Genomic DNA, 72,089 nt, shown 5'->3' on the forward strand with positions numbered 1-72,089 from the left:
TGACAGCAAGGCTCCATGAGGGGATGCTTCCCCAATGTGGCCTAAAGATGGCAATTGGCTGCTCTAGCCTTCCACCAGCAGGTTACTCCAAGGGGGACTGACAAAACAAACCAGCAGTCCACCCGCAACCCCAAGGCTACTTATATTGCAAGCTCAAAGATGGGAATCAGGTGCCTATGATTAACTCAAACAAGGGACAGCTGGAAGACCCGGAGTCCTGAGTCTACAGACTGGACCATGAACCGGAATGCAGACTTCACGGACCGGACGATGACAAATAGAGAGCCCCCCAGTACATTGACAATGTGGAATATGACAATGCAAATACCATGGAACATCAGGGAGGGGTTAATTCTCTATCTTTGGAATTGGTCATCACATAGCACTTAAATAACCAATAGTGTAAGCTAAATAAGGTTCCTTGGAGCAAGGTTTGTTTAAGTGGTATAGTGAAATTGATGGAGGTATTGTTGACTCATATCTCTAGTTTGATCCTGATGATCCAGTACTGTTTGTGTGGAAATTACACATTTTCCTTGTAATATTATAGGTTTCCCCAGTAGTTTGGTTTCCATCCACATCCCAACAATGAGCTGGTAGATGCTGTAAATGATCTCTCGATTAGGTGGGTGCAGAAACATCAGGGGTAGCCGATGGGTAAGTGAGAAAATAGATTACCAAGAAGTCAGTGCGGGAATAGGATTGAGAGGATTGCTTTGAGACCCTGCATAGACCTGAAGGGTGGAAAGTTCTCTTTCAAAATTGTAAGAAAATCGAAGAACTATTAGTGGCAGAAGTATTTTGAGATACTTCTTCTGTTTCCTGAATTAGCTAGCAACATGAATTATGAAAACTAAAAAAAGACACTGAGTATCTGCAGAGGGAGAAACAGTTAAATGTTTCAGGTCCAGGATCCTTCATAAGAACTGGGAAAGAGAAAAGTTTTAGATGACAGAGAAGATGGGGGAGTGGAAGGTAAAAAGAAGGAAATATATCAGATGAGGATGAGGTCCTACAAGGTGAATTTAGGGAGTTAGGAGATAAACTAAAAAGTAGGACCACAAAGGTAATAATCTCTGGATTACTACCAGTGCCACGTGCTAGTCAGAGTAGAAATAGGAGGCTATTTCAGATGAATACGTGGCTTGAAAAATGGTGCAAGGGGGAGGGATTCAAATTTTTGGGACATTGGAACCAGTTCTGGAGGAGGTAGGACCGGTATAAACAGGACGGTTTGCACCTGGGCTGGACTGGAACCAATGTCCTAGGGGGAGCATTTGCTACTGTTGTTCAGGAGGATTTAAACTAATGTGGCAGGGGGATGGGAACAAGTGCAGAGAGACAGAGGGGTGTAAAATGAGGGTAGAAGCAAAAAGTAGTAAGGTGAAAAGTAAAAGTGGCAGGCCGGCAAATCCAGGGCAAAAAATCAAAAAGGGACACTTTTCAACATGATTGTATAAGGGCTAAGAGTGTTGTAAAAGCAAGCCTGAAGGCTTTGTATGTTAATGCAAGGAGCATTCGTAACAAGGTGGATGAATTGAATATGCAGATAGTTATTAACGAATATGATATAGTTGGGATCACAGAGACATGGCTCCAGGGTGACCAAGGACGGGAGTTCAACATTCAGGGATATTCAATATTCAGGAGGGATAAACATGAAAGAAAAGGAGGTGGGGTGGCATTACTGGTTAGAGAGGAGATTAACGCAATAGAAAGGAAGGACATTAGCCAGGAAGATGTGGAATCGATATGGGTAGAGCTGCATAACACTAAGGGTCAGAAAACGCTGGTGGGAGTTGTGTACAGGCCACCTAACAGTAGTAGTGAGATTGGGAATGGCATTAAACAGGAAATTAGAAATGCGTGCAATAAAGGGACAGCAGTTATAATGGGTGACTTCAATCTACATATAGATTGGATGAACCAAATCGGTAAAGGTGCTGAGGAAGAGGATTTCTTGGAATGTATGCAGGATAGTTTTCTGAACCAACATGTCGAGAAACCAACTAGAGAGCAGGCCATTCTGGACTAGGTATTGAGCAATGAGGAAGGGTTAGTTAGCAATCTTGTCGTGCGAGGCCCTTTGGGTAAGAGTGACCATAATATGGTGGAATTCTTCATTAAGATGGAGAGTGACATAGTTAATTCAGTAACAAAGTTTCTGAACTTAAAGAAGTGTAACTTTGAAGGTATGAGACGTGAATAAGCTAAGATAGACTGGCAAATGATACTTAAAGGGTTGACGGTGGATATGCAATAGCAAACATTTAAAGATCGCATGGACGAACTGCAACAATTGTTCATCCCAGTTTGGCAAAAGAATAAACCAGGGAAGGTACCCATTGCTGACAAGGGATATTAGGGATAGTATCAATTCCAAAGAAGAAACATACAAATTAGCCAGAAAAAGCGGCACACCTGAGGACTGGGAGAGATTCAGAGTCCAGCAGAGGAGGACAAAGAGCTTAGTTAGGAAAGGGAAAAAGATTATGAGAGAAAGCTGGCAGGGAACATAAAAACTGACTGTAAATGCTTTCATAGATATGTGAAAAGAAAAAGATTGGTTAAGACAAATGTAGGTCCCTTACAGTCAGAAACAGGTGAATTGATCATGGGGAACAAGGACATGGCAGACCAATTGAATAACTACTTTGGTTCTGTCTTCACTAAGGCAGACATAAATAATCTTCTGGAAATAGTAGGGGACCGAGGGTCTAGTGAGACGGAGGAACTGAGGGAAATACATGTTAGTAGGGAAGTGGTGTTAGGTAAACTGAAGGGATTGAAGGCAGATAAATTCCCAGGGCCAGATGGTCTGCATCCCAGAGTGCTTAAGGAAGTAGCACAAGAAATAGTGGATGCATTAGTATAATTTTTCAAAACTCTTTAGATTCTGGATTAGTTCCTGAGGATTGGGGGGTGGCTAACGTCACCCCGCTTTTTAAAAAAGGAGGGAGAGAGAAACCGGGGAATTATAGACCAGTAAGCCTGACATCGGGTGGGGAAAATGCTAGAGTCAGTTATCAAAGATGTGATAACAGCACATTTGGAAAGCGGTGAAATCATCAGACGAAGTCAGCATGGATTTGTGAAAGGAAAATCATGTCTGACGAATCTCATAGAATTTTTTGAGGATGTAACTAGTAGAGTGGATAGGGGAGAACCAGTGGATGTGGTATATTTGGATTTTCAAAAGGCTTTTGACAAGGTCCCACACAGGAGATTAGTGTGCAAACTTAAAGCACACGGTATTGGGGGTATTGTATTGATGTGGATAGAGAATTAGTTTGGCAGACAGGAAGCAAAGAGTGGGAAAGAATGGCAGGCAGTGACTAGTGGGGTACCGCAAGGCTCAGTGCTGGGACCCCAGTTGTTTACAATATATATTAATGACTTAGACGAGGGAATTAAATGCAGTATCTCCAAGTTTGCGGATGACGTGAAGCTGGGCGGCAGTGTTAGCTGTGAGGAGGATGCTAAGAGGATGCAGAGTGACTTTGATCAGTTTGGTGAGTGGGCAAATTCATGGTAGATGCAATTTAATGTGGATAAATGTGAGGTTATCCACTTTGGTGGCAAGAACAGGAAAACAGATTATTATCTGAATGGTGGCTGATTAGGAAAAGGGGAGGTGCAACGAGACCTGGGTGTCATTATACACCAGTCATTGAAAGTGGGCATGCAGGTACAGCAGGTGGTGAAAAAGGCGAATGGTATGCTGGCATTTATAGCAAGAGGATTCGAGTACAAGAGCAGGGAGGTACTACTGCAGTTGTACAAGGCCTTGGTGAGACCACACCTAGAGTATTGTGTGCAGTTTTGTTCCCCTAATCTGAGGAAAGACATTCTTGCCATAGAGGGGGTACAAAGAAGGTTCACCAGATTGATTCCTGGGATGGCAGGACTTTCATATGATGAAAGACTGGATCGGCTAGGCTTATACTCTCTGGAATTTAGAAGACTGAGGGGGGATCTTATTGAAACGTATAAAATTCTAAAGGGATTGGACAGGCTAGATGTAGGAAGATTGTTCCTGATGTTGGGGAAGTCCAGAATGATGGGTCACAGTTTGAGGATAAAGGGGAAGCCTTTTAGGACCGAGATGAGGAAAAACTTCTTCACACAGAGAGTGGTGAATCTGTGGAATTCTCTGCCACAGGAAACAGTTGAGGCCAGTTCATTGGCTATATTTAAGAGGGAGTTAGATAAGGCCCTTGTGGCTAAAAGGATCAGGGGGTATGGATTTTCTATGTTTCTATGTTTCTATGTTAGATAGGGTGAGATAACTGGCTTCAAATCAGATTAAACTTCTTTATCTAGTTAATGTGTTGCAATGCTATGGGAAATGCCCCAGAGCTAGATTGTAGAAAAATTGGACTAATTGACTCAAAATGATGATAGGTAGAAATGAACATTTCTGATACAGATTAAAAGAAAGAGTGAGTTAGTAATATTGAGCAAAAATGTCACATCTTCCATTTGTATCAGGAGTCAATATGGAATTCCCCAATTTTAGGTAACAGAAACAGCTTCCTAGCACACCACAGGGCAGTCCAGGCAGAGGTCTCTCTAAAAGGGGTGGTTCCAATTTGTGACTAGACTGGAGAACCAAGAATGCTGTTTAAAAATCAGCATTCTGTGGGGTGGCACCAAGCAGGAGTACCAGAGTATATTTATCACTCTATTTAATTTATTAGCAAAATGGCATCGAGTTTTTATTATGCTGCAGCAATTAACCTGAAATTATCCCAACTAGAACAAATGACAGTGGAAATGGATGTGCAAGTTATTTTCATTTTATATTAATTTTCTATGTCTCTAAAACACCTTTGCATTAGAAACTGGTCCAGCTCTCAATCTCTTTTCATTACCTTGCCTTTTGAATGAACAATATGTCTTAATTGAATCTAATATTGTAGTTCTGTCTGCACGTAGCTATGCTTGTACAGAGGTGGAGATCGGGCGAAGAAGCCAATGTTGTTTTTCCTCTCCATGCCTTGTTGTGCATTGGGCAGCAACCTTGCTGTTTCTTTAGCATTCGCTGTTTTTTTTTTAATAAGGCTGACTGGCTAGCTCGACACTCAACCCGGCATGGACAGAAAGTGTGCAGGGAGCCGGCTGGATTTGAACCTGAGACCAGTCTGGTGCAGATGCCACTAGACCACCGACGGGCTATGTAGCCATTGTGCCAAAGACTTAATCTGTGATTTCCACCCTACCACTCCACTAAATGTGTGTTTCTGTTGGGATCAGGGCTCCTGAGAACTCAATAATCAATTGGTGTTCACCACAAAGTTTATTCTAACAGAAATTTGTCACGGCAAAGTGATTTATCATTTCTGGTTTGGAGTAAGAATGGTTTGTGAATTTAAGTGGAGTGCATGCAATATGCTAATCCCCAAACTGCACCTAAGTTGATCTGACCAGCATTGTTGAATTCTCAATGACAGTTTCAATTAACACACAAAACATTTCAAAAAATGGATTAACAGTAACAGGAACATAAGCACACGTTGTAGGATGATTCGATCCTCAAGGTCATTGTAGTACAGTATGTCTTGACACAAAGTATACATTACAGTGTATTTTGGAAATGACTCATGTAAAAGAACTCTTAGTATAGTTTCCCTGACAATTATGTTTTTCCTGGTCAAGTTGAACAGCAAATACTCAGAAATAAGACCTTCTTCTCTCAGGTTTCTGGCAATGAAAAGTAATGACTGCAAGCAAGATAACAATGATTTGAATGATTTCCACCACCAGCTACGTGAATGCTAATAAAATTATAGATTTATATGATCTGTTGTATCACAACAGGTGACATTTAACCCATCAAGATCCTGCCATGTTTGTCTAAGAACAATCCAGTTAGTCCTCTATTCCGACTCTGTATCTCAGCCCTGCAGGTTTTTCTTCCCTTTAAAAACTCATACATCTTCTTCTAAGATTGAATTTGATTTTTTCTGCTCTTTCAAGAAGAGTATTCCAAACTTGCTGTCCTAATTGTTCCTCTTTAAATTACCTTTAACTCTTTTGCCATTTCCTTAAATTTATAAATACAAGAAATTCTGCAGATGCTGGAAATCCACAGCAACATACACAGAATGCTTAAGGAACTCAGCTGATCAGATAACTTTCACGGAAATCAACAAACAGTTGACGTTTCAGGCCAAGAACCTTCTTCAGGACTGGAAAAGAAGGGAGAAGACGCCAATATAAAAAAAGTGGGGGAGGGGAAGGAGGATGGCTGGAAGCCGGGTGGATAGGAAAGGTAAATGGCTGGAGAGGATGAAATCTGATAGAAGAGGAGAGTGGACCACAGGAGAAAAAGAAGGAGGAGGGACACAGGGGGAGGTGACAGGCAGGCAAGAAGAGATAAGAGGCCAGAGCAGGGAATAAAAGAAGAGGGGAGTGGAAAACTCGATATTAAGAGTCAGTCCTATTAAAATGATCTCTTTAGTAGCCTATAGTTAATGTAGTAAGGAGGAGATTAGGAAAAAGGGCTGGGGCAAAGGAACTTACAAATAGTGAGGACAGGAGAGGAAAGAGGAGTTGAGCCTTCACTAGGAGACATTCTGAACATAGAGCAGGCTAGGTACTTCCTGTGGCTATGGTAGCTTGAATCCCTGAGATCAGTAGCAGTACTAGGTTACAGACTGAGTCATCAAAAAAGCATGGCTAGCACGGAATGCCTCGATCTATGCTAAAGTAAGCCAGAAACAAGTAGCAGGAGACAGCCAGCTTAAAATAATGAGGCTTAAGAAGATATGTCCTTTAATGTGGGGAAGTAAGCATTTCAAGGGAACTTCCAGAGCTGTTTATCATGGTGGAAGGTCCAGTCTGTGGATCACAGGCAGTTTGTTTCATTTAAGATTGGTGCAGTTAGAAGGAACATGGTTTTATGTTGGGTAAGGGGAGAAATAAGTTAGATTTCAGGTAGTAGTACACAGATGGTACTCTGCTGATAGAACCAGCTTGTGTAGGGAATGTTGATAAACTGCATACCTTCGAAAGGACTTGAAACAGATCCTGGTTTAAGTCAGGTTTATGGCTCTCAAATATCAGGTGCCTTGATACATTAAAAAAAACGTTATGCTCAATCTAGCAGGATTAGTTTTGATTACCAATGAAGGAGTTAGAAAGGAGCATTACAGCCTTCATTACTCCCTACATGAACTGCAGAGAGACTTAGATTTTCTTTGCATCTCCCAATTGAGTACTTAGCTACCGGTAACTATCATAAATCATTATGTTGTGACTTCATCAGCAGACTTCATAGACCAGTAAGCTTTCACTTGTATTTATTTTTTAAGTTCAGAGTTTGAGTCTAAATCTATAGTAGTTATAGATTTCAAGAAGAGCAACACAGAAAGACATTACAGTCCTGCTATTTATTTTTCACCAGTGAGCATTGAAGTGGATAATGAAGAAAGCAATGATGAAGAACAAAATGAAGAAACAGGTGAGATCTTATCATATACACATTTATGCATGTGTTTTATCTTATCCAATATATGCATGTAGTGGTCACTTTATTAAGTAACACCTGTACCTCCTGACCTGGAGTTACACGCTGACTTTGGTTCTTTGTGGGAATGGAACTCACTCTTGGAATTTCATGACTGGTCGTCATTTGACAAGCCAAGGATGCAGCCTAAGGGCTTAGCTCGCCTTCGGAGGTCCAAGATCTCGTGGCTCTGGAGACGGGCGGATCAAAGGTCGGTGTCCTGACAGGAGATCAGTTTGTCGTGGGAGTCGAAAGATCTGTGTCTGTGTGCCCAGAGACCTGAGATCTTTGGGCACAGAGCTCAAAAAAAGTGATGCAACGGACTTTTAATATCATAAACTAGTGAGATGTTTGTTATGCCTCTCCTCTCACTGTGAAATGGAGACATCTCTTTCTCCCTTATTGGTGGGGGGGGGGAAGAGAGAGAGAGAGAGAGAGAGAGAGAGAGAGAGAGAGAGAGAGAGCCTGTGTATGTCAAATACCGGGTGAACAAGTAGTCTTTGGGGTACTGCAAGTCTGTGTCTTTGCTGTTGCTTTGCTGCATGCTTGAGTGCTTGGTGGTGGGTGACAATACTTCTTTTTTCCTGCTTGGGGGAAGGGGGATCATTTACACACGGGAGGGAGTGGAGCTGGAGGGGACTTTGGGGTTCTAATATTTAACTGTCATTCATTCTTTGGGGACACTCCTCTGTTTTCGTGGATGGTTGTGAAGAAAAAGCATTTCAGGGTGTATATTGTATTCATTCCTCTGACATTAAATGTACCTTTGGAAACCTTTGAAACCTTTGAATGTATGTTTGTGGTCTTCTGCTGTTGTAGCCCATCCACTTCAAGGTCCGACATGCTGTGCATTCAGAAACGCTCTTCTGCACTCCACTATTGAAACACCTGGTTACCTGAGTTACTGTTGTCTTTCTGTCAGCTTAAACCAGTCTGGTCATTCTCCTCACATCTCTTTCATTAACAAGGCATTTTCACCTACAGAACTGCTGCTCACTGTATGTTTGTTTTCGTTTTTCACACCATTTTCTGTAAACTCAAGAGACTGCTGTGTGTTAAAATTCCAGATCAACAAGTTTCTGAGATATTCAAACCAACCTGCCTGGCACCAACAATCAATCCACTGTCAAAGTCACTTAGATCACATTTGTTCCCTATTCTGGTGTTTGGTCTGAATAATGTCTGAACCTCTTAATCATGTCTGCATATTTTTATGCATTGAATTGCTACTACATGATTGACTAATTAGACATCTGCGTTCATGAGCAGGTGTACTGGTGTACCTAATAAAGTGGCCACTGAGTTTATGCCAGCAAGCGTACTACAAATGTAGTCTTCATGGAGAACTGACCTTTAATATAATGTGTAATGTTTTTTAACCATGTTTCTACAGAGGAAAATTTCCCTGGAGTTATGCTTGCTACCACTACTGGCCAAACCCACTCCATTCCACTGTCCTAATTCCCACACTCAGCCACCTACCTGTTTTTAAGCAGCACACCATTAAGAAGTTTTAATGATAAGACATATGCTGCTGGATTTTTGCTCACTACAGCTTTTGACAGAAAGAAGAAATTCTTTCTGAGAGGGAACACTCCTAATGAGATGGTAATGATGTGATGATATCGCCTATTTCATTTCCTATCTGATGCAGTTAAAGGGATTTTCTTAGTCATTTTTTTACGATGTCATTTGTTCTGTATCATTTAATGAAGGGCAGCCATTTCTCCTTTCTTCTTGTTACAGATATTTGCGCTTCCTTTGGGAATTCTTCCCAATATTGCCTCTGGGAAGAATTGGAGCTAATCTAAAGCTTTTTCTTCAAACAGCACTGCGATCTGAAGCACTGGAACATACAAACTGAGTTATCACTAACACTGAGGGACTGCACGTCCAACAGTTTGAATGTTTGTTAGCTGATTAAAAGCTGTGATTTATCTTTTAAGTTGTTTATTTTGTAATCTTCCACCATTTGCATTTTCAAACGTAAAATTATAAATTTGTTTTGTATTATCATCAAGTTCTAAACAACTTTATTTACCATTGTGGAATAGCGGAAAATTAGCCACCTTACATCAGGAAAATGGTAAATCTCTCAGTGTTCATTTCACAGCATGAAGTATCTTAATATATGAAACAGGGAGTTTTGTTCTGTCCACTTTTCTTCATTGATTAGTTTCATGTCTGAGATTTGAGCTGCTGATTCACTTCATAATGTTGCTTATTCTTTGTTAAGATACCGATGACTCAAATGTGGAATTACCAAACACCATGAAAACAGGACAATATAAAAGGAAAGAAAATGGAAGGAAGAAGACTAAACAAGAATCTGAGGAGGGGTCTGATGATTCAGAAGATGAGGAAAAGGGGAAAAGTAGAAAGAAAAATGTGAAAAGAAAGAACAAAGTAAAAGAAAGTAATGAAGAAGAATCAGAAAAAGAATCAACTAAACATCGGAAGAATGGTAGAAATACAAAATATCAGAAGAAATATTCGGATAGTGATAACAATGCCGAAGAAGCAGCGGACAAAAAAAGGAAAGGAAAAAGAACCAAAAAACAAGTGGACAGTGGCAGTGAAGAGGAGGATAACAGGGTAAAGGATAAGAAAAAGGTTAAGAATACTAAAGTAAATGAAGGCAAAAAAGACAGAGGCAAGCAAAAGAAAGTGGAAGAGAAAGCTAGTTCAAGGTAGGTCACTTAGTTTTGTAGAAGTCGGAACAAGATGGATATAAAAAGGAGAATTACTGCAACCTTAAGAAAATTAGTGTATGTAGCCTGTGTTTCTATTACATATAAAGAAATGATGCATGAAGGTTATTTTGCATGTTTTAACATGACTCTCAGCAAACTCCTGAGCGAGCTGGCAAGGAGGTGTGAATTAACAGGTTCCAGCTCAGCCGTTTTCCTCTCTAAGTCTCACAGTGCTCATCAACATCATCTGTAGCACTGATATGTTACGAATTCCTCTGAAATATGAGGACTTGTCTCATAGTGGTGTGTGGTCACTCAACATGTGAGGATCATCTTGAGGGTAGGGTGAGGTCACGTGGCAACGTACATTGAAGATGTGTGTCCTCTGTCCCATGTTTTCCTTCACCTCTGGCAGCCTTTAATGCTACTGTACTGTGTCTAACACGTATGGAATTCTTCAAGGTGTGACATGTTTACCAACATCTGGTATGGCAATGGCATGGCACACTGCAGCAATCTGAAAATTATCCTAACTACTTCTTTAAAAGTAGTGTGTACCATACTTGAAGTTCCACTTGCAATACTCCATCATTGAATATGTTCTTCTGATGGCCTCATAAGGGGGACTAGCAGCAGAGGCCAGATCATTGGCATCACAACTGGCTCTGTTACACAGTGGGGAATGTCAAAGGCCAAGTAAGTAGTAGTGGTAATTGACTTCATAACCAGGAGCATGACACGAGATTCTATGGCCATGAGAAAGACTCCAGGCTGGTGTATTACCTCCATGGTGCCTGGATCAACCATTTTACTGAGCAGATATGGACATTCTGAAAAGGGAGAGTGAAGAGAGACCATGGTTCTGAGGAATTAGGTAGAAAACTAAAAAGCAGAATATTTTTAGCTGTAATCCCAAGTGCTACTTGCTTGTGAGGCCATTAAATGGAAAACAGTACATGTGAAGGCACAACTAAAGAACTGGTGTTGGAGGTAGGGCTTCAGATAGCTGGATCATTGGGATCTCTTTCAGGGCAAATGGTACCTATAAAAGAGAAGCAGTCTGCACACCTAAACTCAGGGGGACTAATATTCCTGCAGGAAGATTTAAACACATGTGGCAGTGAGAGTGAGAACCGAAACAGTAGGTCAGCAAGTGGAGTGATTAAGGGTAGGTCAGAAGTTAAGTCAGATAACTCTAACAGCAAAAACAGGCTGTACCAAGATAATAAACACAGCAGGAATGATGACCTGAAGTGTAAAATGAGCTTAGAGCCTTGATTAGTACGTGGAACTACAACTATGATATTGTACCCATAATAGCAAAATGGATGAAAGAAGGGCCAAGTATAAATGTTTCTGACGTGACAGCAAGAGGTGTAATTGAGTTTGGGGAAATTGAAAAATGCTCCATCTATACTGAGAGAGGCTGTTAACTAGCCTATTCATATGCTCATATAGTTAGAGCTAATGTCCCACACCAAGACATCGGAGCAACTCATCTGAGAGCTACTCTTCACCGACGATGCTGCCCTTGTTGCCCACACGGAGACAGCCCTGCAGCGTATAACATCCTGCTTCTCAGAGGCTGCCAAGCTCTTCGGACTGGAAGTCAGCTTGAAGAAGACAGAAGTTCTCCATCAGCCCACACCTCAGGAAGATTACCACCCTCCCCACATCACCATCGGTGAGGTAGAGCTGAAGACAGTCCACCAGTTCAGCTACCTGGGGTGCACCGTCTCGTCAGATGCCAAGATCGACAAAGAGATTGACAACAGACTGGCAAAGGCAAACAGCGCATTCAGCAGGCTGTACAAGAGAGTCTGGCACAACAAGCATTTGAAGAAAGGCACAAAGATCAGCATGTACAGAGCCATTGTACTGACCACCCTCCTGTACGGCTCCGAGTTGTGGGTCACCTACCGTCACCACCTACGACTCCTTGAGCGTTTCCACCAGCGCTGCCTCCACACCATCCTCAACATCCACTGGAGTGACTTCGTCACGAACATCGAGGTCCTCGAACAGGCGGAGGTCACCAGCATCGAGGCCGTGCTGTTGAAGACGCAGCTGCGCTGGGCAGGGCACGTCTCCAGGATGGAGGATCATCGCCTGCCCAAGATTGTGCTGTACGGCGAACTCTCCACTGGTCACCGTGACAGAAGGGCACCGAAGAAGAGGTACAAGGACTCTCTGAAGAAATCCCTTGGTGCCTGTCACATTGACCATGGCCAGTGGTCTAATCTAGCCTCCGATCGTGAGGCCTGGCGACACACCATTCACCAGTTTGTCTCCTCCTTCGAGAACGCACGCAGGGCTGGCATTGAGGACAAAAGGCGAAGGAGGAAGAACTGTGACACAGCAGCACCAAACCCAGAACAGAATTTCCCTTGCAGCCGCTGTGGCCACACCTGCCTGTCCCGTATCAGCTTTGTCAGCCACCAGCGAGCCTGCAGCAGACGTGGGCAGCCTTCTTCCTAAATCTTTGTTTGCAAAGCCAAGCCATGATGATGATAGTTAGAACTCAGGAATTAGAAAAGTGCAGTTATTATGATGGGGTTATCATATAGTCCTCCCTATAGCCAGAGAGAGCATGAGGAAATATTGTCAATATTGAGTGGGACTCAGTAATGCTAGGGGCTTAGAGGGATAGAATCCATTTGACGCATTCAAGGAAGTTTGTGTAGTGAACTGGATTTGATTAGGGAGCTTAAGGTAAAGCTACCCTTAGGAGACAGTCATCGTAATCTGATAGAGTTCACTCTGAAATTTGAGAGTGAGAAGATCAAATCAGATGTGTCAGTATTACAGTGGGGTAAAGGGGATTATAGAGGCATCAGAGAGGAGCTATGCAAAGTTGATTGCAAGGGGACACTAGCAGGGATGACCACAAAGCAGCAATGGCTGGAGCTTCTGGGAGAAATTTGGAAGGAAAGATATATCCCAAAGATGAATAAGTACTTAAGACGTTGGAAAAGATTTGTAGCTCAGGTTGAGGATGTTGTTGAGTGGCTCACTGAGCTGGCTTGCTAACTTACAGAGATCTCATTACCCAGGTAGGCAACATCATCAGTGCAACTATGAATAAAATGTTGGTGATCTTCATTGTTCGCCTTTTATGTGCCCTGTGATTAGTCCGTTTGATTGTGTGTGTGTGTGTGTGTGTGCCATTTCTATCGGTTACCGATTATGTAATCTGCGATTAGTTCATTAAAATCTGATTAGCTGATAATTGTTGTCCGGGCTGTATTAGCCGACCATTATGTAGGAATAATGTCATCCTGATAGACTGACGCATGTAATCAGGTGTGAATTGGCTCTTGGCTCTGGACTGATGACTGGACGCTAAAGGCTGATTTATACTTCTGCGTCAACTCGACGCCATAGGTACGGCTTAGCTGCGAACCCTACGCAGAGCCTACGCGGATCCCTATGCCGTAGCCTGACACGCACCTCTCCCAAAACGTAACTAAACTACGCGTCGCAGCAACGCAGACCGCAACAACTGTGATTGGTCCGCCTGGTAGCATCGCATTTCTTCCTATGCTGAAATAGCTTCCCACTGGCCAAATGAAGGGCAGGGAAGGAACTCGGGCTGCAATGCTTTCCATAAAGCTTTACAGACCTCCAAAATTATGAAGGATGTATTTCGCTTTTGCGAAAAAAGACATTCACTTTAAACTTGTTTACCCCGAGAAAGACTACCATGACCATGAAGCCTTGCGCGGGCAGGTGTGTGCACATGCGCGACGTGCCCAAATTGCAGGGCGACGCAGACACAGCAACACACAAGTATAAATGCTCACAAAGCGCATAGGCCACTTGCGTAGGTTACCGCGTCGAGTTGACGCACAAGTATAAATCAGCCTTAAAGTGGGATGTAAACTGGGTTCATTTCTACGCGCTTGATGATAGAATTCTGAGTGGAGAACAAAGCCTCTAAGAATTCTTGGGCTTGTCGTTGACGAGCTTGGCCAAGGATAATGACATTGTTCCAGTCGAATTAATGTGCTTCGCTGTCACAATGTATAGATATAAGGATTATAAGCATTATATTGGACAAGCTGGTAGGAAGCTCTCAACAAGTGTACATGAACACCAACTGGCTGTAAACCGTCATGATCAACTTACCCCTATATCTATACATTGTGACAGCAAAGCACAACAATTTGACTGGACCAATATCATTAGGCCAAGAGATCTCAATGATCTTGCTATCTGAAGCCCTACCTCCAAAGACTGGACCAATTCAACTAGGCCAAGCTCGTCAACGACAAGAGAATTCTATCAACAAGCACGTAGAAATGAACCTGGTTTACATCCCACTTCAGCGTAAAGTCATCAGTCCAGAGCCAAGAGCCAATTCACACCTGATTACATGCGTCAATCTATCAGGACGACATTATTCCTATATAATGGTCGACTAACACAGCCCCAACAACAATTATCACCTAATCGGATTTTAACAAACCAATCACGATTACATAATCAGTAACCAATAGAAATGGCACGCGCGCGCACACACACACACACACACAAATGGACCTGTCACAGGACACATAAAAGATGAACATTGTAGATCACCAACATTTCATTCATAGTTGCACTGATGATGTTGCCTAGCTGGGTAACGAAACATCTGCAAGTTAACAAGCCAACTCAGTGAGCCACTCACAACAACATGAAGAAGTATTTGAAATAGAAGATGACACAACCATGGCTAATAAGGGAAACCAAAAACAACATAAAATTAGGAGGGGCTTCTTCGCAAAGAGAGTGGTGGGAGTGTGGAATTAGCTGCCAGATGAAGTGGTAAATGTGGGCTCACTTTTAACATTTAAGAAAAACTTGGACAGGTACATGGATGGGAGGTGTATGGAGGGATATGGTCCAGGTGCAGGTCAGTGGGACTAGGCAGAAAAATAGTTCGGCACAGCCAAGAAGGGCCAAAAGGCCTGTTTCTGTGCTGTGATGTTCTATGGTTTTATAAAAGTAAAGGAGCAAAAATTAGTGGAAATTAGAGCATTTGGAAACTAGTAAAAACCTACAGCAGGCAACTAAAAAGCCATAAGGAGGGAAAAGATGAAATATGAAGGTAAGCTAGCCAATAATATCAAAGAAGGATACCAAAAACTTTTACAGATATATTAAATGTAAAAGAGAGATGAGAGTGGACATCGGGCCACTGGAAAATGATGTAACAATGGGGGAGAAGGAACTGATGGATGAATTAAATAAGTATTTTGCATTTTCCTTAACTGTGGAAAACACTAGCAGTATGCTGGAGGTTTGAGAGTGTCAGGGGGCAGAAGAGAGCGCAATTGTTATTACTAGGGAGGAAGTGCTTGGGAAACTGAAAGATCTGAAGGTAGAAAAGCCATCCGGACCAGATGAACTACACTCCAGGGTTGTGAAAGAGGTAACTACAGAGACTGTGTAGGCATTAATAATGATCTTTCAAGATCACCAGATCCTGGCATGGTTCTGGAGGATTGACAATTTGCAAATGTCACTCCTCTCTTCAAGAAGGGAGGGAGGCAGAAGAAAGGGAATAATAGGTCAGTTACCCTGACCTCAGTGTTTGGGAAGATGTTGGAGTTGATTGTTAAGGATGAGGTCTCAGGATACTTGGAGGCACACGATAAAATAAGCCACAGTCAGAATGGTTACCCTAAGGGACAAATCTTGCCTGACAAACCTGTTGGAATTCTCCGAGGTAATAACAAGCAGGATACACAGAGGAGAATTGGTGGATATTGTGTACTTGAATTTTCAAAAGGCCTTTGACAAGGTTTTGCACATGAGGCTGCTATTATAAGGAAGTTACTGGCATGATTGGCAGGAGGTAAAGAGTGGGAATAAAGGGTGCTCTTTCCGGTGACTAGTAGTGTCCCACAGGGGATTGTGCTGGGGCCACTACTTTTTATGTTTTAAGTCAATGATTTGGATGATGGAATTGATGGCTTTGTGGGCAATTCGAAGTTCGGCGGAGGGACAGGTTTTGCTGAGGAAGCAGGGAGGCTGCAGAAGGACTTGGACAGATTAGGAGAATGGATAAAGAAATGGTAGATGGAATACAGTGCCAGGAAGTGTATGGTCATGCACTTTCATAAAAGGAGCAAAAGCAAAGATTATTTTCTAAATGTGCAATGAATTCACATTCTGAAGTGCAAAGGGACTTGGGAGTCTTCATGTAGGATTCCCTAATAGTTAACTTGCTGGATGAGTCAGTGATGAGAAAGGCAAATAGAATGTCAGCATTCATTTCGAGAGGACTAGAATATAAGAGCAAGGATATAATGCTGAAACTTTAAAGGCACTCGTGAGGCTTCACTTGAAGTATTGTAAGCTGTTTTGGGCACCTTATCTAAGAAAGGGTGTGTTGACGTTGGAGAGGGTTCAGAGGAACTTCACGAGAATGACTCCGAGATTGAAAGGTTTATAGTATGAGGAACATTTGATGGCTCTGGGCCTGTATTCACTGGAATTTTGTAGAATGAGGGGGGGATCTCATTGAAATCTATCGAATATTGAAAGGTGAAGTGGAGAGAATATTTTCTATAGTGGGGGTAGTCTAGGACCAGAGGGCAGAGCCCCAGAATAGAGGTACGTCCAGTTAGAAGGAACTTCTTTAGTCAGAGTGTGGTGAATTTGAGGAATTTGTTGCCACAGGTGGCTAAGGAGGCCAGGTCATTGAGTGTGTTTAAAGTGGTAGTTGATAGGTTCTTGATTACTCAGGGCATAGAAGGTTGCAGGATGAAAGTAGGAGAATGAGGTTCAGAGGGAAAACAAATCAACCATGATGAAATTGTAGACAAGACTTGATGGGCCAAATGGCTTAATTCTGCTGCTATCTCTTGTGGTCTTATGGAGTTTCTTGAAATAATATGTAGGTGGAGCTGTAATGGACCATGAAATGTCCTTGGCAAATCGGATTAAAGAGAATCCAGATGCATTTTACAGATGTATTAGGAACCTATGTTGGAGTAATTGAAAATTTAAACACCTGTTTTGGGGATAATTAAAGTTAAGAGTTTATTTGATATAAATAGTATAGTTTAATTTTTTTTGAAGAATTACAATGGCTTACTGTTTTAAATTGACTGAAGATGAATGATCTATGATGTGAGACAGCAGCAATAATGAAAAGACTGATACTAAGAAATAAAGTAAAGTTGTAACATATCAGGCCAGTGGTTGATGAGTTGATGGAGAAGATCCCGAGAGGCAGGATTTATGAACATTTGGAGAGGCATAATATGATTAGGAATAGTCAGCATGGTTTTGTAAATGGTAGGCCGTGCTTTACAAGCCTGACTGAATTTTTTGAAAATGTGTCTAAACACATTGATGAAGGTAGAGCAGTAAATGTAGTGTATATGGATTTCAGCAAGGCATTTGACAAGGTACCCCATGCAAAGCTTATTGAGAAAGTAAGGAGGCATGGGATCCAAGGGGACATTGTTTGTGGATCCAGAACTGGCTTGCAGCTGGCAAAGACTGGTTGTAGATGGGTCATATTCTGCATGGATATCGGTGACCAAAGGTGTGCCTCAGGGATCTGTTCTGGGACCCCTACTCTTCGTGATTTTTATAAATGACCTGGATGAGGAAGTGGAGGGAAGAGTTAGTAAATTTGCTGATAACACAAAGGTTGGGGGTGTTGTGGATAGTGTGGAGGGCTGTCAGAGGTTACAGCGGGACATTGATAGGATGCAAAACTGGGCTGAGAAGTGGCAGATGGAGTTCGACCCAGATAAGTGTGAGGTGGTTCATTTTAGTAGGTCAGATATGATGACAGAATATAGTATTAATGGTAAGACTCTTGGCAGTGTGGAGGATCAGAGGGATCTTGGGGTCCGAGTCCATAAGACACTCAAAGCTGCTACGCAGGTTGACTCTGTGGATAAGAGAGCATACGGTGCATTGGCCTTCATCAATTGTGGGATTGAGTTTAAGAGCTGAGAGGTAACATTGCAGCTATATAGGACCCTGGTCAGGCCCTACTTGGAGTACTGTGCTCAGTTCTGGTCGCCTCACTATAGGAAGGATGTGGAAACCATAGAAAGGGTGCAGAGGAGATTTACAAGGATGTTGCCTGGATTGGGGAGCACGCCTTATGAGAATAGGTTGAGTGAACTCGGCCTTTTCTCCTTGGAGTGACGGAGGATGAAAGGTGACCTGATAGAGGTGTATAAGATGATGAGAGGCATTGATCGTGTGGATAATCAGAGGCTTTTTTCCCAGGGCTGAAATGGCTGGCACAAGAGGGCACAGCTTTAAGGTGCTTGGAAGCAGGTACAGAGGAGATGTCAGGTGTAAGTTTTTTACGCAGAGAGTGGTGAGTGCGTGGAATGGGCTGCCGGCGACGGCGGTGGAGGCAGATACGATAGGGTCTTTTAAGAGATTCCTGGACAGGTACATGGAGCTCAGAAAAATAGAGGGCTATGGGTAACCCTTGGTAATTTCTAATGTATGGACATGTTTGGCGCAACTTTGTGGGCCGAAGGGCCTGTATTGTGCTGAAGGTTTCTATGTTTCTATCGTTTGCTCTTTTCTATTTGAGGTATGTTACCATCAGAACAATATCTTGTTAAATGTTTTGCTTTTGATTTTAGCTCTGAAGAAAAACCTGATGAAGAAGAAGTCATTACAGAAGAAAATATAGCTAAACTGAAGGATGAAGTGGAAGAAAAGAAGAAACTCATTGCTACTTTACGAAATAAGCCCTGGCCTATGAAGCAGAAGTTGCAACTACTGAAGTAAATGTTTCTGTTTCATAATTGATTGCAGTTGTGTTATAAAGTCTTAATAAGACATAAGTAACAAATTCACTGTGAGCTGTGGGCAGGTAGGAAAGAGTGGAAGGTGACTGGTGGTAGTTTCAGCCTTGCGCATCTGAAATCCCAGGCCTCATTTAAATTCCAGGTTACGATTGGCTAATATTTGGCTACCTGGTAGATACAGGTGAAAGGCAAGGAGGTGTTGTCAGGATGGTGATGTGGAAGTGATGAGGAAGGGAGATGGAGCTTACCTACCCAGAAGGTGCTCTTCTCCCTTCAGGCAAGTATCGGGTATGTAGTGGTTAGCACATCACTTTACAGTACGAGCAGCCTGGGTTCAATCCCACTGCTGATTGTAAGGAGTTTGTATATTCTCTTCGTGACTGTGTGGGTTTCCTCCCATGGTCTAAAGACGTACCGGTTGATAAGTTAATTGGTCAGTGTAAATTGTTTTGTAGTAGGCTAGGGTCGGTGGGCAGTATGGCTCAAAGAGCTGGAAGGACCTATTTTGCACTGTTATCTCAGGAATGAAATAAATAAGGTACAGGGTGAGTCAGCGACACCTTCTTGCTGAGAGGTACACTCAAAGTACTTAACCAGATTAGTTCAGGTCACGATTGGGTCTTGTAGGGCTGATGGAATTCTGATTTGTGAAGATTTGTGATAAACATGCCTGCTTTAGAAGGATCTCCAACTGCCCGCAGAGCCAAAATGAATAATATTTGAAATGAATGGAGCTGAATAAGATCTGAAAGGGTAAACAACCTTTTAGCTAGACACCCGATCGGTTTGCATGGACACATTAGTTTTAACTCAACCCTAACATTTAACTTCTAATTGACCATACATTCATATTGCAATATATTTCAGTTGGAAAACTGGAAAAATCTTTAAAATGTGTCAATGGCAAATCCCTTTGTTTCATTAGGTTTAATACCCATTGATACATACAGGTTTCTTTTCTATCAAATGTGCTGAAGGGGTCATTGATTACGATTTGATTACATGTTATTTTTAACTGCTATAACACTTATTGCTACAAAATGTGCACATTAAAATTAAAAAAAACTCTTCCTGTTTCTGGATTCCAGACCTAATCAGTTCCTCTCTACCACCACTCTGCTCCGTCTATCGGAATTAGTCCTTACTCTTAATAATTTCTCCTTTGGCTCCTCCCACTTCCTCCAAACTAAAGGTGTAGCTATGGGCATCCGTATGGGTCCTAGCTATGCCTGCCTTTTTGTTGGTGTGGAACAATCTATGTTCCGTGCCTATTCTGGTATCTGTCCCCCACTTTTCCTTCGCTACATTGATGACTGCATTGGCGCTGCTTCCTGCACGCATGCAGAACTCGTTGACTTTATTAACTTTGCCTCCAACTTTCACCCTGCCCTCAAGTTTACCTGGTCCATTTCCGACACCTCCCTCCCCTTTCTAGATCTTTCTGTCTCTGTCTCTGGAGACAGCTTATCCACTGATGTCTACTATAAGCTTACTGACTCTCACAGCTATCTGGACTATTCCTCTTCTCACCCTGTCTCTTGCAAAAACGCCATCCCCTTCTCGCAATTCCTCTGTCTCCGCCGCATCTGCTCTCAGGATGAGGCTTTTCATTCCAGGACGAGGGAGATGCCTTCCTTTTTTAAAGAAAGGGGCTTCCCTTCCTCCACTATCAACTCTGCTCTTAAACGCATCTCCCCCATTTCACGTACATCTGCTCTCACTCCATCCTCTCGCCACCCCACTAGGAATAGGGTTCCCCTGGTCCTCACCTACCACCCCACCAGCCTCCGGGTCCAACATATTATTCTCCGTAACTTCTGCCACCTCCAACGGGATCCCACCACTAAGCACATCTTTCCCTCCCCGCCTCTCTCTGCATTCCGCAGGGATTGCTCCCTACGCAACTCCCTTGTCCATTCGCTCCCCCCATCCCTTCCCACCGATCTCCCTCCTGGCACTTATCCGTGTAAGCGGAACAAGTGTTATACATGCCCTTACACTTCCTCCCTTACCACCATTCAGGGCCCCAAACAGTCCTTCCAGGTGAGGCAACACTTCACCTGTGAGTCGGCTGGGGTGATATACTGCGTCCGGTGCTCCCGATGTGGCCTTTTATATATTGGTGAGACCCAACGCAGACTGGGAGACCACTTTGCTGAACACCTATGCTCTGTCCGCCAGAGAAAGCAGAATCTCCCAGTGGCCACACATTTTAATTCCACATCCCATTCCCATTCTGACATGTCTATCCACGGCCTCCTCTACTGTAAAGATGAAGCCACACTCAGGTTGGAGGAACAACACCTTATATTCCGTCTGGGTAGCCTCCAACCTGATGGCATGAACATCGACTTCTCTAACTTCCGCTAATGCCCCACCTCCCCCTCGTACCCCATCTGTTACTTATTTTTATACACACATTCTTTCTCTCACTCTCCTTTTTCTCCCTCTGTCCCTCTGAATATACCCCTTGCCCATCCTCTGGGTCCCCCCCGCCTTGTCTTTCTTCCCGGACCTCCTGTCCCATGATCCTCTCGTATCCCTTTTGCCAATCACCTGTCCAGCTCTTGGCTCCGTCCCTCCCCCTCCTGTCTTCTCCTATCATTTTGGATCTCCCCCTCCCCCTCCCACTTCCAAATCTCTTACTCACTCTTCCTTCAGTTAGTCCTGACGAAGGGTCTCGGCCTGAAACGTCGACTGCACCTCTTCCTAGAGATGCTGCCTGGCCTGCTGCGTTCACCAGCATCTTTTATGTGTGTTGCTCTTCCTGTTAAATTCACTATGTAGAGATTTTAATAACTTGTTTGAGGCTCCATTTATTGAGATGAAATTACTTGCTGTATTAAAGGTAATGAGTGTAATGATCAATTTAAATAAGAGCTGAACATAGAATGATTCTTCTCAGCATTAGAGTTCCAAATGAAATCAGCTTTGAAGACTAATAGGTGTAGCTTCTACAGTTAGCTTTACTGCCTTCCTCTCCAGAAGCTGCTAAATCACATATTGAACAATTGATTGTCATTCATTGTCATTCTTCATGTGTGAGCTTAGATATTGACCACTGCAAGTTAATGATTGAATAAGATGATCATTGACTATTTTAGTTCAGATGAAAAGATAATTCTCGGCCCGAAACGTCGACTGTACCTCTTCCTAGAGATGCTGCCTGGCCTGCTGCGTTCACCAGCAACTTTGATGTGCGTGTCTTCACTTAAAACATTGTGACTCTTTGGAGTTATCTGCTTTCAATAGGCCGTTTATTCAGTCAACAACTGGATTCCACAGTAGCTGAAGACATTAAATGGGAAAGTAGACTGAGATGGAAAATCAGCCATGGTTGTATGTATAGCAGTAAAGGTTCTGGAGGTCATTGGCATCTATTCCTATTCCTTACATTCCCAGGGTCTAATTACTGGTCAGATTTCACTACTCTTTCCAGACCTGAGGATTTCTAACATGTCCTTTTCCTGCAATGGAAACCACGAACTCACCACGTCATGTTATTCACCCTATATACTTGCTTAGAGTAGTATATTAAAATCTAGATCTGAAAGACCTTTAAAAGCTGATTAGAAGTCAAAAGCAAGTATATATCTCAATATTTCTACATTACAGAGCTGAAATAAATAACTATTGCCATTTTAGCCCAGATGATTTTTCAAAGTTTTAGGATGTTCAAATGCTATGACTTTGGCCAGTTGCTGGTTTTACAAGTTATGAAGGCCTTTGGCTTGTTTCATTTAGCCCAATGTAGTTATAATAAGTTCATAAGAGAAAGGAGCAGAATTGGGCGATTTGGCTCATCGATTCTGCTCTGCCATTTCATCATGGCTGATCCAAATTTCCTCTAAGCCCCAATCTCTTGCCTTCTCCCCATATCCCTTTATCCCCTGACCAATCAAGAATGCATCAACTTCTGCCTTAAAAATACATAAAGACTTGGCCTCCACAGCTGCCTGTGGCAAAGAATTCCACAGTTTCACCACTCTCTGGCGATATAAATTCCTCCTCATCTCTATTCTAAAAGGATGGCCCTTTATTCTGAGGCTGTGTCTTCTGGTTTTAGACTCTCCCAGCATTGGAAACATCCTCTCCATATCCGCTCTATCAAGGCCTTACACTATTTGATAGGTTTTAATGAGGTCACCCCCCATTCTTCTGAATTCTAGTGATTACAGGCACAAAGCCATCAACCGTCTTCAGATGCCAAGCCATTCAATCCTGGAATAATTTTTGTGAACCTCCTTTGAACCCTCTCCAGTTTCAATACACCCTTTCCAAGATAAGGGGCCCAAAACTTTTCAAAATACTCCAAATGAGGCCTTAGCAGTGCTTTATAAAGTCTCACGTTACGCCCTTTGCCTTTATATTCTGGTCCTCTTGAAATGCTAACATCGCATTTGTCTTCCTCACCACAGGCTTAACCTGCAAATTAACCTTTAGGGAATCCAGCACAAGAGCTCCCAGGACCATTTGCGCCTCAGTTTTTTGTATTTTCTCTCCATTTAGAAAATAGTCAACACTTACATTTCTTCTACCCAAGTACATGACATACACTTCCTGGCACTGTATTCCATCTGCCATTTCTTTACCCATTCTCCTAATCTGTCTAAGTCTTTCTGTAGCCTCTCTACTTCCTCTAAACCTCTTGCCCCTCCACCTTTCTTCATATTGCCTGCAAGCTTTGTAACAAAGCCATCATCCAAATCACCGACATATAAAGTAAAGTGAACACCACCGGTCACCGGCAGCCAACCAGGAAAGGTTCCCTTTATTCCCACTCTTTGTCTCATACCAATCAGTCACTGCTTTACCATACTAAGTTCTTTCCTGTAATAAAATGGGCTCATAGCTTGTTAAGTAGCCTCATGTATGGCACCTTGTCAAAGGACTTCTGAAAATTCAAGTACACAACATCTACTGATTCTACTTTGTCTATCCTGCTTGTTATTTCTTCAAATAATTCGAACAGATTTGTCAGGCAGGATTTTCCCTTGAGGAATCTATGCTGACTACAGCCTATTTTATCATGTGCCTCCAAGTACCCTGAGACTCATCCTTAATAATTAACTCCAACATCTTCCCAACCACTGAGATCAGACTAACTGACCTATAGTTTCCTTACTTCCACCTCTCTCCCTTCTTGAAGAGTGGAGTGACATTTGCAATTTTCCAGTCTTCCAGAAGCATTTCAGAATCTAATGATTCTTCAAAGATCATTGCCAATGCCTGCAAAATCTCTTCAGCCACCTCTTTCAGAACACTGGGGTGTACACCATCAGGTACAGGTGACTTATTTACCTTCAGACCTTTCAGCTTCCTGAGAACCTTCTCTCTAGTAATGGTAACTTCACACACTTCATGATCCCCAACACCTGGAACTTCCACCAGACTGCTAATATCGTATACAGAGAAGACTGATGCAAAATACTTATTCAGTCCATCCATCATTTCCTTGATTCTTACTACTACCTTTATAGCATAATTTTCCAGAGGTCCAATGTTCACTGTCGCCTCTCTTTTACACTTTATGTATCCGAAGAAACTTTTGGTATCCTTTTTAATATTATTGGCCAGCTTACTTTTGTATTCCATCTTTACCTTTGTAATGACCTTTTTAGTTGCCTTCTGTTGGTTTTTACTCCACTGTAATACTGATATATCTGGCTTTAGCATCACCTTCTCAAATTTCAGTGTGAATTCGATCATATTATGAGCACTTTCCGCTAAGGGCTCTTTTACCTTAAGCTCTGTAATCAATTTCAGTTCGGTGCACAACACCCAATCCAGAATAGCTGACCCCCTAGTGGGCTTAACCATGAGCTGCTCTAAAAAGCCATCTTGTAGGCATTCTAGAAACTTCCCCTCTTGGGATCCAGCACTAACCTGATTTTCCAATCCACCTGCATATTGAAATCCCCCATGACTATTGTAACATTGCCCTTTTGGCATGCATTTCCTATCTCCCACTGTAGATTGTAGACCACATCCTTACTATTGTTTGGGGGTCTGCATGTAACTTCCATCAGGGTGTCTTTACCCTTGCAGTTTCTTAGCTCTATACACAATGATTCAACAACTTCCGACCAGATGTCACCTCTTCCTAATGATTTGATTTAATTATTTTTAACCAAATGAGCAACATCAAACCCTCTGCCTTCCTACCTGTCATTCCAAAACAATGTGCATTCATGGACATCAAGTTCCCAGCTATAATCTTCTTTCAGCAATGTATCAGTGATGCCTACAACATCGTACCTGCCAATCTGCAACCATGCTGCTTGGTCATTTACCTTATTCCATATATTGCACACATTCAAATATAACATCTTCAGTCCTGTACTCACTCTTTACGATTTTGTTTGCCTTTTATGTTGCAACTCATCCTGTTGACTTCAATTTTGCTTTGCCAACAACCTCTCCTCACAACAACTTGCCCCTGTGTGTAAACTAGCTGCCTCATCTTCAGCACTATCACCCGCCTTTCCTACAATACTTCTTGCATTGAAATACACACAGCTCAGGACACTAGTCATACCATGCTCAACGTTTTGATTCCTAGCTTTGAGATTTCACCAATCTTTGCCGCTATAACCTCTCCACTAACTGTTCAGGCACTCTGGTTCCCATCCCCGTGCAACTCTAGTTTAAATCCCACCATGCAGCATTAACAAATCTTCCTGCTAGGATATTAGTCCCCTCCAGGCCAGGTGCAAACCATCCCTTCTGTACAGGTCCCACCTTCCCTGGAAGAAAGCTCAATGATCCAAAAATCTTATGCCCTACCTTCTACACCAACTCCTTAGCCACATATTAAACTGTGTATTCTTCCTAGTTCTGGCCTCACTAGCATGTGGCACGGGTAGCAATCCTGAGATCACAACCCTGGAGTTCCTGCCCTTTAACTTAGCACCAAACTCCGTGAACTGTCTTGTCAGTCGTCCCACCCACGTCATTGGTACCTACATGGACCATGACTTTTGGCTGTTCACCCTTCCACTTAAGAATGCTGAGGACTTGATCTGAGGTTTCCTGGACCCTGGCACCCAGGAGGCAACATACCACCTGGAAATCTTGTTCTTGTCCACAGAACTTCCTGTCTGTTCTTCTAACTAACAAATCCCCTGTCATCACAGCGTGCCTCTTCAACCCCATTTCCTTCTGGGTCACAGAGACAGATTCAGTGCCACAGACCCAGTCAGTGTGATTTTCCTGTGTTAAGTCAACCCCCCCCTCAACAGTATCCAAAGTGATATACCTGTTGTTGACGGGGAAGGCTACAGGGGTACTCTGCACTGGGTCCTTAACCTCTTTCCCTTTCCTGACTATCACCCAGTTTCCTGTCTCCTGCACCTTTACTGTAACTACCTCACTTTTTGTCTGATCTATCACTCCCCTCAGCCTCCCAACTGATCCGGAGTTCATTGAGTTCCAGCTCCAACTCCTTAACATGGATTGTTGTAAAGTGCAGCTGAATGGACTTCTCGCAGTTGTAGCCATCAGGGACACTGGAGGTCTCCCTACCTTCCCACATCCTGCAAGAGGAGCATTCTGCTATCCTGCCTGGTATCTCTACTGTCCTAGCTGAGCAGTTACGATATAAATGAAAAGATATCTGGCCATCTGATAGACATATCACTAAAATAATAATCTTTCTGGTCTGTTGAAAGATGTAATTGTGATATTGATGTGTTCTCTAATGCTCATGGTCCTGTTGAAATTAATCATACAACATGATGAATCTAAATTTTCTGATCTGTTTTGCCGTTTGTTTCAACTTTTACTTTAAAAGATATGTTTGTCCAATTTTCAGAGAAGCACAGGAATTTGTGGAGAAATTTGAAGGTGCTCTTGGGAAAGGAAAAGGCAAAAAGTTTTATGCCTATAAAGTAATGATGACCAAAGTAAGTGACCCAAGCCTGGGATAGAGATACAACTATATTCTTTGATCAATTGATCTATTGTTTCTTTAAAGCCACTTAGTCTTTGTTGGTTGGAATTTGCTGAATTTTCTTGTCATAATGAGCCTATGCAGAATGCTTTTCAATATATCGTTGAACATTTGGGTCCAAGATTTACTGTTGCCAACAGTTTTCTCTTACCTTACCTTAAACAAACATATATAAAAAATCAAAATCCACAGGTAAGTTAAAGACAAGGCCAGCATTCATAGTCTCTAGCTGTCCTTGAGAAGGAGATGGATCACCTTCTTGTGAAATGCTGTCATTCCTGTAGTTCAGATAGACTGGCAGTGCTACTTTGTGGGAACTAGAGCAACAGAACCCAGAAAATTCATGACATATAATGAGGCCATGTGGCACATTATGTCTATGATGGTTGATCACTCCCATTTTCCAACACCAAGTTCATAGAGTTACAGGTCAGGATCTTCAAATACACACCAAGTGCTTGACAGATGTGATGAGGTAGTTTGTCTCAACCAAATCCATAGGTAATGACTTCCAGGCTCCAAACAATCTCTGGTTGAAAAAGTTTTCTTCCCTTATCCCCACACAAACCAGTCTACCATTTTTACCCACAACTGAATTTTATTCATAACCTTTCAAATATAAAAACAGTACATTCAAATGTCTCTACGCTCAGTGCAGAAATGGCAAAAATTCACGTTAGAGTAATGTTATTTTTTCTTTCGCATGAGTTCTAGTTCCTCAGTTGACAATGGGCCATGGTCCTAAATTGTGGTCCTTTGAAGCAGCCGTAGCAGGCTTTAATATGCTCCCTCAGCTCAACATCATGTTCCTTTAAATGTACCAGTTTGCAATATTCATTTGTGTACAGCTCCTTGCACTGGAATGCTGACAAATTTCATTCAGACCAGAGCATTTTTCAACATACTGATAACCTTGTAGGTGCAGTTGGTGTTTATCTCAGTGTGAACTCCTGGGAGCATGTAGAGCACAGAGTCTTCTCAGTCATACAACTATGTAGGATGAGCTTTGCCAAAAACCTCTGCATCTCTTTCCAGATCTTCTTGGCAAACATGTTTTCTAGATGGAAATGGACAATGGTCTGATCTGTAATACAGCCAGCAATGGGGCAACATGTAGTGTTGAGATTTCAACTGCACATGAAGGATCTGATAGGGAGGGCCCTTTCCATGACTAGAATCACACTGCTTGCAATAAGCAAGGTCTTAATGCTCTTTTGGAAGTTCTGGTCATGAAGTGGTCTGCTTGAGGAACTACCCAATAGGATTCACTGTCTCCTTTATCCATTGGGCTTTTAGGGCATTCATTGCCTTCCATTAGTGATTGATTTGCAGTCATGTGGTCTTCTGCGCAAAGAAGTCCTGCTCAAAACAGATGGACTCGGCCTCATTCTCAGTCTCAGACAGGATACTGTGAAAAGTACTTTTTTTTTGACAATACCCTACTCAGGAATAAAACTGCTCTGGAAACAGGGTATCATTCTTTTATCTGACTTAGTGAGCAGTAGGTTGATGAGATGATGAAAGTATTTTTCTCAGGTAACTGTGATGAGATACTGACTATGATTCAAATATCAACTTTCAGAAATGGATGAAGTTTCAGCGTGACTTTGAGAACTTCAAAGCTGCCTGCATTCCATGGGAAATGAAAATAAAAGAGATTGAAAGTAAGTGGAGAAAACAGTGATCATTAAGTCTCTTATAAAATACTCTAGGATACTTTCCAAGTATGAAATATTTTGGCATGTTGCCTAGTATTTATAAGGCAGTTAACATTTTAATATAAATGTCTAGAAATTAGTTCTGGTTCATCGACACTAAGAAGGGTTTATGAAAGCAGCAGGTTAGAGATAAATTTTGGAAGCAATATAGAATGGGAAATTGCTCCGATGTTCAGTGCATTAAATGCATTTGAAATGTGTTGGTTTTGCTGAAGGGTAATTTTGGAAGTTAGATATCTTAAAAATAAACTTGTACTCACAAAGTTGCTTTCTTTCTGTTCGAATGAGCTGCGTCTTCTCTTCTAAAGAAGAATAATAAAAAATATTCTGTTGGAGAGCGGTCTTGTTGGCAAACCTAGAATTAAGTGCTCCGCATTTCTTGCCTGGAATTTTTTGTCAAAGTCTAATGCAAATGAATAAGATCTGAGCTCACTTACTCTGGATTTTTACCCTGTCCCCTGAATTCATTGTCTGTCAGCAATTGGTGTCAGGCTTGATACTTGTTGACTTCTGAAAATTGCTTCACTTATGAATTTTGCACTATTGAGGCAACAGAAGCCAATACATCCTATGCGTGTAACAGATTATGCAAGATAATTTCAACAAAAATTATGAATTGAGAGAATTATGAACTTGTCAGCAGTTAGGAGGGTAGACAACGCAGCTGCTGGCAAAAAAAAGTAACTAAAATACAGCCCCACAGATCATCACTTGGCAAAGGAGGAAACCAAACTGACTTTTCCACCAGACAGAAGTAGATCAGTAACTAATGGGAAGATGAAGAGGTGCTCAAGGTAAGTTGAAAGCTTTCCTTTAGGTAGAAAGAAGAGACAACCTCTCTACACTATCACACCTACACTTCTCTCACTTTGCTCATGTTTCAAACAGGCAGTACAAAGGAATCTGGCTGACGATTCTCAGAAGTGCAAACATCTGGTTTAGAAATTTGGGTAGTTGTTACTTTTTCCATTCATTCCATACTCATGCATCTGTTGGAAGGTAAAACAACCCTATAACTATTGTGCTACCTGTAAGTAGATTAAAATAAACTAAAATATTTCATTCTAGCACTGCATAGATTCAGGCTGATTTGGATTCTGAAGATGTACAGTGTATCTCAGGATGGAATACTATTATCAATCTGCCCAAGAGGGGATTATTTTTACAATCTTTTTTGACAATCTAATCACATGATAGGAGCTCAAAACGCTTGCTCTCACTTTCATAATCTGATCTATTTTTTTTCTCAGAAGTGTAGTGTACAGAAACAATAGATCTTATCCAGCACTGTCTGCAATTCAAAGACAGGGTTGAGAATCAAAGATCTAGCTGGATTGTGAACAAGCGTGAGTGATGCTGTGTGAGCACATTGTTCTCACATTTGCAGGTCAGGGAAGTCATTGAGAAAAGGTTTGTGCAGTAAGTGCAGATTGGAGAGCTATGCTTCACTTACGCTGTTCCGAAACTATATCCTTTGAGATAGTGGCTGACGTTCAAGGCAACTTGCGACATTTTTTTTTAATGGCCTTCATAGTGCCCCAAAGCATCACTCCTGGTTTCCTAGTTTCAAATTCATGTTTCCTACTTCACTGACTATAATACTAATCCTGTTTTTTCTGTTATTTCTGTACTTTGCTTGATAGGTATTGTTACGTACCCCGTAACTGGGTTGCCAAACCAGCAGAAATGGATCACTCAGTTGGAGTCTGGATTACTAGAACTAAGAAAGTTTTATTAAAGAAACAAGCAAGACAGTACTCTAATCAAAAGGATAATAAATGCAACAGTTCAGCAATGATAAACACACATGTACACAGAATTAAGATAACAGGATCAATCAAGCTCTATCGTTGTCTAGGGGTAAATGACCAGTTTCAAAGTGACGCAAAGTTCAGTTCAGTTCGCAGTAATCGCTGCCATGGGAGATGGATAGTGTGGGGGGAAGGAGAGAGAGAGCAAAACGAATGAATATTCAAACGGCTTCCACACAAACCTTCGCAGTCAGCTTTCGGGCGAGTCCTTTGTGATGTCATCTGAGGTCACCGACCGTGACCCCTCCGTTTCCAGATACGATCGTTTCTCTGCGGTGAACCTGGCACCCAGGCAAGGGTGGACACACACCAGGTTCCCGCCGATCGTGCCTTTCCACCCTGTGCGTCTATGGCTTGTCCCGCGACCAGCCGTCCAAAACTTCCCACCGACTTGTGAGAGACGCACCGCTTCCAGGGTATCGTTACCTCGGGGTGTCGTGTATGTCTTGCCTTAGCAAACCTGTCCCTTTTTATCCCCCTGCTGGGGTATCGCCTGTCCATCACTTCAAACAGTTCAGAGTTCAAAGGGGGAGCCGATCTTGACAGCTCTCCTTCCGTTACTCTCTCCCGTCCCTTCATTAATATCTCCAAATGCTGCTTCATTGTTTTCCTTATCTCTCTCTCTCCTGAAGACAGGTGGCAGACCAACTGCTGATCCCACTGGTGCCAGCACAGGACAGCTAACATCTTAATCTATGTGTATTCTTGTCACAGTATATTGGCACAAAAATATCACTGTGTGAAGCTTGCAGTAACCACCTTTTTTTGGCTTTACCAGGTCACTTTGGGTCTTCTGTTGCTTCATATTTCATATTCTTAAGATGGATGTACGGGATCAATATGGTTCTTTTTGGATTAACGTTTGGTTTGGTCATGATCCCAGAGGTAAACGTAGTTACTGGTTAAAGTTGCATTTTTAAAAAGCCTCTAATTAAATGCTAACTGAACTTCTTCAACAAAACAAATAGGATTTCACAGACAATGAGACAATAAAGATTTCTTGTTATCTGACTATTTTATCAATGTGTTGCTTTTTGCTACCAGGCAAACTCTCAAACAGGTAGTTTGAAGGACAGGAGAATCCCAGTAGTGACTATATTGTTTCCTTCATTGTTGAAGGAAAATTCATGCAAAAGGACTGTAGATCATTGCATTACATACTGTATCTACTGTAGCAATTGGTGCTCAGTTTCATGTATCTTATTGCTGAGAAACCCAGGTGCCAAGTCACCAGTGGTGTTTAACAATGACAGTTTTGACCCTTGAATTGAAACTGTCTTAATCAACTGCACCAATCCTTATCTAGCCAGATCGGTGTAATGCCTGGAACAACTAATTCTTTGACAATGAGTAGGAACAATGACTTTGACTTCCTCCCCTGTTTTACATATCTGCATTCTGGAATGTAATTTTTTATCAAGTCACTTTTTAAAAAATTGCATCTTGTTTATATTGTATATGAAGCTGACAAAACAATTAGTTGTTTTAGTTTATATGAATTGTTGAACTCTTTAAAATTGGCATTGAGGATGGAACTCCAGGAAACTGGCCCATGATAGTGATCAAATGGCAATAGCCTGTTACCTAGCAAAAACATTCTGGAACGTTACTGAACCATTTCCTTAACAGGCAAGGACCAGCCTTGTATTTCCATTTTGGCCTCCTGTCCAGCTGCTGGTAGCCATCACACTTTTGCTGTTGAGTTCAGCTGGGAGTTTGCCTCGACTATTTTTTTAAGATCCTGAAGATAAACTTGCTTCACTAATTGGGTCTATACTGTACTGTTCACCTCGCTTGGTTAAAATCGAGGGGGTGGCAGGGTGGGTGGGTAATTTGTTTATAGCTTGCTGATATAACATTTTGAAGAAATTACAGGGTATCACTTTCTGCTGCTGTTTATGTATTCATGTTAACAGCTTTATTAGAAAGCTGGTCTTGGTCACATTCCTGCTCAGTCTGGACAGGATTGTTAGTCTGGTGACAAGAATATCGTGCACAAGGAGTGGGGTTAAACCCTCCCTGTTGCTGCCCTTTGAAGAAAAGGTAAAGCAACTCATTTAAGGCCAGTGGCCAGAATCTTACCCATCATATCTGAAGGACTGTAATAAGATCAGAGAAACCCTATTAATATAGCTTGGATTTTCACCAGACTTCTGCATAAGTTACAGTTAGAAACTGGGAATAATGTCAAACAAAATTGTAAGTGTTGGAAATTATTACCATGGTCTCAAACCAGAAAAGCTTCAAACCCAAATATTGTCCATGAGTAACAAGCTGATAGGCAGGAATAATTTAATTTCTGTTGTTAGTTATTTTGATATAGCATTGCTATGGACCAACAAGGTTTGAAACTTATTTTTTGACTTAGATATTTTTAACTTTATTAAAGTTTGAGATTGAACTGGTTATATGGTTGTAAATAATAATATTTGATTTTAGGCTCTGATGGGAAAGCCATATGGTAGTATGCCTAGAAAAACAGTTCCAAAGAGTGAACAAGACTCAGCCATGAATTTTGCCACTTTGTGGGATTTTGGGGTAAGATTTTTTTGTTGGAGAATGAACCTTGTAAAATAGCTCTACAGCATCAGAATATTTTCAGTTCATAGTTATATATATGCAGGTGGCATAGGCAGTGCTGCTGCCTCACAGTTCCAGTGATAGGGATTTGATCCTGACCACTGGTACTCTCTGTGCCAGCTTTGCACATTTTCCCCATAACCACATGGATATCTCTGGGTGCTCCGGGTTCATCTCACATCCACAGACCGCGCAGTTCGATAGGGTAATCTGCCACTGTAGGCTGCCCTTCGTGAGAAGGTGAGTAGTAGAAACTGGTGGCGTGAGAGGAGTTAATTATGGTGTGAGAGAGAATAGGTAGCAAAGGATAAGCATATGAATGGGACTGGTGGAGCTGTTCTGAGCATTGGCATAGTCTAAATGGGGCCAATAGCTTCCTTCCGCATTGAAGGGAAATATGTATGTACTAAATTGCATAGTTTTTAACTTGTTGTGAAGAATACAGTTTTAAAAAATATTTTTTTTTTTTGCCAGGGCTATGCACGATATTCTGTCCTTTTCTATGGTTATTATAATCATCAGCGGTCAATTGGATGGCTGAAGTTCCGGCTTCCTTTGAGCTATTTCCTGGTGGGAATTGGCACAATAGGATACAGCTTCATGGTGGTGATTAGAACGTAAGTTCCATCTTCTGGAATAGAATATTTTCTTGGAAAATTGAGTCCAAACAAGCCATCCATTGAGCAAAGTCAAACTATGTTTTTGTGTTTTCAAATGAACCATTAGGACAATAAAATAGTTTAAGCAACACACATCAAAGTTGCTGGTGAACACAGCAGGCCAGGCAGCATCTCTAGGAAGAGGTACAGTCGACGTTTCAGGCCGAGAGCCTTCGTCAGGACTAACTGAAGGAAGAGTTAGTAAGAGATTTGAAAGTGGGAGGGGGAGGGGGAGATCCAAAATGATAGGGGAAGACAGGAGGGGGAGGGATGGAGCCAAGAGCTGGACAGTTGATTAGCAAAAGGGATATGAGAGGATCATGGGACAGGAGGCCCAGGGAGAGAGACAAGTGGGGGGGGAATCCCAGAGGATGGGCAAGGGGTATAGTCAGAGGGGCAGAGGGAGAGAAAAGAGAGTGAGAGAAGGAATGTGTGTATAAAAATAAGTAACGGATGGAGTACGAGGGGGAGGTGAGGCATTAGCGGAAGTTAGAGAAGTCAATGTTCATGCCATCAGGTTGGAGGCTACCCAGACGGAATATAAGGTGTTGTTCCTCCAACCTGAGTGTGGCTTCATCTTTACAGTAGAGGAGGCCGTGGATAGACATGTCAGAATGGGAATGGGATGTGGAATTAAAATGTGTGGCCACTGGGAGATCCTGCTTTCTCTGGCGGACAGAGCGTAGGTGTTCAGCAAAGCGGTCTCCCAGTCTGTGTTGGGTCTCGTCAATATATAGAAGGCCACATTGGGAGCACTGGACGCAGTATATCACCCCAGCCAACTCACAGGTAAAGTGTCGCCTCACCTGGAAGGACTGTTTGGGGCCCTGAATGGTGGTAAGGGAGGAAGTGTAAGGGCCTGAATAGTGGTAAGGGAGGATGTGTAGGGGGCTGAATGGTGGTAAGGGAGGAAGTGTAAGGTGACGAAGGGTCTCGGCCTGAAGCGTCTACTGTACCTCTTCCTAGAGATGCTGCCTGGCCTGCTGCGTTCACCAGCAACTTTGATGTGTGTTCCTTGAATTTCCAGCATCTGCAGAATTCCTGTCGTTTGCGTTTATAAAATAGTTTACTTATAATTATTGAGGTGATGGCAGTTCAACTGATAACATAAATGAAAATGGTATTTGCTCTATATTGGGGTAAATGCAATACTGTTTATAAAATATGTCATGTATATATCCTGAATGAGCCATACAGCCTTTAAGCATTATGGTTGTATTTAGTATTAGAACCAAGTCACAAATCAGCCATTATAATGTCATAGAGTACTACAGTGCAGAAACAGGCTCTTTGGCCCATCTAGTCCGTGCTAAACTGTTATTCTGTCTAATCCCATCGATACACACCCGAACCCTAGCTCTCTATACATTTCCCATTCATGATGGGCCGAATGGCCGACTTCTGCTCCTTTGTCTTATGGTCTTATGTACTTATCCAAACTTCTCTTAAATGTTGCAATTAAAATGCAGAACATCATGAATTAATGGAAAACAGGAGATTCAAAAAAAAAAGAAATAGGAAAAGAATACATAAAATGGGTCATTTTATTTCTTCAATGGTAGCTTCATCTGCGATGATAATATTGGAGTTTTTGATTGGTATTTAATGGGCTATGGTCAGACCAGGCTATATAAAGCTGACAATTGAAACTGAAATTGATATTGACATGCAATCCATTTTTGAAATTATATTAATAAAATCAGCAGATGTATTAGTTGTGACAGAACCAATCCCATTGCCAGCAATTCACCTTCTGGTTACAAAGGCACCAGGAGATTGGATTTACTCAAAGTCCAGCCACACTCCTATAGGGAGTACAATACAATAAAATCATGGTGCTAAATTGATCACTCGAAGTCAGTGCTTCCCAAGTGTTCTAAGGGGGCGTTAGATTCTTGGGGGTGGGGACGGTAAGCGGCACCCTAACTTGAGGCATGAGACCTGCCCAACCATGTCAACTCCCTGCCTCATTAACATACAACAGGTATTCCCAGTTTGTGCTAACTTTTACTTTTAATTTAGCCCCGTTAATGATGGATAAATGCATATGGTGTGATTTCTGAGTCTGAAGGCAGTGAAGCCTTGAATTGTAATACTGCTAAGAAACAGAAACTACTAAAAGTGCGTCAGTACACTGTTACATACCTGGAGTATGGTTTTATTCCGTTTCTGTCCAATCTGTGACACTCCATGTGTCTTATTAGTAATACTGTACTATCTAATGAAGCCATGAAACCATTAAGATTGCAGGAACACTTCAGTAAAAGACACTCTGAAAAGGCTACATATGGTATTGCTCAGTTCCAGAAGATGAAAGAAGCATTTGAAAAGTATTGCACACTTGAGTCATTTGCCAAGAAAGCTAAAAATGACCTTAATAGTGGTCTCATTGCTTCTTATAACATTTCCAAAATGAGAGCAAAGTGTGGAAAATCTCATACAATTGGTGAAAGATTAATGATGCCTGCTCTATCAAAAGTGCTCACCACTGTTCTCAAAATGAATACCAGTGTTTTAAAATCAATTCCTCTGAGTAATAACTCTGTAGCTCATCGTATTAACGAAATGAGTGAAGGCATTGAATATCAACTATGCACAGAGCTACAAAAACAGAATTTTGGATACAACTGGATGAGTCAACTGTGTGAGACAATGAGGCATTGCAAATGGCATATTATGGTTTATCAAAGATAGTGAAGTTTATGAAGAGATTCTTTTTTGTAAAAAGTTAAAAACAAATATCAATGGAGAATCAATCTATGACGAACTCAAAATGTATGTTAAGAATAAAGGTATTTCGATTAGGAACATGATTTCTTGTGCAACAGATGGAACACTATATATAACAGGTCACCATGCTGGTTTAGTGGCAAGTAGGAGAAAAGTAATTCCAAGTCTGTTTGCAATCCATTGTGTAATCCATCATCAGAACCTCACAACCAAAAACCTTAGCCTGTGACTGTTTTCAAGCATGACTCTTGTAATATCTGCTATCAACAAAATTAAAGCTCATCCATTAAATAGCAGGATATCACCAGTTATGCCAAGATAACGATTGTTGCACACTTGGACACAAAAGGGACTTCCAGGCGTGCAGAAGTTTAAAATAATGTCTTTATTTTCCTTTCTGGAGATACAGGAACACAAGCGCATTGGCTTACGTGCATGCTGCCGGGCCATCTCCGTCTACTCCATCACGTGCGCACTCCCGTACCCCCAGGACCCCTCAGCTGCCCCAAGTGCCTGTATAAGCTTTGCCCCTTTTAACCATCAATTAACCTCCTAAAATATTACCGTTGCTAGTGCAACTGACCATTAATCAAATTGTGAATAAACAAAATAACAAACCAAAGCAATAAAAATAATATGAACATAATATAAGAAGATTAGGGGGTATCCAGTGTCCATTAATCTGCTCCACGTTACTTTGGGTCCCACACAATGAAGAGTTTGAACGATTGTTTCTTCATACTGAAGTGTGTTGGCTGTCAAAAGACTGCTACATAAAATGTTTCTTTGATCTTTTTGACACTGTGGTTGAATTTTTGTTCAAAGTTGACAAGAACTTGGGAAACAAGATTGAAGTTCTACGTGGAGAACTTCTACATGTGACGTTTACCAGGATCCTTGTATATGAAGGCCCTTAAGCATTGCGAGTATTCTTACCACCCATCACATAATCTCTTTGACACACTACCACCAGGAAGGAGGTACAGATGCATCAGGACTAGGACTGCCAAACTGGGTAACAGTTTCTTCCCCCAGGTGATGAGACAAATGAATACCCTGCCACCACTGGGGTCTCGTCACCGAACTGCGAGTTGTTTACTGTTTACTGTTTACCTATGCTGCACACTTCACGTGCTTACAATGATGATCTTATTTGTAGTAATATTTTGTTTTATGTGCTATGTTCATTATGTATATGTATTATGGGTGCACTGTGGTCTGGAGCAACGCAGTTTCACTTGGTTGTGCGGTATGCATGTATTGTCACATAACAAGCAACTTGAAATAATTTTGTCATTTGCTTTTGGCTATCATGTTAGCATATTTTAAATTTTAGTTATCTTTTTCAAATCACTGAGTGTGCAAAATGCAAATTGCAAAAGTCACTCCACTCTGTAAGAAGGGATGGAGGCAGAAGAAAGGAAATTATAGGTCAGATAGCCTGACTTCAGTGATTGGGAAGATATTGGAGCCCATTATTAAGGATAAGGGTTCAGGGTACTTGGAGGCACATGATAAAATAACCATGGTTTCCTTAAAAGGATATCTTGCCTGGCAATATCTTCACGTTTGCTGACGACACCATGCCATAGGCTAAATCAAAGGTGGTGAATAACCAGCGTACCGGTGGGAGAATGAAAATAGAGCTGAGAAATGCCACAGCAACAATCTCTTACTCAATGTCATCAAGACCAAAGAGCTGATTATTGACATCAGGAGGAGAAAGCCAGAGGTCCATGAGCCGGTCCTCATCAGAGGATCAGATTTGGAGATTTAAATTTATTTGTGTTATTATTTCAGAGGACATGTCTTGGGCCCAGCACATAAGTGTAATTATGAAGAAAGCACGGCAGTGCCTCTACTTCCTTAGGATTTTGTGAAGATTTGACATGACATCTAAAACGTTGACAAGGTTCTATTGGTGTGTGGTGGAGAGTATATTGACTGGCTACATCACAGCCTGGTATGGAAACACCAATGCACTTGAATGGAAATTCTACAAAGAGTAGTGGATATAGCCCGGTCCATCATGGGTAAAGCACATCTACACAAAGCATTGTCGCAGGAAAGCAGTGCCCTCTGTGCCCAAGTCATGCTCTCTTCTTGCTGCTGACTTCAGGAAGAAGGTACAGGAGCCTCAAGGCACACACCACCTGGTTCAGGAACAGTTATTACCCTCACCCATCAGCCTCTTGCCCTATTATTTAAATATTCCCACAACCTGTGATTCATCTTCAAGGACTCTTCGTCTCATGTTCTCGATATTTATTGCTTATTTATTTATTATAATTATTTATTTCATTTTGTATCTGTACAGTTTGTTGTTATTTGCACACTGGTTGAACGCCCAGTTGGTGCAATCTTTCATTGATTCTGTTATGGTTACTAATCTGTTCCGGATCTATGGAGTATGCCTGCTAGAGAATGAGTCTCAGTTTTGTGTTTGGTGCCATATATATACTATGATAATAAATTTACTTCCAACGTTTGAACAAATCTGTCTGAATTATTTGAGGAAATAAGAGGTAAGGTAGACAAGTAGAGACAGTAGATGTTGCTTACTTGGATTTTCAGGAGGCCTTTGACAAGGTGCCACACATGAGGCTGCTTAACAAGCTAACATCCCATGGTATTACAGGAAAGATACTAGCATGGATAGAAGATTGGCCAACTGGCTGGAGGCAAAGAGCAGGAGTAAAGGGGGCCTTTTCTGATTGGCTGCTGGTGACTAGTGGTGGTCTGCACTTGTTGGCATTGGGACTGATTCTTTTCATGTTATATGTGAATATTTGGATGCCAGAATTGATTGCTTTGTGGCCAAGTTTGTGGATGATGCGACGGTAGGAGACGAGCAAGTAGTTTTGAGGAAGCAGGAGTCTGCAGAAGGATTTAAACAGATGGGTGAAAGGGCAAAGAAATGGCAGGTGGAATATAGTGTAGGGAAGTGTATGGTCATGCAGTTTGGTAGAAGGAATAAAAGCATAGACTATTTTCTAAACGGGGAGAACATTGAAAAATCAGAGGTGCACAGGGACGTGAGAGTCCTTGGCCAGAATTACCTAAAAGTTAACTGGCAGGTTAAATCGGTGGTAAGGAAGTCAAATACAATGTTAAAATTCATTTTGAAAGGAATGGAATATAAATAAGAACAATGATGTAATACTGAGGCATTATAAGGCATTAATCAGACCATGCTTGGAGCATTGAGAGCAGCTTTGGACCCCTTATCGGAGAAAAAAAATGTGCTGACATTGGAGAGGTCCAGAGGAGATTCATGAGAATGATTCCAGGAATGAAAGGGTTAACGTATGAAGAGTGTTTTTAATTATGCTGTGCCTGTACTCACTGTTGTTTAGAAGAATGAAGGAGGATTCGCACTAAGATCTATTGAATATTGAAAGGTCCAGATTGAGTGGATGTAGGGAGGATGTTTGCTATAGTAGGTGAGTCTAGGACAAGAGGGCGCAGCCTCCGAAGAGAGCAGGTGTTCCCAACTTGGGGTCCCCTTGGATCACTCTGTTAATGTTAGGGGACCATGGCATTAAAAAGATTTGAAAACCCTAGACAAGAGGGACGTCCATTTGGAACAGACATGAAGGGAAACCCATGGGATTCATTATCACAGGAGGCTGTGGAGGCCAAGGCATTGAATATATTTAAACAGTGGTTGATAGGTTCCTGATTAGTCAGAACATGAAAGGTTACAGGTACAAGGCAGGAGAATGGAGCTGAGAAGGATAATAAATCAGCCATGATTGAATGGTGGAGCAGACTCAATGGACTGAATAGCCTAATTCTGCTCCTATGTTTTATGGTCTAATGGACTTGTATTAATACTTTGTTTCTTACACAACTTTCAATTAGATTACTTTGAGCACATGATCGCCACTGAGGGAAAAGTAAATGCAGAAAATCTGAATGTGGGTCACCATGAACTTAGAATGATATTTTTCGGGCTGTACGTTGGGAACTGTGTGGATCATAAAGTTGTCCTGTTGAGTTATTCCAGACTTCATTTGCGCATCAATGTCTTTTTATTAATATAGCAAAATAACTGACCAGGGTTGAATCTCATTCAGCATTTCTCCTGGTAATTAGGGATCAGTTTACTAAATTGGACCAGCAGAGTTGATGAGTCTCTTTTGGCAGAAATGAATGGTGAAGGCCAGCCTGTTCAACATGGATTCTATTTTCTGAGGATAAATGTTCATAACAAAATGTAAACCCTATTCAGCTAAAATAAATGAAACACTGTGATAAAGGGAAGAACTCTGCTGTGTAGGTGGATGTCTGCAGTGTCTGGTGCCGTCCCATGGAACTCCTTTCTGCACCACTACACTCAGTCAAGACATGCAGACCTAATCAAGTTTTGACTTAATCATAGCTCGTTCTTTCCAGCATGACCTAGACAAGTTAGTTATAGCTTTTTATTAATCTTTTACTCTTGTTTGTTAACTTGTTTGATACTCCTGTTCTTATATTCCAGTCCTCTCAAAATGAATTTCAACATTGCATTTGCCTTCCTTACCACCGACTCAACCTGCCGGTTAACTTTTAGGGAATTCTGCCCAAGGACTCCCAAGTCCCTTTGCACTTCTGATTTTTGTAAACAAGTGTTGTTTGTCTCCTTCACTCTTGGTTTCTGGTCTCATCTGTAGTAAACACTTCCTAATGACAGTCCATCACCTTTTTCAAATCACATTTTGTTAAATATCTCCACAGTAATAGAAAGTTCAAGATAAAGACAAGTGTAAAGGAGAATGAAACAATTGTTACTCTGGATCCAATGCAACACAAAAAAACACAATAAGATAAAGAACATAATAATAAAAAAACACAACAAATATATCTGCAGGTTTTCTCTTGTTTGAGCCTAAATAAATAGATTGATAGAACGTCCATAAAGTAATGGTTGGCACAGGATTGTCTGTACATAAGGTGACTCTGACAAGGTATGATAACGTAATGATGGAGGTGGGGTGGGTTAGCAGGTAGAGGTGTTGATCAGCCTTACTGCTTCGGGAAAGTAGCTGTTTTCGAGGCTGGATGCTACGTAGCTTCCTCCCTGATGGGAGTGGGGCAAACAATCAACTAGCAGGGTGAGTGAGCTCCTTCACGATGTGCTTGCCTTTTTCTGGCGCCTCTCTGAGTATATGTCCTGGCTGGTAGGCTGGTGCCAATGATGCATCGAGCAGTTTTGACTACCCATTGTAAAGCTTTTCTGCTGGCCACTGCGCAGTTGCAGTACCATGCAGTGATGTAGCACGTTAGGATGCTCTCTACTGTGCATTTGTAGACAGACATGAGAATTGATATGCATCATCCAGCTTTCTTTAGCCTCTTCAAAATGTAGGAGTGTTGATGAGCATTCTTAATTGTGTAGAATGGAAGTGCTTGCTCATTATTGAAAATATCCATGCAAGTAGGCCACTGTATGTCCTTCACTTATTTATTTCTGTCCCTTTATCCATTTCATTGACAGATATAGTTCATGCTTTTCTTTTCCTGCAAGGAAGGAATAAGAGGACTTGTGCTTCAGAGTTATGACAAATTTTGTCTGGGTGGATGGGTGGCATTTGTTGTGCTTAATAGTAAGGCAATGCTTATGCAGATGGTTGGATGTCATAATGGCTGGACAGATGGGGACTGTGAAACAGATAAAGCAGGATAGGTGCACCTGCGAGTTACCTCAGTGTGACGAGTGACAAAGGGATGTTACCCTTATGGACTGTAGTAAGGCTTTAGAGAAGGTCCCTCATTGGAGGTTAATACAGTAGATAAACATGCATGAGATCCAGGGTGATTTGCAAGTGTGGATTCAAAACTGCCTTGCCCATAGAAGATCAAGAATAGGGGTGGAAAACTATTATTTTGGCCAGAAGTCACTGACCAGTGGTATTCCACAAGGATCAGTGCTGGGACCTCTGTTGCTTGTGCTTATCTATCAATGGTTTGGATGAAAATGTAGATGGGTGGATTAACAAGTTTGCAGAAGACGCAGGTATTGGTGTAGTTGTGAACAGTGTAAAGGACTATCAAGGAATACATTATCTATAGGTAAGAACAGGGAAGTGCAGGTGATGATTAATCTGGGTAAGTGTGAAGTGTTGCACTTTGGAGGTCAAATGGAAGGAGAAAGTACACAATTAATGGCAGATATCTTATTAGCATTAAGGTGCAGAGGGATTTTGGAGACCAGGTCCACAATTCGCTGAAAGTGTCTACAGAAGTAGATAAGATGTTAAAGAAAACATACGGCATGCTTGCCACAGTGAAGAAGTTATGTGGCAGCCATATGAAGAAGACTGCAGCACCAGTAGTGAGGACCAAGAAGGTATGGACAAGGGAAGCACAGGAGCGCCTACAGGAATGCTTTGGATCAGTGGACTGGACTGTATCAAGGGATTCATCATTGAATCTGGATGAGTATGCTGCAGTTATTACCGACTTCATTAAAACCTGTGTGGATGAGTGTGTGCCTACAAAGACTTACTGTACATTACCAAACCAAAAGCCGTGGATGAACCAAGAGGTACATGGTCTGCTGAAGGCTAGATCTGTGGCATTCAAGTCCGGCAACCCAGACCTGTACCAGAAAACCAGGTATGATTTGCGGAGGGCTATTTCAAGGGCGAAGGGACAATTTCAAACGAGGTCAGAGGTGATATCAGATGCACAGCAACTCTGGCAGGGACTGTAAGACATCACTTCCTACAAAGCAAAACCCAATAGCATGAATGGCAGCGATGCTTCACTACCAGATGAACTCAACGCCTTCTATGCAAGCTTTGAAAGGGAGAACACAACTACAGCTGTGAAGATCCCTGCTGCACCTGATGACCCTGTGATCTTTGTCTCAGAGGCCGATCTTAGACCGTCTTTAAAGAGAGTAAACCCTCACAAGGCAGAAGGTCCCGATGGAGTACCTGGTAAGGCTCTGAAAACCTGTGCCAACCAACCAGTGGGAGTATTCAAAGACATTTTCAACACCTCACTGCTACGGGCAGAAGTTCCCACTTGCATTAAAAGGCAACAATTATACCAGTGCCAAAGAAGAATAACGTGGGCTGCCTTAATGACTGTCGCCCGGTAGCACTCACATCGACAGTGATAAAATGCTTTGAGAGGTCAGTTATGACTAGACTGAACTCCTGCCTCAGCAAGGACCTGGACCCATTGCAATTTGCTTATCATCACAATAGGTCAACGGCAGACGCAATCTCCATGGCTCTTCACACGGCTTTAGACCACCTAGACAACACAAGCACCTATGTCAGGATGCTGTTCATCGACTATAGCTCAGCATTTAATACTGTCATTCCCACAATCCTGATTGAGAAGTTGCAGAACCTGGGCCTCTGCACCTCCCTCTGCAATTGGATCCTCGACTTCCTAAGCAGAAGACCACACTCTGTGTGGATTGGTGATAACACATCCTCTTGGCTGACGATCAACACTGGTGCACCTCAGGGGTGTGTGCTTAGCCCACTGCTCTACTCTCTGTATACACGTGACTGTGTGGCTAGGCATAGCTCAAATACCATCTATAAATTTGTTGATGATACAACCATTGTTGGTAGAATCTCAGGTGGTGATGAGAGGGCGTACAAGGGTGAGATATGCCAACTAGTGGAGTGGTGCTGCAGCAACAACCTGGCACTCAATGTCAGTAAGACGAAAGAGCTGATTGTAAGACGAAGGAACATGTACCAATCCTCATAGAGGGATCAGAAGAGGAGAGAGTGAGCAGCTTCAAGTTCCTGGGTGTCAAGATCTCTGAGGATCTAACCTGGTCCCAACATATTGATGTAGTCATAAAGAAGGCAAGACAGCGGCTTTACTTTATTAGGTGTTTGAAGCGATTTGACATATCAACAAACACGCTCAAAAACTTCTATAGTTGTACCATAGAGAGCATTCTGACAGGCTGCATCACTGTCTGGTATGGAGGGGCTAGTGCACAGGACCGAAAGAAGCTGCAGAAGGTTGTAAATCTAGTCAGCTCCATCTTGGGCACTAGCCTACAAAGCACCCAGGACATCTTTAGGAAGCCGTGCCTCAGAAAGGCAGCGTCCATGATTAAAGACCTCCAGCACCCAGGGCATGCACTTTTTGCACTGTTACCATCAGGTAGGAGATACAGAAGCCTGAAGGCACACACTCAGTGATTCAGGAACAGCTTCTTCCCCTCTGCCATCCGATTCCTAAATGGACTTTGAAGCTTTGGACACTACCTCACTTTTTTAATATACAGTATTTCTGTTTTTACACATTTTTTAAATAATCTATTCAATATACGTAATTGTTTTACTTGTTTATTTATTATGTTTTATTTTATTTATTTTTTTTCTCTCTCTGCTAGATTATGTATTGCGTTGAACTGCTGCTGTTAAGTTAACAAATTTCACGTCGCATGCCGATGATAATAAACCTGATTCTGATTCTGATTCTGATAATGCTTTAGTAAATCCACACTTTCTGACTGCCCTGTTATGTGAAGGGTTTGAAGATTGTGAAAAGAGTACAGAAGTTTACCAGGATGCTGCCTGGATTAGAAGATATGAGCTATAAGGAAAGGTTGAATAAAGCTGGATAAACACTAGTATATCTGATTATTAATATGTAATAATATGTAATATTGGATAATTTCATATGGAAGCAGGGATCAGTATCAAATAGTCAAAAAATACAATAAATAATCCAGTATAAATTGTTTTACCATTAGGTGTAATGCAGAAGTCCTATGTGCTTACTCTACCTGTTCCTTTAAATATATCTTCACAGAATGGCAAGCAATGCGAATGAGGAGGGGAGTGGTGACGACACAAGTTTTAACTTTAGTTGGAAGATGTTTACAAGCTGGGATTACTTGATTGGAAATGCAGAAACTGCAGATAACAAATTTGCTTCCATTACAACCAGCTTTAAGGTATTGAATTACTTTGCTGTCATCATCTATTCATTCAAAATGTTTAATTCTCGGTAATTAGCACTTTATTTCAGACCAAGTGAATTATTTGGTTTATAGATTTTGTAACAGGCCCACACCATAACTGTGTCTATAGTTTGTATAGATTTTTTTTGTCATATAAACAAATAATATAAAAATTTGAGTGGAAGCGGAAAAGGGTATTTTGATAAGCAAGACCATGTAGTTTGCTCCACTTATTCCATTCTATTGCCTAAAGAAGGGAATTGGCTAGAGGAAAAGCAACTGAAAAATTTTTGTAGATTTGCCAAACTGCTTCCTACCACTAAGGACTAACAAATAAAACTGTCATTCTCTGAAATTACATCGCCTAACGATCACATAATTAATAGAGGTAAACCACACTCCATTTTAAAGACTGAATCACATTACCATTTATATTGCTTTTTTTCAATTGCAACATGCTCTGTTCTAAACAACAACTGAACTATTTGTTCAGTGTCTGTTCTAAGCAATTGTCATTCTTTGCTGAGTGCTCTTCTGTGAATCAGTGTTCCTGGTTCCTTTCACTTACGGGTTAGAAGGAGGAATCTTTGCAATGTCGGTTTTTAAGTGTAAGATTGGGCTCATTACATACAATGAATCAAACAATGTTTGAAGTTAAAATGAATGCAATGAAAAATTCCTTAAGGTGTATTCTGTTATTAACTGAGAGATACTGCATATACTGAATATGTGAATATGTGAAAAATTCTTGTGGATCATAAGCTGAAAGTATTTCTAATCATATTTTCACTTCATGATCTTGTAGGTTGTACCTTGAGTAAATAATGTATGCTGCTCATACTACATTATCTACAACAAAATGGCGAATTTCATTTCATGCATGGCTACTCATTCTTTGTAATGTTTTCTGTGACAGTGTGAAAACAGTGGATTATGAGACAGGTGGCATATCCTGTTTCTTATTAATGTAGAAGCATTTGTGGAAGGAGGTAAAACTATCTGACCAGTAAACTGATACCAATCATGTAATTTTCTAGAATAATAAAGGGTTATTAAAGGATATGATGACATGGTTATACATCAATTAGTTTTGCTACCTCATAGATTCTAGGGACCTGAGCTTGATCCTAATCTTTGATGATTTCTGTGTGACATTTACATGTGACTATACTTCATTAAGAGTTTGAAGAGATTTGGTATGTCAACAAAAACACTCAGAAACTTCTATAGCTGTACCGTGGAGAACATTCTGACAGGCTGCATCTCTGTCTGGTATGGGGGAGGGGGCTACTGCACAGGACCGAAAGAAGCTGCAGAGGGTTGTAAATTTAGTTGGCTCCATCTTGGGTACTAGCCTACAAAGTACCCAGGACATCTTCAAGGAGCGGTGTCTCAGAAAGGCAGCGTTCATTATTAAGGACCTCTAGCACCCAGGGCATGCCCTTTTCTGACTGTTACCATCTGGTAGGAGGTACAGAAGCCTGAAGTCACACACTCAGCGATTCAGGAACAGCTTCTTCCCCTCTGCCATCCAATTCCTAAATGGACATTGAACCCATGAACACTACCTCACTTTTTAAATATATATTATTTCTGTTTTTGCACATTTTGAAATCTATTCAATATACATATACTGTTATTTATTTATTTATTTTCTTCTTTTATATTATGTACTGCACTGAACTGCTGCTGCTAAGTTAACAAATTTCATGACACATGCTAGTGAAAATAAACCTGATTCTGATTCTCACTCTGACTGCGTGTGTTTCCACAAATGCTCCCGTTCTTCCAACATCTCTAAAATACACCAGTAGGTTAATTGGTTCCTATGAATTGCCCTTTAGTGCAGCAGGTAGGTGGCAAAAAGGAATCAAAAGAGAACTGATAGGGACACGAGGGAGATAAAGTTAGACAGCCACAGGGAAATAAGAAGACAGGCAATGGGACATGTAATTGCTGAAATGGACTCCATAGGCTAAGTAGCTTCCTGCTCTGCTAAAGTGAGTAAATAAGATAGAGAAAAGCTATTTCCTTTGCAAAGAGTGACCAGAGGAATGAACATAGCCTTAAAATTAGACCATTCAGAGACATCAGGAATCTATTCATACAAAGTGGGCTCTCCGCAGAAAGCTGCTGAGGCTGCTTTAAAAGATAAGTTCGAATTAAAACATGTACCCTAATATCTGTGGTGATTACAGTCATAAGTAGGTGGATGATGTTAAGATATAAATCAAGCAGGTTCTAATTGACTATTGGCCATGTTCAAGACCTTTTGCAGTACACCTATCACATTTTTCATCTTCTTTTTTCAGGTTAGTATCTGTTTATATCGCTCAATTTTGTCTTGAAATTAATTTGCAGCAAGAGCAACCTTTTTGTTGATAGTTTGTTCAGTAATATACTTTTCCAAGCATATAGAACAAATTTATTGTAAGGTTATGCATTTTACTAATGATATATTAAAATCTATTATGAAAAAAAATTATGTAATCTTTTAATCTATCTTCTTTGTGCAGTTTGATTTATGCAGGATTGCTGAATACATCCACATTCATATTGAGAAGGCACAGATATTTCAGAAAACTGCAGAGGAATGCCCACTAATGTTCACATTCTGCTGCATACTAATGGATTATTGAACCTACATATATACCTAGAGTAACATATTAATGTAAAATTTGCATGCTTTGTTTTTCATCTTGTAGATAGCTATTTTCGGACATTTATGTAAATTTTAAAAAGTTACCTTGAATGCAGGAATCCATTCTTGAAGAACAAGAGAATCGGAAAGAAGGAAACATCCATTTAACTAGGTTCTTACGGGTTCTTGCCAATTTCTTGGTGCTCCTCACTCTGGCTGGAAGTGGTTACCTGATTTTCTTTGTCGTCAGGAGATCTCAGAAGTTTGCGCAGGAAGGACTGGAGGACTACGGATGGTGGGAAAGAAATGAAGTTAGTGTACAGCATAATTTTCATAAAAGTCAAAAATCTTCGACATATGCAATTAGATACATAATTAAATATTATGATATCTCTGCACTTAGTCTATGATACTTGCTTTTGGAGGCATTGCCTTATTAAATCTATTTGAACTCAAGAAGCAACAATTGGACAAGATTATTCTGAGGATTATATTTGTGGCTTCAGATAATTTTATTTAAAATTTTGAAAAATTATAAGCAGTATTCATTTGTTTCCATTTTATGTGTTATTATATTTTGGCTAATATGTGTTTTTATTAGGTAAATGTGGTTATGTCACTGCTGGGTATGTTCTGTCCAATGTTATTTGACATCATCAGTCCTTTAGAGAACTACCACCCACGAATTGCACTCCAATGGCAACTGGGCCGCATTTTTGCTTTGTTTCTTGGTAATCTCTACACATTTATTATTGCTTTATTGGATGAAATTAATCTCAAGGTAAGAATGGTGTGATAGTTATTTAATGCAATAGATATTTTATTTTAAGCTGTTGGAGTTTATAGTTCTCCATACTGCATCTTTAATTCCAGCTCGAAGAAGAGAAGATAATTAAATACAATATTACTATCTGGGAACAGAATCTTTACAATGGAACATGGTTGGAGAATTCAACAGCACGTCCATCAATAGATGTAGATCCTGCCATTGTACCCAGAGGACCTTGTTGGGAGACGATGGTGGGACAGGTATCTATTGCTAAAATAGTTGTTACTGACATGAATCATTTCAATGCCAAGGACTCTGTAATTTAAGTGCGCAAGGTCTCCAGAACCTTGTTAATACATTGGATTTGGTTTTGATTTTCCAGGTGTTTGATTAATGGAATGTACTATCAGACAGACTGTGCACTAAACAGAGCACCAAGCCATTTTTAAACAAAAAACTGAGTTGTTCATTTGAAGCAAGTGTATCAGGGCAGTTCCTAGAGAACAGTTTTTGGAAAGAAAATTGGGATTATTGTAGGCAAGGATACTTAGGGTTATAAGCTTGATGTAGGGATAGAACCATTTTAAATTTACTTGTAATAACCCTCATCGAAAATGCTGGCATCAAGTCCGTGAATTTCATCGGGAACAGAAAATAGTTTTGAGGTTTGTATTTGTATTTGTTTTAGAACTGCCTCCAGTCAAATAAGTATAATTTCTGCCAATAAATATTTTAATTTTTCACTTTACTTGAAAAAATGATTCTGTCTGATCTTATTCAGGTAAAAACAAATTATGATTTTGCAACTCAGACCTTTATTGAGACTGAGAAATGTAACAATGTCAATGTTCAATTCTACTTTCTCACAGGAGTTTGTGCGGCTCACAGTTTCAGATACTTTGACCACAGTGATAACTATACTGATCGGGGATTTTCTTCGTGCTGTATTTGTCAGATTTTTTAACTATTGCTGGTGCTGGGACCTCGAGTATGGATTTGTAAGAGCTAACTCATTTTATATAAACACACACACACACAAAGTTCAATACAATATGAAGAATTATCAATAGTGATCATTGTTTTTCAGAAATGATTGAAAAATTACTATTATTTTCATTTAGCCTTCCTATGGAGAATTTGATATTAGTGGGAATGTTTTGGGTTTGATCTTCAATCAAGGCATGATATGGTGGGTGGTGCATAAAGTACATTCTAAAATATTTATTTTGAATTTGTACCTCACATAACCTTCAAGAAACTGAGGACATAGAAATTTATTATCATATTCTGTGTATCTCAGCTTCAAGATCCTTGCATGAAGAGAGATGAAAGATTCATTGAGATAGGAAAGGAATGTAGCAAGATAATCTTATATTGCTCCTCTTAGTTGAGATTTTCATCAGTGATGGACCTCTTGGAGTTCTATACAGCAACATTCAAAACCTCGTGTTGCTATCAGAAGTCCCAATCATTCTGGAGTTTGTTTATGGAAATATGAATGCAGAAGATATCACCATTAATAATTGAATTAAATACTATCTGGGGTTCCAGAAATTTTTGAAGAAATTGTTGACATAATTTTCAGTTGTACTTGCTGGAGATAAAAATTCCAAGAGAATATACTTCATGATTTAACATAGCCTGCTATATTTGATCAATAGGTGCAGGCATGCAAATATTTAATATTTGCTTAATTAATAAGCCAATCCTTAACTTGCAATTTAAATAGAAGTACCAAAAGAGAATTCATGAAATGGGCATATTTCCCACAGGGACTGACAGGAAAAGAAAAACAATGTATAACTATCACATGGAAATTTGTATATCAAGGCAAATCTAACATAACAGATTTGTTCCAATGAATTTGTTACTATGTTTTATTAATATAATAATTTCTGTGGTATTAGCACTCTTCTAGATAAAATTCTTCCCGATTTAATCTAATACACTATGAAGGTTTATTGGAATAAACAGCTGGATTAACTTTGTCAGGTAGAAGTTTTAATTGTGAAACATGCAGTTGTAAAACAGGAACATAAATCAACAATTCCTTTTCCTTTTTTTCTCCTCAGGATGGGTGCCTTTTATGCTCCATGTCTTCCAGCTATCAATGTCTTACGACTCCTGGCTTCAATGTATCTACAATGTTGGGCTGTCATGTGTACCAATGTTCCACATGAGCGAGTGTTTAAGGCATCAAGATCCAATAACTTCTATATGGCTATGTTGCTGATTATCCTGTTTCTGTCAACACTGCCTGCAGTTTACACAATTGTTTCAATACCACCATCTTTTGATTGTGGACCATTTAGGTAATAACTTTGCTTCATAACTAACAAGTATTTTTCTGATTACGTTCTCAATTTGACCGTGCATAATCATTATCCAAAAAGAGTCACTAGATAGCTGCCTGGGGGATTACACTGGCAATTTTTCAGTCAGAATTCAGAGTCACGTCTTATCACTATTTTATGTGATGTGAAATCTGTTTTGCTGCAGCAGTCAGTGAAAAGCCATAAAATTGTTATAAATAATAAAATAAAAGGCAGCGTTTATTAATTCATGGAATCTGATAGTGGAGGGGAAGAAGCCGTTTCTGAATCACTGAGTGTGGTTCTTCAGGCTTCTGTACCCCCAGCCTGATGGTAAAATGAGAAGAGAGCATTCCTAGAATGGGGAGAGCTCTTATGGGTGGATTACACAGAATCAGGTTTATTGTCGCTGACATAGGTCATGAAATTTGTTGTTTTGCAGCAGCAGTACAGTGAAATACATAAAAATTATTACAATAACTTACAAGAAATATAAAAAATGAATAGTAATGCAAAAAGAGAGCAAAATGGCAAGGCAGTGTTCACAGGCTCATGCTGCTTTCTTGAGGCTGTGTCTCTTGAAGATACCCTTCATGGTGGGAAGGGTTGTACCCATGGTAAAGGTGACTGTGTCTACAACCTTCTGCAGCCTTTTTGCAAACTTGTGCATTAGCTTCAAAATCCTAGCCGAACAGAACTGCAGGCCTGACTTTTCATGATTGAAAATGAGTCAGGAAAAACAATGGAACCATTTTGTAAACACAGCCATTAAAGAAACTGCTGACACTTCATATTTTTGGCTTTCAAGTAAGCATCATAGTAAAATAAAAAAAGAGGAAATTAATCACTTTTATTTTTTTCCTTTGCAGTGGGAAAAATAGAATGTTTGATGTTATTCAAGAAACGTTGGAAAACGATTTTCCAGCCTGGTTCGCAAAAGTTTTCAGTGCTGCAAGCAACCCTGGTTTGGTTCTTTCTTTTATTTTGATTATGGTGTAAGTATTTAAATTTAACTTTTCATTTACAGTTTCTGTGTTTTCAAAGAATAGGTGCCTTATATTATTTTATTAAACGACTCTTCAACCGTACCTGACACTGAAATCCTCCTAGTAGTTTAGCTGTTAGAAAAGTGAATTGTTGAGACATAAAGAGTTGAAAATCTCAGATTGGTATCACTTTTTCAAAATAATCTGTGTTGCTACTCCAAAACCTCTGTTACATTCACATTTTAGAGTAAGGGTAATATTACTCTTTCCTCTAATGTACTCTGCAATTTAATAGTCCTATAATATTGCAAAGAATCATAATACACTGACTTGTAGAAGGTGACAGATCCAGCTCACAACAAAAGCCCAGCAAGTCATTGATAAAGGAAAGGATGACAGTGACTGGCTGGGTTTGGGACAGGATAAGAGAAAAGAATCATTGAGTCCTATCCAAATACATTTGGGAATAATTGTGTAAAAATGAAAATATCATTGCTTTTGAAACAAATTACAATTTTTTATGTCTGTGAAAAAATGTTCAATTAGATTTTATCAATTTCCCTCAGGATTAATAAAGTATATCTATCTATCTATCAATTGTAATGTAAAATAAAATCCCATGGGGTTAATTGAATAGACACAAGAGATTCTCCAGATGCTGTAAATCCACAGTAATACACACAAAAATGCTGGAGGAACTCAGCAGGTCAGGCAGCAACTATGCAGAGGAATAAAGAGCCGATGTTTTGGGCCAAGGCCCTTCAGCAGGGGTAATTGAATGCCAAAACTTCTGCTACACATATTTAATATATGTAGTTTAATGCTCGTTTGAATCAAACTTTTACTGTCAGATTACAGAACTTAACCGCAATGTAATTTTTGCTGTTTTCTAGTTTGGCAATATATTATCTTCAGACAACTTCTAAATCATACAAGGCGGCAAACCTGGAATTAAAGAAGAAACTACAAAATGTAAGAATCTGCTTCAACAAAGAAACATAGTGCTTGCTTTCTAGCAAACCTTTGGAAATCTAAATTTGATCGGTAACTGTGAATGGCACTTTTGTGCACACATAATGCAGTTAAAAGTAGCTAATGTATCGAGGTTGCTGGCATATGGAAAATATAGAATAATGCATGTGTGGCAGCACAGTTAAGCATATATATTCATTTTCAGAACCATATGGGTCTTGATTTCAAGACCAGATCTTAAAAGTAAGAAGAAAGCCTATTCAGTTACGAGTCAATGGGCCTGTTCTTATTCAAGCCACAGTTGGGGAATACACTGGTGAAAACAATTAATGCTCTAAAATGTTGGACATGATATTCATTGGTGGGTGGTGGGGCCAACAAGCCAAACTTTGCTGCAAGTGTGCCTCCATGATACTGTGATGTACTGAATGCATTTTCTGTCCAGTCCCTGATGAACTAGTTTACTCAAAGGCTGAGCCATGCTCACTTCAGAATTAGAAACAGCAGTTATCATGAAAACCATCACTTTTGGAGTTTTCTCATGCGAATAGGCTGCACTTCTAAATTTGTGAATCTCACATTACATGCCAATATTACAGGAAATGACAAAACAACTCCTTTGTTCACCGTACATAGAACATGGCACCCTGCACAATGAAATTGTTCTTAACTGGTGCAGGCCCCGGTTTCACTTCAATTACTACTTGAAGCATTGTATCACTTCTTTCTTTGACAGAAACTCTGCACAGCTATCTCATTTAATTAGCTAGGGCTGGACATCATGGCCAGAAATTGTGCACTTTGAATTACGTAAAACAATGTACGTGGCTAATAAAGCAGATAAGCAGCGTTAGGCAATTTTCGGAAGCAGGTTTGTTATGACAGTGAGCTGATCTGGCAATGTCACTTCCTGAATTTTAGAACACTAGAACATTAGAACATCAAGAAGTTTTTGACAAGAACAGATGATGGCCCAAAAAAAGCTTGCCAAAATCCTTTTCACATAGTGTGTTGAAATAACACAATTTATGGTGGGATTATGGTGGGAATAGAATGGGATCATGTTGCTTAATTGGTTATATTCCAGACTTTGATTAAAAACAAAAATACTGCCTGACCTGCTGAGGGTTTCTAGTATTTTTTTCATCCTGATCTTCATTCCCTGACTCTGCTCTCATTTAGCAGATACTTCGGTTGTAACATAGAAACATAGAAAACCTACAGCACAATACAGGCCCTTCGGCCCTCAAACCAGTGCTGAACATGTCCTTATCTTAGAACTACTTAAGCTTACCCATAGCCCACTATTTTTCTAAGCTCCATGTACCTATTCAGGAGTCTCTTAAAAGACCCTATCGTTTCTGCCTCCACTACAACTGCCGGAAGCCCATTCCATGTACTCACCCCTCCCTGCATAAAAAAACCCTGATATCTCCTCTGTACCTACCTCCAAGCACCTTAAAACTATGCCCTCTCGTGCTAGCCATTTCAGCCCTGGGAAAAAGCCTCTAACTATCCACACGATCAATGCCTCTCATTATCTTGTACACCTCTATCAGGTCACCTCTCATCCTCCATCGCTCCAAGGAGAAAAGGCTGAGTTCACTCAACCTATTCTTATAAGTCTTGCTCCCCAATCCAGGCAACGTCCTTGTAAGTCTCCTCTGCACCCTTTCTATGGTTTCCATGTCCTTCCTGTAGTGAGGCGAACAGAATTGAGCACAGTTCTGCAAGTGGGGTCTGACCAGGGTCCTATATAGCTGCAACATTACCTCTTGGCTCTTAAACTCAATCCCATGGTTGATGAAGGACTATTCACCATATGCCTTCTTAACCACACAGTCAAGATGCATAGCAGCTTTGAATGTCCTATGGACTCGGACCCCAAGAGCCCTCTGATCCTCCACACTGCCAAGAGTCTTACCATTAATTCTATATTCTGTCATCATATTTGACCTACCAAAATGAACCATCTCACACTTATCTGGGTTGAACTCCATCTGCCACTTCTCAGCCCAGTTTTGCATCCTATCAATATCTCACTGTAACCTCTGACAGCCCTCCACACTATCCACAACACGCCCAACCTTTGCGTCATCAGCAAATTTACCAACCCATCCCTCCACTTCCTCATCCAGGTCATTTATAAAAATCACGAAGAGAAGGGGTCCCAGAACAAATCCCTGAGGTACACCACTGGTCACTGACCTCCATGCAAAATATGACCCATCTACAACTACTCTTTGCCTTCTGTGGGCAAGCCAGTTCTGGATCTGCAAAGCAATGTCCCCTTGGATCCTATGCCTTCTTACTTTCTCAACAAGCCTTGCATGGGGTACCTTATCAAATGCCTTGCTGAAATCCATATACACTACATCTACTGCTTTACCTTCATCAATGTGTTTAGTCACATCCTCAAAAAATTCAATCAGGCTCGTAAGGCACGACCTGCCTTTGACAAAGCCATGTTGACCCTTCCTAATCATATTATGCCTCTCCAAATGTTCATAAATCCTGCCTCTCAGGATCTTCTCCATGAACTTACCAACCACTGAAGTAAGACTCACTGGTCTATAGTTTCCTGAGCTATCTCTACCCCCTTTCTTGAATAAGGAAACAACATCCGCAACCCTCCAATCCTCCGGAACCTCTCCCATCCCCATTGATGATGCAAAGATCATTGCCAGAGGCTCAGCAATCTCCTCCCTCACTTCCCACAGTGGCCTGGGAATTTAAACTGTATTGTTTTATAGACAGCAAGCAAGACCTGCAGAATAAAACCTATCATCAAAGTACACTAATTTCATTCAATGTTTCAGGAACAGTTCCTTCCCTTCTGCCATCAGATTTCTGAATGGACAATGAAACCATGAACACTACCTCACTATTTTTCCCCTTTTTGTTCTCTTTTTCCACTGCGCATTTAATTTATTTTTTATATATATTCATTATTATAATTTATAGGATTTTTTATTCTGTATTGGACTGTACTGCTGCTGCAAAACAACAAATTTCATGATATATGCCAGTGATATTAAACCTGATTCTGATTTCAAACTGTGATGATTTATCTTGGCTAAGGTGTCCAGAACTAAGGTCATAGTGTTACAAAAAGGGGTCAGCCATTTAGGCCAGGGTGCTGAATTAATGAACCTCTATCCAAGAGAGTCTGTGGAGACTCTTGCTGCTATTTCTTATGTTCTTATTTTTTAATAATAACTTTGCAATTTTTTTGTTTTCTTCTCTATTAATTGAATAATAATGCTTGTTAATGAATCATTGGCAAAATTGGATAAGTAGCAGTATATTGTATCTGCCAATATAAATCCAGTGCAAGGCTGTTTGCCTGATTTTGCCACTTACAGACACATCTGCATATCATCCTCACTGCCTGTCATCGAGTAAAATCCTGACCAGGTCAGTTTCATAGAAGCTGTCATTTTCTTTTTCCTGGCTTTTCTCTTCTCATCTTTCTTGAAAGGCAGAGTGAAATGCTGTTTTTCAGCCAAGTCAATGCTTCCGGAACTTCTGTTACCATTAGAAACAAATTTTGGAAGCATGCAGCCACTTCCAAATAGTGGATTTAGTAGGAACAACTAAAGGTGAATATCTACCCCACTAAGCTTTGAAATGAGAACTGAAAATGAAAAATGAGATGTTTTTGTTTGGAATTATTTATAGCAAAGTGAAGAAAACAAGAAGAGAAGCAAAGTGAATGCTGAAGCTGCAGCAAGTCAAATGGAAGAACTGCAAAATTCCTTGAAAAAAGGGATGGGAAATTCATCAAGGTTAACAGCAAAAGGTAGTTCTTTGTTCTGTGATTTGGAAAGGCATTTTCTTTACTTCCTTAGTTATGTGTGGAAGAAAGCTGATTTTTGATTAAATAAATCAGAAAAAAAATTGGCTGCAAAATCTGGCTCTGTTACACAAGTCTTCTGCCGAGCATGAGTGGAAAACCATTTCCATTTGTGTCTGCACGTTTTTAACCAGTGTTGTCCTGGATAGCATTTGATGGGGAAATTAGACTCTGTGCAACTTGAAGTATGCAGAGGAGAAAGTCTGTGACATCAATCTAGTTTTCAGTTCTCTTAAAAACAAAGTGCAAGAAAGTTGCAGTATACCTCAGTTCACAGATGATGCCATGTTTGATAGTGTAGTTGATAATAACAAGGCTTCAGAGTGCAATAGATGGGATAAGGAGGATATGAAGCACAGCAAATGTCATTCTGTGTTGGGGATGGTTCAATAGTGCAGCTAGTTGAGCTGTTACCTCATAAGTCCAGTAATGTGGTTTCAATCCTGACCTCTGGTGGTGCTGTCAGTGTGGAGTTTGCATGCTCTTCCTATGACTTCATGGTTTCCTTCTGATGTTCCTGTTACCTCCCACATCCCTTACGAGCCGGAGGGTTGACTGGTGACTATAAATTGTTGCAATCAAGGGAAATGGGTTGGAATGTGGGAAGTCTAAACTGGGTTAGGTTAAGACTAGTGTAAAAGCTGGTGCTTCATTGTTAGCATGGATTTAGTGGGTTGAGGGACTTGGCTCTGTGCTGAAACTTCCTATAACTAGATGACTTCATGAGAAGTGTTAAGTAAAGTATTTTGGCTGGACCAGCACAGAAAGACACACATGGCACCATTTTGATAAATGAAAATGAACAGTAGACATTGGTGGAAGATGAAAGGCCACTCATATTATTATTATGATTTTGTAATAGCCAAGTGCACCAATCATCAAAGCATGGATTAGGATAGCAGTAGATAAGTTAGGTGAAAAAACAAGGGTGTAAGTAAATGGTCTTACTGGGAATGGTTTTTGGATCAGAAATTCCATATGGGATCAATGATCGGGGTTATCCACTTCTACGTCATATAATGGCTACAGAGAGCAATGGAACCAATCGTTAGAAGATGGGGAATGAAAGCAGTGAATTGATTTTTCAGGTACATAGTTGAAAATTTCTGGTTATCTTTCAGTAGAGCTTGCAAAGAGAGTGCGACAAATCAGAGACATAATGGGTCAAATGAAGTGTTGACAGCACCGAGCTCCAGGTTATCAGTAAAAATTGAAATCTGTATATTTTCAAACGATGTTATCAAGGGGCTGCATATGAATATGAAATGGGGTGGGGGAACAGATAGCCACAGGCAATATTTGTTTTGGTAAGTTGGGGGTAGAAAGGAATGGAGAGGAGGAGCTATTTACAATCAGTATGGTTTAACAATATGTTTCTTTTCAATTTTGAGGCAAATGAATATAATAGTTAAGTATTTCTGAGTAAAGAAAATCTACCTTCCTGTTTTCTGTGCAGACAGCAACAGCGAATCTGTTGATGAGGTGGATAAGAAACCAAGTGGTGTTAATTCTGCTAACCAGCCTCTAACTCACAATGCTAGTCTACCCAATGAAAGGGGGATGAGACTTGCGGCTCCCCCACGAGTGGCTATCACACGACCACCAAGGCCAAGAAATCCTGGCCAATGCCCAGGCCAACCGTGGTATCCTGGTCCACATCAATATTATGGAGCTCGCCCACGGATCCCCAGAGGGGCTGCTTCTTATAGATGATCAGGATGAAGTCACTCATGAGTGGTTTACTGCGGTTTAAAATAATAAACATCCAAACAATTTGCAACAGATTTTAATTGTTTTTTGTGATTGAAGAAGTTAATCCAAGTACAGAATGCAAAATTGCATGTATCAGATCGCTGCAAAAATAAAATTTTATTTAAAGTATAAATTGTTTGTTTTGCATTTTAGAGGCATTACTGATAGATTTTAGAACATGACATACCCTGTCATACCCAAGGATGATAACTTTAGCTTGGCAAGAGCTGATGTTGGATTTAGAAGATGTGAACTGCATGAAGAAACATGTGCAGCAGAGTTTTGAAAGTGGAAAAACTGTTGCACTGGGACATTTCCACTCTCTTGACCTTGGATATCCAGGTCCAGAGGTGTGAGCAATTGTCACAACTGAGGTTTTCCTTGGGTGCAATGGATAACCTTGACTTTTGTGCCTTGTCATGCCTATTACTCTCCACAAACTGTTGCAGAATTGCCTTCCTGGCCATTGAATCTCACCATTAATTTCAACTGCCACATCCACCAGAGATGCCTTTGCATGCTATGACAAGCATCCAGTAAATTTTCTTCTTATTTGATGACAACCAAACACAGAACTTCCTGGTATAAGTGAGCCACCTGTGCTTGTTGCTGATTTCCGTGCTAAATAGGCAATCAACTTTAATGGGAATCTGGCGTCAACCTGCTCCAAAGTTCTGGCTTGATTCTTAGCAGTGAGATCTTGCCTGGGGGGGCAGATTCTTACATATGGATGACATCACATGGTCAGGGAAAATTAAGCTCGACCAAAGAGCCTTAATGTCTCTGACATTAAGAAATGAAATGTAAAAATGTTCAAAAACAAAACTAAGACACATTGCAACTCACATACAAAGCTGGAGGAACTCAACAGGTCAGGCAGCATCAGAATAAACAGTCAATATTTTGGGTCAGGACACGTCATTAGGACATTTCAGCTGGCTGCAGTGCATGTGGCAGTTCATTCTGACTTCCACAGCTGCACACTGTGGCGTGGAATGCAGTGATTGCCAGATGTGCATTGTACCAAGTACAGGCCGTTACCCAAGGCTACCAATTAGAGGGTGGGGTAATTCGAAGAATCTAGTCTGACTGCTTTATGGCCACAATAACTGAGGCAAAACAACACAGTCCATTCATTTGAATGCAATTGTTAATCTAGTTGACCAAGGTAAATGAAAATCATTGCTTTCTTATTCTCATTTTAACTATCATTAATTTTATTAATGTATTTCCATAGATTGGATGTTTTTAATTGTATATTTTTAATATTTTGATTAACACTATATGACTGATTATTTTTACTTCTCAAAAACACACGGGATTCTGCAGATGCTGGAAATCTAGAGTAACGCACACAAAATGCTGGAGGAAATCACACAGACTGCGTCTATGGATAGGAATAAATAGTTGGCATTTTGGGCTGAGACCCTTCATCAGGACTGGAGAGGAAGGGGGAAGAAACCAGAATAAGGTAGGGGAGGGGAAGGAGGACCAGCTAGAAGGTGAAAGATGAAGCCAGGTGGCTGGGGGTGGGAATGAAGTGAGATGCTGGGATGTGATAGGTGGAAAAGGTAAAGACCTGAATAAGAAGGAACCCGATTGGAGAGAAGAGTGGACCATGGAAGAAAGAGGAGGGAACCCAGGGGGACATAATAGGCAGGTGAAAAGAGAAGAGGCAAGAGGGGAGCCAGAGTAGGAATGGAAAAAGCAAGGGAGAGGGGGAGAAATCACTGGAAGACAAATCAATATTTTTGCCATCAGGTGTGAGGCTACCCATTCAGAATATAAGGTGTTGCTCCTCCAGCTTGAGAGTGGTCTCATCAAAGCAGCAGAGGAAGTCATGGACTAACATGCCAGAATGGGAATGGGGTTTGGTATTTAAATGGTTAGCCTCTGGGAAGCCCTGCTTGTTGTGGATAGAGCGAAAGTGCTCGACACAGCAGTCCCCCAATTTATGTTGGGTTTCACCAGTGCAGAGGAGGCTGCATCGGGAGCACCAGGTTCGGTAGATGACCTCATCAGATTTTCAGCTGAAGTGTTACCTCATTGGGAAGGACTTTTTTGGGCCTTGAATGGAGATGAGGGAGGAGGTGAATAGGCAGGTGTAACACTTCTTCCACTCACAAGGGATACGTGCCACAAAAGAGATTAGTGGGGAGGGATGAATAGACAGGGAATCATGGAGAGAGTGATCCTTGCAGAAAGTGGAGAGAGTGCGTGGGGGGTGTAGGCAAAGATGTGTTTGGTGGTAGGATCCCATTGAAGATGGTGAAGGTTTTGCAAAGAAGAGTATTCTGAGAAAAATTAACAAAACTCAGTTAGTTCAAAAATATGTAAATAAACCATATGTTGGTCACTTTTAGCTATTGTTCCCCTATTCAAAAGAATGCAGGCACCATTTCTGAACTAGGTCAAACCTAATGTCTTTCCAAGGTATACATTCTCTGGCTTAATTATTGTGGTACAGCCACACATTGAGGAACTCAATGAGAAATTTGGATATTGTGGTAAATCATATATATGTTGTAACTGGGTTAACTGTCTGGATGCTCCCCTCGGCTGACTACCCCTGTGACTCCTCCCACAGATTCCTGAATAAAGGTGATTTTGCCTTGCCCCTCGCCCTCAGTCCGGGGGCAGACACTCACCATGGAGGTCGTATTGTACAGCGAATAAAAGCCATTCAGTATTTTACCCAACTTCAGTCTTTTGGAGTTATTGAAGGTGCTTCAATTTTATTTGCTGTAAATTTTAAAGCATGGAACTCGCTCTGAGGCCCGACAAGTTAGACCTCAATCCGCAAACGTCTGAAGCTGGAAACGCTTTCGAACTCTGGCTGGCCTGCTTCGAAGCGTACCAAGAGGAGACTAAAGTGACTGACCCCGTAGCGAAGCGCAAAGTTCTACTTTCCAGGGTCAGTCCACGAGTCTATTCACTGATCAGAGACCAGCTGAGCTATGACGGCGCGATGAGCGCCCTCAAAGGACAATACCTGTGGCAGATAAACAGCGTCTACGCGCGACATCGCTTAGCGACACGGCAACAACGGCCCGGGGAATCAAGTGCTGAGTTCGTCCAGGCCCTACGGATGCTCGTGCAAGCCTGCAATTGCCAGGAGCTGACAACGACGCAACATGCAGAACTCCTAGAGAGAGACGCCCTCGTCACGGGGACCAGGTCAGTGTAAGTGTGCCAGCGGCTGTTGGAAAAGCCGATCTTACGTTACGTTCGGCGATCGAGCTGGCCGATACGCTGGAGGCCGTTCTGCATAACTTTGAGGCTCTCCAGGCACGCGATTCCCCGATAGCCTTGTGGGCGCCGCAGACCCTGCAACCCGCCGACGAATTGACCTTGGCTGCTGCCAGTCGCGAGTCCGCGAAGTGTTACTTCTGCGGACTCGAGAAGCACCCCTGGAAATGCTGCCCGGCTCAACAAGCTACCTGCTCCAGCTGCGGAAAGAAGGGCCACTTCGCCAAGGTCTGTAAGTCCAACCCGCGAGCAGGATAGAGCAGCGTTGTGTGCGAGACATGGGGGCCGCCATCTTCCCTGCAGGTCGCCACCACATGCGAGACATGGGGACAGCCATCTTGGTCGGCGCCGCCTCCCACCGCCTACGACTAATGGGTACTCACGGGGCACCCCACCGCGCCAGACCAAGACAGCAACTCAACCCTGGCTTCAGTTAGTCCTGACGAAGGGTCTCGGCCTGAAACGTCGACTGCGCCTCTTCCTATAGATGCTGCCTGGCTTGCTGCGTTCACCAGCAACTTTGATGTATGTTACTGTCATAAATCCCCTGTTTTGTAGGGATACGTCACATACCCCGCTACTGACCACACACACACATCGACCTGCACATCCCACCCAACATCATGCCAACTGCCGCACTACCGACGCCACTTGCGGCCTCTCCACCCTCAAGATCCCTCCCCCACCGCTGTTCGCCAACCTGACCCCCGACTGTAAACCTGTGGCAACTAAAAGCAGGAGGTACAGCGCGGGGGACAGAGCTTTCATTAAGTCGGAGGTGCAGCGGCTGCTCAGGGAGGGGGTCATTGAGGCAAGCACAAGTCCTTGGAGGGCGCAGGTGGTCGTTGTTCGGAACGGGGAGAAGAATAGGATGGTCGTGGACTATAGCCAGACCATCAATAGGTTCACGCAGCTCGACGCGTACCCTCTACCCTGCATCGCGGATATGCTCAATCAGATAGCACAGTACAAGGTGTACTCGACCATAGACCTAAAATCCGCTTACCATCAGCTCCCCAACCGCCGGGCGGACCGCCCTTACACCGCCTTCGAGGCGGACGGCAGGCTTTATCAATTCCTGCGCGTCCCCTTCGGTGTCACAAATGGTGTATCTGTCTTCCAGAGGGCAATGGACCAGATGGTGGACCAGTGCCAACTGAAGGCCACGTTCCCATATCTGGATAACATCACCATCTGCGGTCACGACCGGTTGGATCACGACAACAACCTCCAAAAATTTCTCCAAGTGGCCAAAGCTTTCAATGTCACCTATAACAAGGACAAGTGTGTATTTGGGACCACCCGACTTGCTATCCTTGGGTGTGTCATGGAGAATGGAGTCATTGGCCCTGACCCTGACCGTATGCGCCCCCTGTTGGAATTCCCTCTTCCCAACACCCTCAGAGCCCTCAAAAGGTGCCTGGGCTTCTTGTCATATTACGTCCAACGGGTCTCTAACTATGCAGACAAGGCCCGCCCCCTGGTCAAGTCCACCACATTCCCCCTCTCTGCCGAGGCCCACGCGGCCTTCAGCCGCATAAAAGGGGACATTGCCAAAGCAGCAATGCATGCAGTGGATGAGTCCATTCCCTTCCAAGTAGAGAGTGACGCCTCCGACTTTGCGCTGACTGCTACCCTCAACCAGGCAGGAAGACCAGTGGTATTCTTCTCCCGTACTCCTCAAGGCCCTGAACTTCGGCACTCTGCAGTGGAGAAAGAGGCCCAGGCCATAGTGGAAGTTATTAGGCACTGGAGGCACTATCTTGCCGGCAAAAGATTCACCCTGCTAACTGACCAGCGCTCAGTCGCATTCATGTTTAATAACCAACAGCGGGGCAAAATCAAAAATGATAAAATTCTGAGGTGGAGAATTGAACTCTCCACCTACAACTATGACATCATGAACAGGCCTGGGAAGCTCAACGAGCCCTCCGATGCCCTATCCCGGGGAACGTGTACCAGCACGCAGATCAACCGGCTATACGCCCTACATGTAGATCTTTGCCACCCAGGGGTCACCCGGCTTTTCCACTTGGTGAAAGCCCGGAACCTGCCTTACTCCCTTGAGGAGATCAGGACGATGACCAGGGACTGCCAGGTCTGTGCAGAGCGCAAACCGCACTTCTACCGACCCGAAAAGGCACAACTAATTAAGGCCACCCGCCCCTTTGAGCGACTGAGTGTTGACTCTAGGGGCCCCCTTCCCTCCACCGACCGCAATGTGTACTTTCTTAACGTTATCGACAAGTACTCACGGTTCCCCTTCGCCATCCCCTGCCCCGACACCACTACCACGTCAGTTATAAAAGCCCTGTGCAAGCTCTTCACTCTGTTCGGATACCCATGCTATACCCACAGGGACAGAGGGTCCTCGTTTATGAGTGACGAGCTGCGCCAATATCTACTGGCTAGGGGAATTGCAATTAGTAGGACCACGAGCTATAATCCCCGGGGGAATGGACAGGTGGAGAAGGAGAATGCCATGGTGTGGAAAGCCACACTCTTAGCCCTCAGGTCAAAGGAACTGCTGGTCTCCCGCTGGCAGGAGGTCCTTCTCGAGGCACTCCACTCCATCCGCTCCCTGTTATGCACGGCCACCAATGCCACCCCTCATGAGCGGCTCTTTTCTTTTCCCAGAAAGTCGACCACTGGGACAACCCTACCAACTTGGCTGACGTCCCCGGGGCCAGTGCTGCTCTGGAAACACGCGAGGAGCAATAAATACTCCCCGATGGTCGAGAGGGTTCACTTACTTCATGTGAACCCCCAGTATGCCTATGTGGTTTTACCTGATGGGCCGGAGGACACGGTCTCCATCCGCGACCTGGCGCCGGCAGGAGCTCCGGGCCCCTACCCTGAACACTCCGTGGTGACTATTGACCCCGTACCCACCGACGTATGTACCCACGAGACACCGTGCACTCCAAACCCTATACAGACACCACACGACACTCCCATACTGGGCGCGACGCACACGCACGAGGGAGTACCAACGCCTAATGTGCTGGCACCTCAAGTCAGGCCGGAGCCAGCCCAACCGCCGTCGCTGATGCAATCACCACCGGTGCTACGTAGATCACAGCGACGGACTCGACCGCCTGATAGACTTAACCTGTAAATATACTTGTTTTAAATATTGTCAGTCACTTCACCCCGTGGTACTCTTTTTAAAAAAAAAAGGAGGGGTGAATTTGGTAAACCATATATATGTTGTAACTGGGTTAACTGTCTGGACACACCCCGCTGCTGACTGCTCCTGTGGCTCCTCCCACAGATTCCTGAATAAAGGCGATTTTGCCTTGACCCTCCCCCTCAGTCCGGGGGCAGACACTTAGCATGGAGGTCGTATTGTACAGCGAATAAAAGCCTTTCAGTATTTTACCCAACTTCAGTCTTTTGGAGTTATTGAGGGTCCTTCAGATATTCAATGGAATTTCAGCATTTGGGATAACAGAGGTGAGCAGATGCCCACTAGTATGGGACATCTGCTTTCAAGTGTATTCACTGAAGTTTATAAAATTAATTAAGTCATTCAGCCCATCAATCCATGCTAAGAAGCAAGCACCATTTAAACTAATCTTGCACTGATCCTATATTCCCAATAGCTCATTTGTGCACATGGCAATCCCAGATTGGTGGTACTTTCCTGCAAAATCCAGGATTATAAGCTTTTGTATTAACAAATATGAAGGAAGATTATCCCACACTGAGCTGATGACTAGGCAGCAGTTTCATAGCTAATTGCACTGGGCACATCAGGACGGAATATGGAATGTGCTGGAGTGATCAACGTCTCAGTTCGAAGGCCCTTTGTTTGAAATGGGAATCTGTTGCTACTTTCTTCAGCACAGGTAGACACAAGCTAGAACAGAAATTTACCACACATGACCATTTTCTCCATCTATTCTTAGCTGTGCTAAGTCCAGAGTCTATTTCTAATTACGAGTGCGAATTGCTGCTAAGATGCTCTGAATAAGAACGGATGGATCCAGACACGACATCAGAATTTACTTTTCACAAAGTGATACTTATACGGTATAAAACTAATTTCAATGGACTAATGCATTCTTTTAGAGATCCAACAAGTTATTTGTCACTGGGGAATTATCTCACATAAACTCTCCCAGTTGTTAATCACTGTTGTGTGTGTATATTAGTGTGTCATTCATATACCATATAGTCTCTTTAAGGGCAATGAGGTTGCTCAGATCTTAAACAGAAACATATCATATGGTGACAACTGCTGTAACAATGTACGTATCATGTTAGTGTGCAATGGATTGATAGAACCTGGTGGTCAATTGATGGGAAAGCAGGGAGAATTAAATGGGATTAGTGTGGGTTTAGTGTAAGTAGATGTTCGAAAGCCTGGGCCAAAGGAAATATCTTCATGTGGTATGTTTCTATGACTCTCTGACTTGCACCAATCTTTAGCATCAACACCAACAATAAATTTAGACCATTGCATAAAGTTTATTTTCAGTGTAGATTTCCACTCTGTAGGTGCCTATAGTGTGAAACTTATACTGGCATATTTTGGAAGAATATACAAATTCTTTCAGCATGGCATATTTCAAAGTTCAAAGTCCAAAGTAAATTTATTATCAAAATACATATATGTCACCATATAGAGCCCTGAAGTTTGAACAAACTGCAAATACGAAAAGAAATTTAAAAAAAATATTTTATTATACTAATACTATTACTATTACTACTAATAATAATTGACACTCCATGCAAGAATATGCACTTCCAATAAGAAGTATACACCACAACCCAGAAAAATGAAGACATTATCACTAATGAAGAAAAAGTTAACCAATGGAAGAGCATAACCCTCTGTGGAAGACATCCCTACAATCTGAGCAGACCAGATGTCGACAAGGAAGCATCGAACGCCTGGCTCAGAGTTGGAGATCTCGTCCCAGAAACAGAGGGGTTCCTTGTGTCAATGCAGGACCAGGTGATCGACACAAAAAAAAAATCAAAAATACTTAATAAAAGACCGACAAATTCAAGATGATGAATGTAGAAAATGCCAAGAAAAACCAGAAACAATCCAACAGATTACAGGACTCTGTAGCAATTTAACTCAATCTGATTACTTACACAGGCACAATCAAGTGGCAAACATCATTCACCAAAATCTTGCTTTAAAATACAAATTCATAAAAGAAATCATACCTTACTATAAATACAAACCTGATCCAGTTTTAGAGTCAGAATACCACAAATTATATTTTGACTGATCCGTTATTACAGATAGGACAATCTATAATAACTGTCTGGATATAATAATATAGGAAAATCAAGAAAGAGTGAATGGGTAAGGCCTCTGTTGGACAGGGTCAGCCATGGATGCTGCATCCTAGCTGTCTAGATATGCAAGCCTGGGCAGTACAATATGGAGAGCAAGCTGTGCCCATACAGTAAACTTCCCCTCTCCACTTATCTGATGAACCCAAAGGAATGGTAGGGACTGACTCAGTTTGGTTCCAGCAGCGTTGCAGGAGTTGCAAATCAGCGTTGAACTCAATGTAGGACTGTTTTAGGGATTCCAGCTCTGTATTTGTCCCTTGGGGTTTTACTCCTGAAGCCTTCCTCAAGAGAGGGTATAGCCACAAGGCAGCAGGTCTGAGATCAAAAATTTCCTTCTCCTAGATGAGCTGCCGTCCACGGCTGACAAGCCCCGTCTGCCCAATGGAAGCAGTGAGGAGAGAGCATGTCCCGAGTGGTGGGATCCCTGATGATGGGTGCTGATTTTCTACAGCAGTGTTTTGTGTAGATGTGCTCATTGGTGGGGAGGGCTTTTCTCTTGATGGACCAGGCCATATCCACAACTTCTTATAGGATTCTCCGTTCAAGGGCATTGGTGTTTCTACACCAGGTTGTGATGCAATCAGTGAATATACTCTCCACCGCACACCTATAGCAGTTTGACAATGTTTTAGATGTCATGCTGTATCTTTGCAAACTTCTAAGAAAGGAGAGGAGCTGCTGTGCCTTCTTCATAATGGGTCTTATGTGCTGGGCCCAGGACAGAGCCTCTGAAAAGCCTCTGAGCAATTTAAATGTGAGCAGAGATTGTCACTCCTGGAGGAGACTACTTCCTGCCGTGGTATTCTAACACTCTCGCAGCTTTTCTCACCATATCTCACAGTGTTAGGATATTCATCCTAACATTTCAAAGCCAAAGTAGAAGTCAAAATAAATTTGTTATCAAAGTGCATATGTACTACCCTGAGATTAATTTTCTTGCAGGCATTTGCAGGAAAATAAAGAAGTACAATATAAATCTATGATGGATAGGGCTGTATCCATCACTTTTTGTAGCCTTTTTTTCATTCCTGGGCATTGGTATTTTTGTACCAGGCTGTAATGCAGCTCTCCACTGTGCATCTATAGAAGTTTATCAGTTTTAGGTGACATGCCAAATCTGTGAAAACTTCGAAGCAAATATCTGGTTTAGAACATTTATTTGGATCTAAAAGACCGTAAGATAAAGAAGCAGAATTAGGTCATTCGGTCTAACGAGTCTGCTCTGCCATTCCATCATGGCTGATCTCAGATTCCACTCAACCCCATACACCTACCTTCTCACCATATCCTTTGATGCCCTGAGCAATTAGGAAATGATCAGCTTCTGCCTTAAATATATCCATGGACTCGGCCTCCACTACAGTCTGTGGCAGAGCATTCCACAGATTCACGACCCTCTGGCTAAAAAAAATCGTCCTTACCACTGTTCTAAAAGGTTGCCCCTCAATATTGAGGCTGTGCCCTGTAGCTCTGGATACCCTGACTTGCATGTTCCTTTGAGTGTGCCAGCTGCCTCTCCCTTCCCTACAGTCTCTGCTCTCAAGTGTGCTTTGCTACTCAGTGCCTTGAAGGACTAACATCGTTCTTTGATTGTTATACATCAAAGCATTGGGAACTGTTTTCTACTTGGTAACATTCCTTTTGGATTCACACAGGTGCCATTCTAGTGCTTGTTTTTGAATGTAAACCACACGTTAAAATATGTTGTTTTGGTCAATTTTGTGATAGCTTGCAAGGGTTCCAGTTGGCATCAATGCTAAGTGTAACAATTCCTAAGCCACCAAAATTTGATGCAATCATAGTTCTGGGCAGCTGAGATTTTGTGAAAATCTTATTGCATGTGCATTTTTATTTTGAATAGTATGGATGTCATTTTAGGGGAATTGCAGGCTGCAAAGAAATACCAGGGCATCAAAGAAGGCAGAAGGTGTATTTCCCAACACCACCCATAAATTTGTGGAAAATGATCCTTTTCCAGGTTTGGCTGATTTTTTTTACTGCCGAAGAGTGTTTCTTTGGAGTCGTGAGAGCAAGTTTCTAGGTCAGAGTTGTTGGACTCAGGAGACTGCCATCTGCTGAAACAACAGGAAGAATTGATCACAGACAAAATGTCAGGGACCAGTGATGACAAGCAGCCAACCCTGAATGTGTACAGTAGTCATTAATAGGTCATTAACCTATCCAGGCATGGATGAGATTTAATTTACAGAACCTCAGTAATTGATTAGATTCTGTTAGATACTACTTAATTTCATTACAGGCAAGAATGAAAACCAACTAACAACTGGACAGTAATGGAACCGTCTTGGGAAAATTATCTGTAGCTGCAGGCACCTCAGTTTCTATAATCCACTCATTATCGGGGATACGGGAATTAATCTGCCAGTTAGTTAATTAGTGTGTCGGAAAAGTGGCATAAATTAGTTCTCCATCTACTTCTATGGAACTACTTGAGTCTATCATATTGGTACTAGGCAGCTTAGAAGGCATCATACTTATCCACACAGGAAAATGACATGCAGTATTATTCTTTGGGTAAAGAAATTAAAATATTATTGACTAAGTAATGAAAGTATAATTGGGAGAAATGTTAAACAGATTCCAGATTCCTTTTCACTTATTTTATATTGTTGCAGTCAAAATGAACCTTGCTTGGTGTGGAAACACCAATGGAACAGAAAGAGCTCCAGAAAATAGTGGGTGCAGCCCAGTCCATTACAAGCTCTCCCGACTATTGAGTAAATTTGTATGGGCATTGCCACAAGGAAGCAGCATCCACCATCAAACACCCTCACCATCCAGGCCATGCCCTCTCCTCGCTATGACCAGCAGGCAGGAAGTAGAGATGCCTTACATCCCACACCACCGCGTTCAGGAGCAATTATTGTCCAACAACCCTCGTGCTACCGAACTGGCGAGGATAACTTCATCTCCACTACTCTGAACTGATTTCACAACTTACAGACTCACTTTCAAGGATTCTTTACAATTCATGTTCTCAGTATTATTTTTAATTGCCCTGTTTGTCTTCTTTTGCACATTGGTTTTTGCCAGCCTTTGCTTGTTTATGTATAGTTTTTCATGAAATTCCATTGCATTTCTTTTTTTTTCCTGTTAATGCCTCCAAGAAAATGAATCTCAAGATTGTATGTTGTGACACAGACGCACTTAGATAATAAATTTACTTTGAACTTGAACTTTGCAACACTTAATTCTTTTACTCTTTCCATTTATATTGTTAAATTTAAAACTAAACCTTATGTTTCTATGCTTTGCTGTTTTTATTTTGAAAATGAGAAAAGCTCTGGAGCCATCAAATGGATTCAGTAGGTATGTAGAAATTTAAAGTGCATTTTTGTTTCATTTATCAAGTATATTAGGAATGCTTGAATAGCTGTGTCACTTCCTTATATTTGTGCCTATTTGCTGAAGGGTTCTGTTCTCTTAAGCAGTCCTGCATTCGTTGTAGTTCTGCTAAATCGTTACCATTGTGTTTGCCACCTACACTTCATGATAATATAGAGCACATCAAAGAGCTTAGCTGTACTGCTGGCCTACATTTTTAATATTCAATTATTCCAAAGGAAACGTGGCATCAAAATTTTACTTCTGTGCAAGAAATAAAGGTAAGAAAATCACAACGTCACATTGGAGGCTGAAAATAAAACAAAATCTGCACGTAAAATGTGAAATAAAAACAGAAAATGGTAGAAACAAAATTTAGCAGGTCATGCAGCATCTGCAGAAAAAGAATTATTTGTTGACTACAGTTCAGCCTTGAGTACCAGACTTCCAAGCAAGTTCATGCCCAAACTACTTGTGCTGGTCTCAACATTTCCATTTGCAACTGGATCCTTGACTTACTATCAAGCCACAATCAGTAAAGACTGGCAGGAACATATCTGCTACGATTACCCTCAACAATGGTGTCCCACATTGCTTCATCCTCAGATTGTATTAGAATCCTCAGATTCTTATATTCTCATGTTCAGCTTCCAACAATGAGAAATTTGCAGATGATTCCACTGCAATATGCTGTATTTCAAATAATGGTGTATCGGATTACAGAAAGGATTTAGTATCACAGGGTCATGAAATCAACCCTTCGCTCAATGTCTCTAAAACAAAAGCGGTGGTCGTTAACGACAGGAAAGAGGGTGGTTGCACATGCTGCTGGAGCAGGAGTCCCTAAGGCAGTCCTAAATTGAGATTAATGCTGACTGGCAACTCCTGCGACGCTGCTGGTGACCAAACTATATCGGTCTCTGATGTTCACTTTGGGTTCATCAGAAGTGTGCAGAGGGGGAGCTTGCTACGTGGGCAACAGCTTGCTCTCCATATTGTACAACCCAGGCTTGCATAGCTAGACAACTAGGACGCAGTATCCATGGTTTTCTCTGAGTGACGGAGGTCCTCGATCCTCGATCTGGATACATTATGGCTTGACATGGCAACAGCTCTGCATGGGATCACAAAAAACTGTAGTCATGTATGCAATTCAGCACATCAGGAAAACCAGCTTCTCCTCCATAGGCTCTGTCTTGCTGCCTCAGTAAAACAACCAACACAACTAAAGACCCCACTCATCTTAGAAATTCTCTCTTCATCCTTATCTTCCTTTGGGTAGAAAATTCAAATGCCTGAAAGCATGTACCACAAGGCGCAAGGACAGCTTCTATCCCCCGTTTTAAGATGTATTAATCAGTGTCCTAGTATAATAAGATGACTCTAGATTTCAATCAGTCTTGCTATATCCTTCCACTGCACTCTCTCTGCAACTGTTTTACTCTGCACTGATGCGAATAAACAATCTGTGTGGATGGCATGCAAAACAAAGTTTGTCACTGTACCTCAGTGCATGTA

At 41.6% G+C, this 72,089-nt stretch overlaps 1 protein-coding gene across 1 annotated transcript; it reads left to right on the forward strand.

Annotated features, from left to right (window-relative positions):
- Positions 1–18,828: 18,828 nt before the first annotated feature.
- On the forward strand, positions 18,829–58,619 carry tmc1 (transmembrane channel-like 1). Its single transcript, XM_063069245.1, has 17 exons — positions 18,829–18,962; positions 26,800–26,890; positions 28,520–28,601; positions 31,245–31,351; positions 32,906–33,004; positions 33,521–33,663; positions 45,220–45,364; positions 48,128–48,322; positions 48,613–48,792; positions 48,885–49,040; positions 49,650–49,778; positions 49,902–49,969; positions 50,853–51,092; positions 51,962–52,087; positions 52,972–53,050; positions 56,732–56,852; positions 58,363–58,619. Exons 1-17 carry the CDS (start codon positions 18,937–18,939, stop codon positions 58,617–58,619), a joined length of 2,244 nt encoding a protein of 747 aa, XP_062925315.1. The 5' UTR covers positions 18,829–18,936.
- Positions 58,620–72,089: the final 13,470 nt, after the last annotated feature.

The sequence above is a fragment of the Mobula hypostoma genome, chromosome 16 (assembly GCF_963921235.1).
Source record: "Mobula hypostoma chromosome 16, sMobHyp1.1, whole genome shotgun sequence".
Taxonomy (NCBI): domain Eukaryota; kingdom Metazoa; phylum Chordata; class Chondrichthyes; order Myliobatiformes; family Myliobatidae; genus Mobula; species Mobula hypostoma.

Coding starts and splice junctions, on each gene's coding strand:
- tmc1 (XM_063069245.1), top strand. CDS start 18,937: ATGAAGCAGAAGTTGCAACTACTGAA. Junction 26,891..28,519: donor ATAAAGTAATGATGACCAAA/GTAAGTGACCCA, acceptor ATCAACTTTCAG/AAATGGATGAAGTTTCAGCG. Junction 49,970..50,852: donor TTCAATCAAGGCATGATATG/GTGGGTGGTGCA, acceptor TTTTCTCCTCAG/GATGGGTGCCTTTTATGCTC.